Source organism: Ranitomeya imitator, chromosome 5 (assembly GCF_032444005.1).
Source record: "Ranitomeya imitator isolate aRanImi1 chromosome 5, aRanImi1.pri, whole genome shotgun sequence".
Classification (NCBI taxonomy): Eukaryota; Metazoa; Chordata; class Amphibia; order Anura; family Dendrobatidae; genus Ranitomeya; species Ranitomeya imitator.
The window spans coordinates 172,661,963-172,734,051 of record NC_091286.1 but is presented as its reverse complement, the minus strand read 5'-3'; positions in this window follow the sequence as shown (position 1 = coordinate 172,734,051).

Below are 72,089 nucleotides of genomic sequence, written 5' to 3'. Positions count from 1 at the left end.
CGGGGCAGAAATGCTGGACACACTTGGGGCAGAATGCTGGAGACACTAGGGCAGAATGCTGGAGACACTGGGGGCACAATGCTGGAGACACTGGGGCAGAATGCTGGAGACACTGGGGCAGAATGCTGGAGACACTGGGGCAGAATGCTGGACACACTGGGGGCAGAATGCTGGAGACAGTGGGGCAGAATGCTGGACACACGGACAGAATGCTGGACACAGTGGGGCAGAATGTTGGACACAGTGGGGCAGAATGCTGGACACAGTGGGGCAGAATGCTGGACACACAGGGGCAAAATGCTGGACACAGTGGGGCAGAATGCTGGACACAGTGACAGGGGCAGAATGCTGGACACAGTGACAGGGGCAGAATGCTGGACACAGTGACAGGGGCAGAATGCTGGACACAGTGACAGGGGTAGTATGCTGGACACAGTGACAGGGGCAGAATGCTGGACACAGTGACAGGGGCAGAATGCTGGACACAGTGACAGGGGCAGAATGCTGGACACAGTGACAGGGGCAGTATGCTGGACACAGTGACAGGGGCAGTATGCTGGACACAGGGGCAGACTGTGAGACCCGGGGGCAGAATGCTGGACATAGGTGGGCAGAATGCTGGACACAGTGGGGCAGAATGCTGGACACAGTGGGGCAGAATGCTGGACACAGTGGGGCAGAATGCTGGACACAGTGACAGGGGAAGAATGCTGGACACAGTGACAGGGGCAGTATGCTGGACACAGGGGCAGACTGTGAGACCAGGGGGAAGAATGCTGGACACAGTGGGGCAGAATGCTGGACACAGTGGGGCAGAATGCTGGACACAGTGGGGCAGAATGCTGGACACAGTGACAGGGGCAGAATGCTGGACACAGTAACAGGGACAGAATGCTGGACACAGGGGCAGACTGTGAGACCCGGGGCAGAATGCTGGACACAGTGGGGCAGAATGCTGGACACAGTGGGGCAGAATGCTGGACACAGTGACAGGGGCAGAATGCTGGACACAGGGGCAGACTGTGAGACCCGGGGGCAGAATGCTGGACACAGTGACATGGGCAGAATGCTGGACACAGTGACAGGGGCAGAATGCTGGACACAGTGACAGGGGCAGAATGCTGGACACGGGCAGAATGCTGGACACTGGGGCAGGATGCTAGACACGGGGCAGAATGGAGATACGGGGCATGATTGGAGACACGGGGCAGGATGAAAGATATGGGGGCATGACTGGAGACAGATGGGGGAGGATTGGAGACAGATGGGGCAGAATGGAGACACAGGGGGCATGATTGGAGACAAGTGGCAGGATTGCAGACATGGGGGCATGGTTGAAGACATAAGGGGCAGAATGGAGACATGGGGCATGATTGGAGACAAGTGGCAGGATTTCAGACATGGCATGGTTGGAGACATAGGGGGCAGAATGGAGACATGGGGCATGATTGGAGACACTGGGGGCAGAATTGGAGACAGATAGTGCAGGATCATGGGGCAGGATGGATATGATGGAGACAGATGGGGCAGGATGGAGAGATCACATGGAGGGATCATATGGGGCAGGATGGGGAGATCATATGGGGCAGAATGGATACTCATGAGGGCAGGATGGGAGAACATATGGCTGACACCAGGAATGAGACACACGGTGGCCAGGATGGGGAATATTATTACCATAGGGGCTAATTTAGGGATATTATTACTGCAGTGATGTATTTATTTTATTTTTTGAGGACAAGGTTTTAAATGGGGGGGCGGTCCTGTTACTGTGTAGAGTGACACTATGTCGCCTCTTTTTCTTCATGTGGTGTAATGTAGAAGTTGGGAAAAATTAAGTAATGTATTCTACAAGCTGAGCTCGAGATAACTGTGCTATTTCCTGCAGAGAGAAGTCCTGGCTGGATGAAATGATGGCGGTCTGTGCTGGATGAAAGATGAAGGACTTCACCTAGAGACGTCACTGGTGAGTCAGTGTGTTACCTATACACTTCCAGGAAAAAGATGTGCACACTGTCACTAGGTTGGTGCAGGCATGAACAAAATAGTGCAAGTATAAGAAAAATCAGCCGCACTCAAATGGTTGAAAGTTCAGCAAACTGTGTAGTTTCTTTATTAACACAAACAATAAACATCACCAAGTGCTTTTTTAGGAGGTAAATGGGTGGCGGACTATTCAATTCGGGTAACGTTTCGACCCCAGCGGGTCTTTATCAAAACCTCACTTATGCCAAAGAGGTAGAGGAGAGAAAGAGCCAAGTTCCCATAGGGCAGCTCTGGTGGAGTTGTGTGGAAGTGCGTCCGCCTGGTGGGTGATGTACATCACTGAACTTTCAACCATTTGAGTGCGGCTGATTTTTCTTATACTTACCTATACACTGACACTATACACTGTATACTGTATACAGAGCTCCTGTGTATAATTTCACTAGTGATCACTGTATTATCTGTACACAGGCACTGCATACTAAGTACAGATCTCCTGTGCATAATGGCACTTATGGTGATAGTATGGTGCTTTTTTTTAATTACTGATCAGAATTGTAGTATTCAGTCACTATGTGGTGGTAATATGTGGTCTGGACATGGTGTTGCGGTATTTGTTCCTTGTATGTGATATTATTCGATCACTGTGGTGGTAATATGCGGTCTGGTCATGGTGTAGCGGTATTTGTTCTTTGTATGTGATATTATTCGATCACTTTGGTGGTAATATGTCATCTGGTCATGGTGTAGCGGTATTTGTTCCTTGTATGTGATATTATTGGTCATTTTAAAAATTGAAAAATAAATAAAAATATACCTAAATTGTATTGCATATTTTAACAAATATTTAGTAGGTTACAGTAGAGTAGGGCCCGGCCAAAAGTGTCTACCGTGTTATGGTGGCGGCTTAAAAAATCTTTTGGCCAAAACAAAAGCTGCCAGCTATGTATGTGATCTGGTGATGGGAACTGTTAATGTGTGATAGGTGAGAAGTGGAGTTTTTCCAAGAGAGAGCGGTGGGACTGTGGACAGTCCGAGGGGTGGAGCGTGAAGGCGGGGCTGGGGTGGAGCCTGGGCGGAGTCTCAATGGGGCCCCGAAAATTTTGCCAGTATGGGGCCCCGAAATTTTTAGTGGCAGCCCTGGTCCCGGGTCCCCCTCTGTGGTATAAAGGGTCTGTATTGCGTCCCCGGGTCGGTCGGCTTGGGGGGCGTCTATGGGCTTACCCGCATCAGCGGCTGCAGCTGACTGTGACATGGTCATTAGAAGTCTAGGAGACCCACTAGGAGACCCACTCCTTTAAATTGGGCGTAGTTTTTAATGAGGCCTTCATCAACGTCTCATCATTCTCTGCCACTAGATCACCAGGGTTAACATGTTCCACGCTGCTACAGCCAGTCAATTTTTCTGGCAAGGGTGTCTATTATGCCCATAAAATATTTTTAAAAAATGTACCCCCCATGAGGAAATGTTTGTCAGCCCATGCACTTAGTCCGCTCCTTTACATTGGGCCTAATTTTTAATGAGGCCTTCCTCCACATTTCATCATTCTCCGCCACTAGATCACCAGGGTTAACGTATTCCGTTCTGCTACAGCCAGTCAATTTTTTGTCACGGGTGTCTATGATGCCCATAAAATATGTTTTAAAAATGTACCCCCCATGGGGAATTGTTTGTCAGCCCATACTCTTAGTGTATAGCATTACAAGTCTAGGAGACCTGCTCCTTTAAATTGGGCCTAGTTTTTAATGAGGCCTTCATCAACGTCTCATCATCCTCCTCCACTAGATCACCAGGATTAACGTGTTCCGTGCTGCTACAGCAAGTCAATTTTTTGGCAAGGTTGTCTATGATGCCCATAAAATATTTTTTTTAAATGTCCCCCCATGGGGAAATATTTGTAAGCCCATGGGCATTACAAGTCTAGGAGACTCGCTCCTTTGTAATGGGACAGTTTTTTTTATGATGCCCTCTTCCATGTTTTTTCCAAGGAGGGATTGTCGTGCGTGCAAATTTGGGTCAAGGCGGCCCTTGCATTCAATGCATAAGGAAACAGTATGGCAGGACCAACTGAAGAATGTGAAGTGGGTTTTTACGTGGCCATCCAGTATCTGGGTTCAATGCCTTATTGGGGTGCATATGACTTGGTAGCATGGCAGGCCTTGCAGTCAATACATAAGAAAACAGTAAGCGATTACAAAATGAATAATGTGAAGTGGATTTTCCTGTGCCCATCCAGTACCTGGGTTCAAAGCCTTATTGGGGTGCATATGACTTGGTAGCATGGCAGGCCTTGCAGTTAATACATAAGAAAATAATATGGCAGGACCAACTGAATAATGTAAAGTGGGTTTTCCTGTGGCCATCCAGTACCTGGGTTCAAAGGCTTATTGGGGTGCATATGACTTGATAGCAGGGCAGGCCTTGCTGTTAATACATAAGAAAGCAGTATGGCAGGACCAACTGAAGAATGTGAAGTGGGTTTTCCTGTGGCCATCCAGTACATGGGTTCAAAGACTTATAGGGGTGCATATGACTTGGAAGCAGGGCAGGCCTTGCATTCAATGCAACATTTTTTCAAGAAGCCCTCCTGTACCTCTTGTGAAAGGGGTATTGAAGTGCGTCGTAATTCTTTGCAGGCCAGCCACTCACTGCATAGTCAATAACAGCATAGGAGACCCACTGTTTAATAATGGCCCTTTAGGAATATTAATGCCACCTGATGCCCCATCCTTCATAAATGAAACAAGATGTGTCTCCTTATGTGTCTCACACTACATGGGTTGTTAAATTTTACAATGACGTTTCCCAGTGAATGCATTTGTATTGGTTGAAAACAATTTTAAAGTTTAAAAACGCATCAAAAATGCTGCGTGTGAACATAGCCCAAGTGGTGCAGGAACATTTTTGCCTGGGGTTAATTATTTTGCCTTATATACAAGTCATTACCCTGGAAAAGATGGACCTTAACATATTTCCCAGTAAAATCCATTTTGGTTTCTTTTTTGTATGTTTTTGGGTGCACCTGTAAAAAATGGCGTGAAACTCTGACAACATTGCTTACAGCTGTGACATAGGAGACAGAAATGCTTCCAGGGGTGATCCCCATGATGTTCCCGTGCCATTTGAGTATTGTTTCCATCATTTTCAGACGTTTTTAGACCTTAAAAGGGGGTGATCGCGGTAAAAATACTCGGGTTTCCCATAGACTTACATTGGGCTCGTTGCTCTAGTCGAGTACCCGAATATTCTAATTGCTCGACCCGAGCAACGAGCACCCGAGCATTTTAGTGCTCACCCATCAATATATATAACCTTTTCCACAAGGGGTAATACCTCCTATATATTTGATTCACCTATCTGTATTTAGTCTACTGTTCTACTTATCAACTTTGACTGATATTGCTCAGTTTTATTGATTGGCTCAGCGATCACTTTTTCCTATGCCCACAACCTGGACGTGGCACTTTGGTGTCGTTCTAATATTTTTTATTGCATTTGTCTTCATTATATTTATGTATTTTTGTTTTAAAAACAATAGATACCGCGCTGGAGGAAACTAAGAACCAATACCTATGCACTCTATTTGGTGAAAAAAGCGATCCACCAGAGTCCCAACCGCATAGCTAATAGTACAAAAACCCCAGGAACAGTACCCCACGAACTGGTGGGCGGACCCTCCGTCTCCCCACACCAATGGAAAACAACGTTCGGACACTGGTGTCCCTCCGCTTACCTAATCGTAGGTGAATGCCGTTATGTGTGGACCTGTGCTGCGGAAGTCTTCACCCGCCCGGTCAGTACCCCTGGGGCTATAGCACAGCGTGGATCGGGTGGCGGGCTGCGGTATAGGGAAGCCCCGGCCGGTAGCGTTCCCTAGTTACCGCGTGTAACAAAAAGATGGCCGATAGGCCCCTCCTACTAGTGACGTCGCCTGGAGTACGGAGCGCAAGATCGCTCAAAAAAGGGGAGGGGAAACAACCAACGCGTTTCGAAGAGTGGACCTCTTCTTCTTCTGAAGAGGTCCACTCTTCGAAACGCGTTGGTTGTTTCCCTTCCCCTTTTTTGAGCGATCTTGAGCTCCGTACTCCAGGCGACGTCACTAGTAGGAGGGGCCTATCGGCCATCTTTTTGTTACACGCGGTAACTAGGGAACGCTACCGGCCGGGGCTTCCCTATACCGCAGCCCGCCACCCGATCCACGCTGTGCTATAGCCCCAGGGGTACTGACCGGGCGGGTGAAGACTTCCGCAGCACAGGTCCACACATAACGGCATTCACCTACGATTAGGTAAGCGGAGGGACACCAGTGTCCGAACGTTGTTTTCCATTGGTGTGGGGAGACGGAGGGTCCGCCCACCAGTTCGTGGGGTACTGTTCCTGGGGTTTTTGTACTATTAGCTATGCGGTTGGGACTCTGGTGGATCGCTTTTTTCACCAAATAGAGTGCATAGGTATTGGTTCTTAGTTTCCTCCAGCGCGGTATCTATTGTTACTATAGTTATATTGTGTTACAGGGGGGCACCACCCTGATCGATTCCTGCGGCTGAGGAACTACGGCTTTGTGGGTGAGCGCCAGTGTTATTGTTTTGTATTTTTGTTTTAATTACTTACATTGCAATAAAATTAAGAGAATTTTTAATAAGCTCAGGAGTCCATTTTCCTTCGGCTATCTGTTATTTATATGGCAGAGCTCATGTATTTGAAGCCCCTCGTCTTGGTTTACATAGTATTCAGTAGGGTTGAGCGACTTTTACTTTTTTAGGGTCGAGTCGGGTTTTGCGAAACCCGACTATCTCAAAAGTTGAGTCGAGTGAAATCGGCCGATTATCGCGTAAAGTCGGGGTCGGGATCGACCGAAACACGAAAGCCAATGCAAGTCAATGGGGGAGCATAGTCGGCAGTGAGTGGAGGCCAGGAAAACACCTACAGTGCCCATTTTAATGGCAAAAACATCCATTCTTGGTACTGAAGCTTGTCAATCTTAATTTACCTTATAATAATAGTTAGGCATTGGAAATTGGGGGTCATTTGGCTAAAGTTGTGGGGGGTATGGTGGTTCAAGTATTTAGTGGGCCCAGGAAACGTGGACCACGTCACGGCAGTGGAGCAGGGAGAGGTAAGTATTTTAACTTTGCAAGGGCTGTGATCCTGAGCAAGCAGGGGGGCCCACTCGTTCGCATTGGCACTGGCACAGGGCCCCTCAAAGTACGGCGGTGTGTTTGTACGGTGGGGGCGCCTCCCACCGGCAGCGACACTTTTGCGTACTATGAGGGGCCCTGTGCCAGTGACGTCGCCAACGAGTATCCCCCCCACCTGATGAAGGAACCTGCACTTTCATCTGCACCTTCCTCTTTGTCCCCGTGTAAGGTGCTATAGTATGCGGGAAGGGGAACCTCACTTTCAGCAGGGTCAGAATCTGGCTGTGTAGCGTGCAAGGGGAATATAGCAGTCTGGGTCAATGTACCATCAGAGTCATCTAGCACTGGCTGGGCAATGGGCAGGATGAGGAGGAAACACAGATATAGTCCCAAATACAAAAGTAGGCTAAAAGCAGTTCAAAATTGGTAACAGGACTAAACAGGCGACATTGCTTTGTTCAGTGGAGGACAACTGTAATGAGAGGCTGACACAGTGAGTAGGCCCAAATCAGTAAGTAGTCTAAATGCAGTTCAAAATTGGTAACAGAAGTAAACAGGCAGTACTGCTTTGTTCAGTGGAGGAGAACAGCAAGGAGCGGCAGACACCGTTAGTAGGCCCCAACCCAACTAGTAGGCCAAATGCAGTGTAATATTAACAACTACTTAACGAGAGCCTGAAAATGAAAGTTCAGGGCAGGAAACCAGGAGAACAGCAAGGAGCAGTAGACACCGTTAATAGGCCCCAACCAAACTAGTAGCCCCACTGCAGTTGTTCCATTTAACAACTATTTAACAAGAGCCTGAAGATAGAAGCTCAGGAAAGGCAACCAGGAGAACACCTTGGAGCGGCAAACACTGTTAGTAGGCCCCAACCAAGCTAGTAGCCCCACTGCAGTTTTAAAATTCTGATAGGCTGAAAACCTGATAATTGCAGGTCCTTTTTTTTAATAGGACAGCTGTATCGAGTGGCGCAGCCAGACACTGCTAGTAGGCCTTACACCACAAAGTTGGCTCGATGCAGGTTTTAAATTGGTTACATGAGTACATGGTCAGCATTGGTGTGGTCAGTGGAGGACAATTGGAAGGAGGGACCGCAGACAGACTTAGTAGGCCTAAAATAACAAAAGGAGGCTCAATACAGTTTCAATTATCTTGCAGGGGTACACAGGCAGCATTGGTGTGGTTAGTGGCGGACTGTTATGATCTGGTGGCCTAGGAGCAGCATGAGACGTACTCTGGAGAAGGTGGTACCTGTACTGACCGCAAACCCTGAACTTAGCAGCGCAACTAGAAGTGGCCATGGGGGGTACCTAACACTCCCTAGACCCCTCAACACAGTCTAAGAACTATCTACCCCTAAAGACAGAAACGAAAAAATATCTTGCCTCAGAGAAAATCCCCAAAGGACAGACAGCCCCCCACAAATATTGACTGTGAGCGGAGAGGGAAATAACACACGCAGACATGAAATCAGGATTTAGCATAGGAGGCCATACTAGCTAAAAAGGAAGAATAGGACAGAGTACTATGCGGTCAGTATTAAAACACTAGAAAATATCCACCACAGAAAATACAAATCACCACATCTGACTAAAGACATGGAGGGTATATCTGCATCTCCAGAGACACAGCTTGGCTGCAAAAAATCCTTCACAGACAAAGCTGGACAAGACAAAACATGAAAATGCACAGAACTATAAGGTCCACAGCAGGTGGACAGCAAAAACAAAGCCAGAACTTATCTTTGATAAAATGAACAGCAGAACAGGAGAGACCAGGTTAGGATGTGAATCCTCCAAAAACAATGGACAACTGGCACTGACTAAAGGATAAAGCAGGACTTAAATAGCCCAGCCCAAATTGCAAAAAATGGATACACCTGATAAATGCTGCGATCCAACTACCACAGCACTACCAATCATAACCACCAGAAGGAGCCCAAGAGCAGAATTCACAACAGTACCCCCCCTTGAGGAGGGGTCACCGAACCCTCACCAGAGCCCCCAGGCCGATCAGGACGAGCCAAATGAAAGGCACGAACCAAATCGTCAGCATGAACATCGGAGGCAACAACCCAAGAATTATCCTCCTGGCCATAACCCCTCCATTTGACCAGATACTGAAGCTTCCGCCTCGAAAAACGAGAATCCAAAATCTTCTCAACCACATACTCCAACTCCCCATCAATCAACACCGGGGCCGGAGGATCAACAGAGGGAACAACGGGCACCACATACTTCCGCAACAAAGATCTATGGAACACATTATGGATGGAAAAAGAGGCTGGAAGGGCCAAACGAAAAGACACCAGGTTGATAATCTCTGAAATCCTATAAGGACCAATAAACCGAGGCTTGAACTTAGGGGAAGAAACCTTCATAGGAACATGACGGGAAGACAACCAGACCAAATCCCCAACCCGAAGCCGGGAACCAACACACCGATGACGGTTAGCAAAACGCTGAGCCTCCTCCTGAGACAACACCAAGTTGTCCACCACATGAGCCCAAATCCGCTGCAGCCTGTCAACCACAGAATCCACACCAGGACAATCAGAAGGCTCAACCTGCCCTGAAGAAAAACGAGGATGAAAACCAAAATTACAAAAAAAAAAGGCGAAACCAAGGTAGCAGAACTAGCCCGATTATTAAGGGCAAACTCGGCCAATGGCAAGAAAGCCACAGAATCATCCTGATCAGCAGACACAAAGCATCTCAAATAAGTCTCCAAAGTCTCATTAGTTCGCTCGGTCTGGCCATTTGTCTTAGGATGAAATGCGGAAGAAAAAGACAAATCAATGCCCAGCCTAGCACAAAAGGCCCGCCAAAACCTAGAAACAAACTGGGAACCTCTATCGGACACAATATTCTCTGGGATGCCATGCAAACAAACCACATGCTGAAAAAACAACGGAACCAAATCAGAAGAGGAAGGCAATTTAGGCAAAGTTACCTAATGAACCATCTTAGAAAACCGGTCACAAACCACCCAGATAACCGACATCCTCTGGGAAACCGGAAGATCTGAAATAAAATCCATAGAAATATGCGTCCAAGGTCTCTCAGGGACCGGCAAAGGCAGAAGCAACCCACTAGCGCGGGAACAGCAAGGCTTAGGCCGCGCACAAATCCCACAGGACTGCACAAAAGAACGCACATCCCGCGACAAAGAAGGCCACCAAAATGACCTACCAACCAAATCTCTGGTACCAAAAATCCCAGGATGGCCAGCCAACACAGAACAATGAACCTCAGAAATCACTTTACTAGTCCATCTATCAGGAACAAACAGTTTCCCCACTGGACAGCGGTCAGATTTATTAGCCTGAAATTCCTGAAGAACCCGTCGTAAATCAGGGGAGATGGCAGAAAGAATCACCCCTTCCTTCAGAATGCCGACCGGCTCAAGAACCCCAGGGGAATCAGGAAAAAAACTCCTAGAGAGGGCATCCGCCTTAACATTCTTAGTACCAGGAAGGTACGAGACCACAAAATCAAAACGGGAGAAAAACAGGGACCATCGAGCCTGTCTAGGATTCAGTCGTTTGGCAGACTCGAGGTAAATCAGATTCTTATGATCGGTCAAGACCACAATACGGTGCTTGGCCCCCTCAAGCCAATGACGCCACTCCTCAAATGCCCACTTCATAGCTAACAACTCCCGATTGCCGACATCATAATTGCGTTCCGCAGGCGAAAACTTCAGAGAAAAGAAGGCACACGGTTTCATCAAGGAACCATCAGAATTCCTCTGAGATAAAACGGCCCCTGCCCCAATCTCAGACGCGTCAACCTCAACCTGTAATGGAAGAGAAACATCCGGCTGACGCAACACAGGGGCAGAAGTAAATCGGCGTTTAAGCTCCTGAAAGGCAGAAACAGCCGCAGAGGACCAATTCGTCACATCAGCGCCTTTCTTCGTCAAATCGGTCAGAGGTTTAACCACACTGGAGAAGTTGGCAATGAAACGACGATAAAAATTAGCAAAGCCCAAGAATTTCTGAAGGCTCTTCACAGATGTGGGCTGAATCCAATCATGAATGGCCTGAACCTTAACCGGATCCATTTCTATAGATGAGGGAGAAAAAATGAAGCCCAAAAAAGAAGCCTTCTGCACTCCAAAGAGGCACTTCGACCCCTTCACAAATAAAGCATTATCACGGAGGATCTGAAATACCATCGTGACCTGTTTCACATGAGACTCCCAATCATCGGAAAAAATCAAAATATCATCCAAGTATACAACCATGAATTTATCAAGATAACTCCGAAAGATATCATGCATGAAGGATTGGAACACAGATGGGGCATTAGAGAGTCCGAATGGCATCATTAGGTATTCAAAATGGCCTTCGGGCGTATTAAATGCAGTTTTTCATTCGTCACCCTGTTTAATACGAATAAGATTATATGCCCCTCGAAGGTCAATCTTAGTAAACCAGCTAGCCCCCTTAATCCTAGCAAACAAATCAGTAAGCAAAGGCAAAGGGTATTGAAATTTGACCGTGATCTTATTCAAGAGGCGATAATCAATACACGGTCTCAAGGAGCCATCCTTCTTGGCAACAAAAAAAAAACCTGCTCCCAATGGTGAAGAAGATGGCCGAATATGCCCCTTCTCCAAAGACTCCTTAATATAGCTCCGCATGGCGGCATGTTCTGGCACAGACAGGTTGAAAAGTCGACCCTTAGGGAACTTACAACCTGGAATCAAGTAAATAGCACAATCATAGTCCCTATGTGGTGGAAGGGAACTGGATTTAGGTTCATCGAATACATCCTGGAAATCTGACAAAAACTCAGGAATTTCAGAAGAGGGGGAAGAGGAAATTGACATCAAAGGAACGTGAACATGAACCCCCTGACAACCCCAACTAGTCACAGACATGGATTTCCAATCTAACACCGGATTATGTAGCTGTAACCATGGAAAACCCAGCACAATATCATCATGCAAATTATGCAACACCAGAAAACGACAATCTTCCTGATGGGCTGGCGCCATGTGCATGGTCGGCTGTGTCCAAAACTGAGGTTTATTTTTAGCCAACGGTGTAGCATCAATCCCCCTTAAAGGAATAGGGTTCTGCAAAGGCTGCAAGGGGAAACCACAACGTCTGGCAAATTCTAAGTCCATTAAATTCAGAGCGGCGCCTGAATCCACAAATGCCATGACAGAAAATGACGATAATGAGCAGATCAAGGTCACAGATAACAGAAATTTTGGTTGTACAGTACTGATGGTAACAGAACTAGCGATTCTCTTTGTACGCTTAGGGCAATCAGAAATAACATGAACAGAATCGCCGCAGTAAAAACACACCCTATTCTGACGCCTAAATCCTTGTCGTTCAGCTCTAGACAAAATCCTATCACACTGCATAGGCTCAGGGCTCCTCTCGGAGGACAACGCCACAGTGTGCACAAGTCTGCGCTCGCGCAAGTGCCGATCAATCTGAATGGCCAGAGACATAGAATCACTCAGACCAGCAGGCGTGGGGAACCCCACCATAACATCTTTAACGGATTCAGAAAGACCCTTTCTGAAAATTACCGCCAAGGCATCCTCATTCCATTTAGTCAGTACAGACCATTTTCTAAATTTCTGGCAATACGATTCTGCCGCTTCTTGACCCTGACACAGGGCCAACAAGATCTTCTCAGCTTGATCCACAGAATTAGGCTCATCATACAATAACACCAATGCTTGAAAGAAAGAATCAACATTAAGCAAAGCAGGATTGTCAGATTCCAGGGAAAATGCCCAATCCTGTGGGTCACCACGCAGCAAGGATATGATTTTAACCTGCTGAATGGGATCACCAGAAGAACGGGGTCTCAATGCAAAAAACAGTTTACAATTATTTTTGAAACTCAAAAATTTGAATCTGTCACCAAAAAATAAATCAGGAGTGGGAATCTTAGGTTCTAAGGCAGGAGTCTGAATAATAAAATCTGAAATACCCTTTACCCTAGCAGCAAGCTGATCCACCCGAGAAACTAACTCTTGAACGTTCATGTTATTACTAGGTTCCGTAGCCACCCAGAGATTAAGAGGGAAGAGAACACAAAATAGACTGAAAAAAAAAAAATGGCTCAAGAGCTTCCTTCCCTTCTTCTGAGATGCATTTAACTCATTGTTGGCCAGTTGTACTGTTATGATCTGGTGGCCTAGGAGCAGCATGAGACGTACTCTGGAGAAGGTGGTACCTGTACTGACCGCAAACCCTGAACTTAGCAGCGCAACTAGAAGTAGCCGTGGGGGGAACCTAACACTCCCTAGACCCCTCGACACAGCCTAAGAACTAATTACCCCTAAAGACAGAAACGGAAAACTATCTTGCCTCAGAGAAAATCCCCAACGGACAGACAGCCCCATACAAATATTGACTGTGAGCGGAGAGGGAAATAACACACGCAGACATGAAATCAGGATTTAGCATAGGAAGCCATACTAGCTAAAAAGGAAGAATAGGACAGATTACTATGCGGTCAGTATTAAAACACTAGAAAATATCCACCACAGAAAATACAAATCACCACATCTGACTAAAGACATGGAGGGTATATCTGCATCTCCAGAGACACAGCTTGGCTGCAAAAAATCCTTCACAGACAAAGCTGGACAAGACAAAACATGAAAATGCACAGAACTATAAGGTCCACGGCAGGTGAACAGCAAAAACAAAGCCAGAACTTATCTTTGATGAAATGAACAGCAGAACAGGCGAGACCAGGTTAGGATGTGAATCCTCCAAAAACAATGGACAACTGGCACTGACTAAAGGATAAAGCAGGACTTAAATAGCCCGCCCAAATTGCAAAAAATGGATACACCTGATAAATGCTGTGATCCAACTACCGCAGCACTACCACTCAACCACCGGAGGGAGCCCAAGAGCAGAATTCACAACAGCGGACTATTGGACGGAGGGACCGCAGTCAGACTTAGTAGGCCTAAAATAAAAAAAAGGTGGCTCTATGCACTTTTAAATAGGATCCAGGGGTACACAGGCTGCATTGGTGTGGTCAGTGGAGGACAATTGGAAGGAGGGACCGCAGACAGACTTAGTAGGCCTAAAATAACAAAAGGAGGCTCAATGAACTTTTAAATAGGATCCAGGGGTACACAGGCAGCATTGGTGTGGTCAGTGGAGGACTATTGGAAGGAGGGACCGCAGACAGACTTAGTAGGCCTAACATAAAAAAGGAGGCTCAATGAACTTTTAAATAGGATCCAGGGGTACACAGGCAGCATTGGTGTGGTCAGTGGCGGACTATTGGAAGGAGGGACCGCAGACAGACTTAGTATGCCTAAAATAAAAAAGTTGGCTCAATGCAGTTTCAATTATCTTGCAGGTGTACACAGGCAGCATTGGTGTGGTCAGTGGCGGACTATTGGAAGGAGGGACCGCAGACAGACTTAGTAGGCCTAAAATAAAAAAAGTTGGCTCTGCATTTTTAAATAGGATCCAGGGGTACACAGGCAGCATTGGTGTGGTCAGTGGAGGACTATTGGAAGGAGGGACCACAGACAGACTTAGTAGGCCTAAAATAAAAAAGGAGGCTCAATGCAGTTTCAATTATCTTGCAGGTGTACACAGGCAGCATTGGTGTGGTCAGTGGCGGACTATTGGAAGGAGGGACCGCGGACAGACTTAGTAGGCCTAAAATAAAAAAAGGTGGCTCTATGCACTTTTAAATAGGATCCAGGGGTACACAGGCAGCATTGGTGTGGTCAGTGGAGGACTATTGGAAGGAGGGACCACAGACAGACTTAGTAGGCCTAAAATAAAAAAAGGTGTCTCTATGCACTTTTAAATAGGATCCAGGGGTACTCAGGCAGCATTGGTGTGGCCAGTGGAGGACTATTGGAATGAGGGACCGCAGACAGACTTAGTAGGCCTAACAAAAAAGGTGGCTCAATTATCAATTATCTTGCAGGGGTACACAGGCAGCATTGGTGTGGTCAGCGGAGGACTATTGGAAGGAGTGTCTGACACAGTTAGTACTCCAAAAGAATACATAGATGTTAATGTCTCGCAAAAAAACAAAACTACCCAAAAAAGGGTGGCATACGTAGGTACAGGGGTGGGCTCCTCTGCTGACTTTCAGACATTGTTATTTGGCGCAAAATATTTACTGGTGTAAATGTAGGACAGGGCCACTGAATATTTTAAGTAGCATCATACATGTCAACAAATTGTTATTGTCAGTGCCAGGCATTGAAGGATTTCACCGCATAGACTAAACAGCGGTGGAGCAGTGACAGATAATTTTGCAAGTGGTAGAGCACAGTTTGAGCTGGGGGGTGGGGGGCACTCTCTCATGCTCTCTCATGCCCGGTGGTACTGGCCAAAGGCCCCTCATGTTACAACAGTGTGTCTGACGTTGGGTGCGCGCCACCACCGCCAGAGACACTTCATTGTACTATGAGGAACCCGGTGCCAGTGCCGTAGACCAAAAGTGGGCACACCCACCTCTTCAGAAAAAAAGGCACTCTCACGGGTGCTTTCGCCAAGTGGTGAGACAACGGCCCCGTGGGGGGAGTCAGCCCATTTAGGGAGGTGTAAACATGTCGTATGCTGGACATACAGCAGCTGCAAATGGAGAAATTGGAACACTCAGTAAGACCAGTCCAAAAGCAAGACCTTTTTAAAGGAAAGCTAGGTGTAAGCCGGGAAAGGTGGGGCAAAATAATTAGAAACCCATGAGTGGTTCATTTTAATGAAGGTTAGATCATCAATATTTTGGGTGGCCATACGACTCCTTTTTTCGGTCAGTATTGACCTGCAATGCATATTCGGACAATTCAGGCCAGGTGTCTATTTTGGATGCCCAGTAATCAAATGGGAATGACGGGTGAGGGAGAACATCGATAGGGGAGGAAAAATAGTTAGTACCCATACTAGACAAATGTTGTCTCCTGTCACTTTGAATTGATGCTGCAGTACCTGTCCTGTCTGCGGTCATTGCGAAATCACTCCACAACCTGGTCAGAAAACCCCTCTGTCCAACGCCACTTCTGATTTGTGCACCTCTAACACCTCTGCCCTGTTGCCCCCTGCAGCTCGTGTGAGAACCATCAACGGCGCTGTGTGCTGGGAATGCCTGAATCAAACGGTCAACAAGAGTTGCTTGTTTGGTTGCCAATATTTGTTCAAGGTTCTCATGTGGCATAATGTTTTGCAGTTTCCCCTTATAGCGTGGATCTAGGAGGCAGGCCAACCAGTAATCGTCATCGGTCATCATTTTTATAATGCGGGGGTCCCTTTTTAGGATAGGCAAGGCATAATCCGCCATGTGGGCCAATGTTCCAGTTGTCAATTCACTGCTTGGGCTGGGTTGAGGAGCACTTTCGGGAAAATCAACTTCACTTGCCTCCCTCAAAAACCCTGATCCTGGCCTTGCAATGCCACCAGTTTCTGTTGCCCCCTGAGAAGCTTCCTCATCCAAAAAATACTCATCCCAAACTTCCTCCTCATTCTCCTCCTCTTCGCCCGCCACCTCGTCTAGTAGACTTCCCTGACCAGACAATGGCTGACTGTCATCATGGCTTCCCTCGTCCTCGGCTGCAGACGCCTGCTCCTTTATGTGCGTCAAACTTTGCATCAGCAGACGCATTAGGGGGGATGCTCATGCTTATTATGACGTTGTCTGCACTAACCAGCTGTGTGCATTCCTCAAAACACTGAAGGACTTGACAGAGGTCTTGTAGCTTCGACCACTGCACACCTGACAACTCCAAGTCTGCCATCCAACTGCCTGCTCGTGTATGTGTATCCTCCCACAAATACATAACAGCACGCCTCTGTTCGCACAGTCTCTGAAACATGTGCAGTGTGGAGTTCCACCTTGTTGCAACATCGATGATTAGGCAATGCTGGGGAAGGTTCAAAGATCGCTGATGGTTCTGCATACGGCTGGAGTGTATGGGCGAACAGCGGATGTGCGAGCAAAGTGGAGCAGGTCGGGTAACCCCGGATAACTTTTCAGGAAGCACTGCACCACCAGGTTTAAGATGTGAGCCAGGCAAGGAATGTGTTTCAGTTGTGAAAGGGCTACGGCAGCCGTAAAATTCCTTCCGTTATCACTCACTACCTTGCCTGTGGACGAGTGTCATGATCCCAATGGCAGGGGATCACCAAAGGACAAGTACAGATACAAACAAGCTCTAGGGCGATGGAACCTGAGCTGACCGCGACCCTGAACCTAACACACAAATAAAAGTAGCCGGGGAACGTGCCTACGATGATCCTAGACGTCTCGCTCCAGCCGAAGATCTAACTTCCCCTATTAGTAGAAACACAGACCTCTCTTGCCTCCAGAGAAATCCCCCACAGAAATAGCAGCCCCCCACATATAATGACGGTGAAATGAGAGGAAAGCACATACGCAGTATGAAAACAGTTTCAGCAAAATGAGGCCCGCTAAAGCTAGATAGCAGAGGATACAAAAGTGAACTGCGCGGTCAGCGAAAAACCCTTCAAAAAACCATCCTGAAATTACTTGAACTCATGTGCCAACTCATGGTACATGAGGAGCAATTTCAGCCCACTAGAGCAACCAGCAGCAAGAATCACATATCTGCAGGCTGGACTAAAAACCAAATAAAGCAAAACACCAAAACAGGAAAATCCAAACTTAGCTTGACCAGAAGGTTCTAGGAGCAGGGAGCAGAGGTAACAAGACAAACTGGATACATTGATAACCGGCGAGGAAATGCCAGCAAAGCCAGGTTAAATAGGAAACTCCCATATGCTGATGGATCAGGTGGAACCCAGAAACCCAGGAAAGACAAGTCACCCAGTACCATCAGTAACCACCAGAGGGAGCCCAAAAACAGAACTCACAACAGTACCCCCCCTTGAGGAGGGGTCACCGAACCCTCACGAGAACCACCAGGGCGACCAGGATGAGCCCTATGAAAAGCGCGAACCAAATCATCAGCATGAACATCCGAGGCAACCACCCAAGAATTATCCTCCTGACCATAACCCTTCCACTTGACCAAATACTGGAGTTTCCGTCTGGAAACACGAGAATCCAAGATCTTCTCCACAACATACTCCAATTCTCCCTCCACCAGCACTGGAGCAGGAGGCTCAAGCGAAGGAACAACAGGTACCTCATACTTCCGCAACAACGACCGATGGAACACATTATGAATAGCAAACGATGCCGGGAGATCCAAACGAAACGACACAGGGTTAAGAATTTCCAAGATCCTATAGGGACCGATGAACCGAGGCTTGAACTTAGGAGAAGAGACCTTCATAGGAACAAAACGAGAAGACAACCACACCAAGTCACCAACAAGAAGTCGAGGACCCACGCGGCGACGGCGATTAGCAAACTGCTGAGCCTTCTCCTGGGACAACTTCAAATTGTCCACCACATGACTCCAAATCCGGTGCAACCTATCCACCACCATGTCCACTCCAGGACAATCAGAAGGTTCCACCTGACCAGAGGAAAAACGAGGATGAAACCCCGAATTACAAAAGAAAGGAGAAACCAAGGTAGCAGAACTAGCCCGATTATTAAGGGCAAACTCGGCCAGCGGCAAAAAGGTAACCCAGTCATCCTGATCAGCAGAAACAAAACACCTTAAATAAGTTTCCAAGGTCTGATTAGTTCGTTCAGTCTGGCCATTCGTCTGAGGATGGAATGCAGACGAAAAGGACAAATCAATGCCCATCTTAGCACAGAACGTCCGCCAAAATCTAGACACAAACTGGGATCCCCTGTCAGAAACGATGTTCTCAGGAATCCCATGCAAACGAACCACATTCTGAAAAAACAGAGGGACCAACTCAGAGGAGGAAGGCAACTTAGACAAGGGTACCAGATGAACCATTTTAGAAAAGCGATCACACACAACCCAGATGACGGACATTTTTTGAGAGACAGGGAGATCCGAAATAAAGTCCATGGAAATGTGCGTCCAAGGCCTCTTCGGGATAGGCAAAGGTGACAACAATCCACTGGCCCGAGAACAGCAAGGCTTAGCCCGAGCACAAACCTCACAAGACTGCACAAAAGAACGCACATCCCTCGACAAGGAAGGCCACCAAAAAGACCTGGCCACCAAGTCTCTAGTACCAAATATTCCAGGATGACCTGCCAACGCAGAAGAATGGACCTCGGAGATGACTCTACTGGTCCAATTATCCAGAACAAACAGTCTCTCAGGCGGACAACGATCAGGTTTACCCGCCTGAAACTCCTGCAAAGCACGTCGCAAGTCTGGGGAGACAGCAGACAAAATCACCCCATCCCTAAGGATACCAGAGGGCTCAGAATTTCCAAGGGAGTCAGGCACAAAACTCCTAGAAAGAGCATCCGCCTTCACATTCTTTGAACCTGGCAGGTATGAAACCACAAAATTGAAACGAGAGAAAAACAGTGACCAACGAGCCTGTCTAGGATTCAGACGCCTGGCAGACTCAAGGTAAATCAAATTTTTGTGATCAGTCAAGACCACCACACGATGTCTAGCATCCTCTAGCCAATGACGCCACTCCTCAAATGCCCACTTCATGGCCAAAAGTTCCCGATTACCAACATCATAATTCCGCTCAGCCGGCGAAAACTTTCTAGAAAAAAACGCGCATGGCTTCATCACTGAGCCATCGGAGCTTCTCTGTGACAAAACCGCCCCCGCTCCAATCTCGGAAGCATCAACCTCAACCTGAAAAGGGAGCGAAACATCTGGCTGACGCAACACAGGAGCAGAAGAAAACCAGCGCTTAAGTTCCTGAAAGGCCTCCACAGCCGCAGGAGACCAATTAGCAAAATCAGCACCCTTCTTAGTCAAATCCGTCAAAGGCTTAACAACACTAGAAAAATTAGTTATAAAACGACGATAGAAATTAGCAAAGCCCAAGAACTTCTGTAGACTCTTAAGAGATGTAGGCTGCGTCCAGTCACAAATAGCCTGAACCTTGACGGGATCCATCTCAATAGTAGAAGGGGAAAAAATATACCCCAAGAAAGAAATCTTCTGGACTCCAAAGAGACACTTTGAGCCTTTTACAAACAAGGAATTGGCCCGCAGGACCTGAAACACCTTCCTGACCTGCTGAACATGAGACTCCCAGTCTTCAGAAAAAACCAAAATATCATCCAAATACACAATCATAAATTTATCCAGATATTCACGGAAAATATCGTGCATAAAGGACTGGAAGACTGAAGGAGCATTAGAAAGTCCAAAAGGCATTACCAAATACTCAAAATGGCCCTCAGGCGTATTAAATGCGGTTTTCCACTCATCACCTTGCTTTATTCGTATAAGATTATACGCACCCCGAAGATCAATCTTAGTGAACCATTTAGCCCCCTTAATGCGAGCAAACAAATCAGTCAACAATGGCAAAGGATACTGATATTTTACGGTAATCTTATTCAAAAGACGATAATCTATACAAGGCCTCAAGGAACCATCTTTTTTGGCCACGAAAAAAAAACCTGCTCCCAAAGGGGACAAAGATGGACGAATATGTCCCTTTTCCAAGGACTCCTTAACATAATCCCGCATAGCAGTATGCTCTGGCACTGACAGATTGAACAAACGACCTTTAGGAAATTTACTGCCTGGAATTAAATTTATAGCACAATCGCAATTCCTGTGAGGAGGAAGCGAACTGAGCTTAGGCTCCTCAAAAACATCCCGATAGTCAGACAAAAACACAGGAATCTCAGAAGGAGTAGATGAAGCGATAGAAATCGGAGGTGCATCATCATGAACCCCCTGACAACCCCAGCTTAACACAGACATTTTTTTTCCAGTCAAGGACTGGATTATGAGTTTGTAACCATGGCAGACCAAGTACTAGAACATCATGCAAATTATACAATACCAGGAAGCGAATCACCTCCTGATGAACGGGAGTCATACGCATGGTCACTTGTGTCCAGTACTGAGGTTTATTCATAGCCAAAGGTGTAGAGTCAATTCCCTTCAAAGGAATAGGGACTTCCAGAGGCTCCAGACTAAACCCACAGCGATTGGCAAATGACCAATCCATAAGACTCAGCGCAGCGCCTGAATCCACATAGGCATCGACGGAAATGGATGATAATGAACAAATCAGAGTCACAGACAGAATGAACTTAGACTGTAAAGTACTAATGGCAACAGACTTATCAACCTTTTTTGTGCGTTTAGAGCATGCTGATATAACATGAGCTGAATCACCACAATAAAAGCACAACCCTTTTTTCCGCCTATACTTTTGCCGTTCACTTCTGGACTGAATTCTATCACATTGCATTATCTCAGGTGACGGTTCAGACGACACCGCCAAATGATGCACAGGTTTGCGCTCCCGTAAACGCCGATCAATCTGAACAGCCATAGTCATAGACTCATTCAGACCAGCAGGCGCAGGGAACCCCACCATAACATCTTTAATGGCCTCAGAAAGGCCATCTCTGAACTTTGCAGCCAGAGCGCACTCATTCCACTGAGTAAGCACCGACCACTTCCGAAATTTTTGACAATAAATTTCTGCTTCATCTTGCCCCTGAGAGAGGGCCAACAAAGCTTTTTCAGCCTGAATCTCTTGGTTAGGTTCCTCATAGAGCAAACCCAATGCCAGAAAAAACGCATCCGCATTAAGCAACGCAGGGTCCCCTGGTGCCAATGCAAATGCCCAATCCTGAGGGTCACCCCGCAGGAAAGATATAATTATCTTGACTTGCTGAGCAGGGTCTCCAGAGGAGCGAGATTTCAGAGAAAGAAACAACTTGCAATTGTTCCTAAAATTCAGAAAACGAGATCTATCTCCAGAAAAAAACTCTGGGACAGGAATTCTAGGTTCAGACATAGGAGCATGTACAACAAAATCCTGTATATTTTGAACCTTAGTGGCAAGATTATTCAGGCTGGAAGCCAAACTCTGGACGTCCATGATAAACAGCTGGGATCAGAGCCATTCAAAGATTAAGAGGAGGAGGAAGTAGCCAGGCTGCAATAAGGCTAGGCAGCAAACTCTGAGGGAAAGAGAAGGAAAAAAAAAAAAAAAAAACTTCCTCAGACTACTTATCCTCCTACTTCAGCCAATACAATTAACACTTTGTGGGCCGGTTATACTGTCATGATCCCAATGGCAGGGGATCACCAAAGGACAAGCACAGATACAAACAAGCTCTAGGGCGATGGAACCTGAGCTGACCGCGACCCTGAACCTAACACACAAATAAAAGTAGCCGGGGAACGTGCCTACGATGATCCTAGACGTCTCGCTCCAGCCGAAGATCTAACTTCCCCTATTAGTAGAAACACAGACCTCTCTTGCCTCCAGAGAAATCCCCCACAGAAATAGCAGCCCCCCACATATAATGACGGTGAAATGAGAGGAAAGCACATACGCAGTATGAAAACAGTTTCAGCAAAATGAGGCCCGCTAAAGCTAGATAGCAGAGGATACAAAAGTGAACTGCGCGGTCAGCGAAAAACCCTTCAAAAAACCATCCTGAAATTACTTGAACTCATGTGCCAACTCATGGTACATGAGGAGCAATTTCAGCCCACTAGAGCAACCAGCAGCAAGAATCACATATCTGCAGGCTGGACTAAAAACCAAATAAAGCAAAACACCAAAACAGGAAAATCCAAACTTAGCTTGACCAGAAGGTTCTAGGAGCAGGGAGCAGAGGTAACAAGACACACTGGATACATTGATAACCGGCGAGGAAATGCCAGCAAAGCCAGGTTAAATAGGAAACTCCCATATGCTGATGGATCAGGTGGAACCCAGAAACCCAGGAAAGACAAGTCACCCAGTACCATCAGTAACCACCAGAGGGAGCCCAAAAACAGAACTCACAACAGACGAGCTGTCGCTTCTGCTGGAGGACGAGGAGGAGGGGGGCCAACGCCTACAGCCAACTGTTTCCGAGACCATGGGCAAGACAGAACTGTCCCAATATTGCTGTCCCCTGTGGGCCCGGCGTCCACCACATTAACCCAGTGTGCAGTTATGGACACGTAACGCCCCTGGCCATGCCTACTGGTCCATGCATCTGTTGTCAGGTGCACCTTTCTACTCACAGATTGCTTGAGTGCATGGACAATGCGGTCTTTTATGTGCTGGTGGAGGGCTGGGATGGCTTTTATCTAAAAGAAGTGTCGACTGGGTAGCTTGTAGCGTGGTACAGCGTAGTCCATCAGGGCTTTGAAAGCTTCGCTTTCAACTAACCGGTAGGGCATCATCTCTAATGAGATTAGTCTAGCAATGTGGGTGTTCAAACCCAGTGTACGCGGATGAGAGGATGAGTACTTCCTTTTCCTAACAAGAGTCTCTTGTAGGGTGAGCTGGACTGGAGAGCTGCATATGGTGGTACTAGCGGGGGTGCCGGTGGACATGGCAGACTTAGAGAGGGTTGGTGATGGTATTCTTGCTGTTGGCCTACATACAGTGTTTCCTACCAAGAACCTGGTGATTCCCTGACTGCTTTGGCCTTGCGACAAAACCTCCACATTTGCTGCAGGTGGTGTGGTAAACGTTGGGCTTACAGTGAGGGAAGGGATGTAGCGTTGCTGACTAGCATCATTGTGAGAGGGTGCAACAACGTTAAGGGATGTGTGGTAGTTAGTCCAGGCTTGCAAGTGCATGGTGTTTAAATGTCTACGCATGCAACTTGTATTTAGACCTTTAACATTCTGACCTCTGCTGAAGGTCCTTGAGCATTTCTTACAGATGACTTTGCACTGATCATTTGGATGTTGGTTAAAAAAATGCTAGACTGAACTCTTCCTACTATTGGATACCTTTTCAGGCATTGCACACTGAGCTACTTTAACCGGATGGCCATGCTGTCCTACAACTGGTTTTGGTTTAGCCACACGTTTTTGGCCAGATACGGGCCTGCCAGATGGAACCTGTTGCGATGTTGATGCCTGCTGCGGCTCCTCCTCCTCCACTTCAGAGCTACTGCCGGCTGCACCCTGTTCCCCCAATGGCTGCCAATCGGGATCAAGAACTGGGTCATCTATTACCTCCTCTTCTATGTCCTGTGCACCTTCCTCTGTGTCACCGTGTAAGCCGGTGCTATAGCGTTCGTGACGGGGCTCCATAGTCTCATCTGGGTCAGATTCTGGATCAGTACACTGCGAGGGCAATGTTGTGATCTCAGTCAAAGGAACAGCATAAGAATCTGGCTGTGGCTGTGCATCTGTGCACTCCATGTCCGATTCATCTTGTAATGGGCATGACCTGTTAACAATTTCCCTTTCTAACCCAGGAACGGTATGTGTAAAGAGCTCCATGGAGTAACCCGTTGTGTCACCTGTCGCATCCTTCTCTGTTGTTCTGGGTGAAGAATGCAAGGAAGCGACTTGTTCCTGACCGGGAACATCTAGTGACGACACGCTGCGTTTACATTTTGCAGTTTCCGAAGAGGAGGCAAAAGAGCTAGAGGCAGAGTCAGCAAGGAAAGCCAAAACTTGTTCCTGCTGCTCCGGCTTTAATAGCGGTTTTCCTACTCCCAGAAAAGGGAGCGTTTGAGGCCTTGTGTTGCCAGACGATGCCGGTGGCTGAACAACTCGAGACTTAGGTGCTACATTGTTTTTCCCAAGACCACCTGATGCTCCACCATCACTACCATCATTACCAGCTGGCAATGACCGCAAATGGCCACGACCTCTTCCACCAGACTTCCTCATTCTTGGAAATATGTAAACAAACTTACAAACGTTATTTGGTATTGTAAAACCTGTTACAACGTGGACGCAAAATTGTTGTGAATTTAAATCTCCCTTTATAGGTGTGTGAGAGTGCAGGGAAAATCAGGCCTACTGTATTACAATACACAGTTTCAGTGGCACACAGTGGCTGACAGATATGCCACTAACAGGACTGACGCAGATGCACAGATTTGCCAATATTAATCTCCCCTTCTTTTTTTGGGGGGATGGGAGACTAGTGAATCAATCTGGCCCACAGTTTTACAGTTGTGTTTCAGTGGCAGCCAGTGGCTGACAGATATGCCACTAACAGGACTGACGCAGATGCACAGATTTGCCAATATTAATCTCCCCTTCTATTTTTTTTTGGGGGGAGGGGGGAAGGTGGGAGACTAGTGAATCAATCTGGCCCACAGTTTTACAGTAGTGTTTCAGTGGCAAAAAATGACAGACCGATACCACAGACTGGACTGGCACAGATTTGCCAATATTAATCTCCCCTTTTTGTTTTTATATGGAAGACTAGCGAATAAATCTGGCCCACTGTTTTATAGTATTGTTTCTGTGGCACAAAATGACTGACAGATAAAACAGACTGGATTGGCACAGATGCACTGATTGGCAATATAAATCTCCCTTTTTAGGTGTGGGACAATGCAGAAAAATACAGGCCCACTGTTTCACACTACACAGTTTCAGGGGCAGAAAGTGGCTTGAAGAGATATATATATACAGTGGGGCAAAAAAGTATTTAGTCAGTCAGCAATAGTGCAAGTTACACAACTTAAAAAGATGAGAGGCGTCTGTAATTTACATCATAGGTAGACCTCAACTATGGGAGACAAACTGAGAAAAAAAAATCCAGAAAATCACATTGTCTGTTTTTTTAACATTTTATTTGCATATTATGGTGGAAAATAAGTATTTGGTCAGAAACAAAATTTAATCTCAATACTTTGTAATATATCCTTTGTTGGCAATGACAGAGGTCAAACATTTTCTGTAAGTCTTCACAAGGTTGCCACACACTGTTGTTGGTATGTTGGCCCATTCCTCCATGCAGATCTCCTCTAGAGCAGTGATGTTTTTGGCTTTTCGCTTGGCAACACGGACTTTCAACTCCCTCCAAAGGTTTTCTATAGGATTGAGATCTGGAGACTGGCTAGGCCAATCCAGGACCTTGAAATGCTTCTTACGAAGCCACTCCTTCGTTGCCCTGGCGGTGTGCTTTGGATCATTGTCATGTTGAAAGACCCAGCCACGTTTCATCTTCAATGCCCTTGCTGATGGAAGGAGGTTTGCACTCAAAATCTCACGATACATGGCCCCATTCATTCTTTCATGTACCCGGATCAGTCGTCCTGGCCCCTTTGCAGAGAAACAACCCCAAAGCATGATGTTTCCACCACCATGCTTTACAGTAGGTATGGTGTTTGATGGATGCAACTCAGTATTCTTTTCCTCCAAACACGACAAGTTGTGTTTCTACCAAACAGTTCCAGTTTGGTTTCATCAGACCATAGGACATTCTCCCAAAACTCCTCTGGATCATCCAAATGCTCTCTAGCAAACTTCAGACGGGCCCGGACATGTACTGGCTTAAACAGTGGGACACGTCTGGCACTGCAGGATCTGAGTCCATGGTGGTGTAGTGTGTTACTTATGGTAGGCCTTGTTACATTGGTCCCAGCTCTCTGCAGTTCATTCACTAGGTCCCCCCGCGTGGTTCTGGGATTTTTGCTCACCGTTCTTGTGATCATTCTGACCCCACGGGGTGGGATTTTGCGTGGAGCCCCAGATCGAGGGAGATTATCAGTGGTCTTGTATGTCTTCCATTTTCTAATTATTGCTCCCACTGTTGATTTCTTCACTCTAAGCTGGTTGGCTATTGCAGATTCAGTCTTCCCAGCCTGGTGCAGGGCTACAATTTTGTTTCTGGTGTCCATTGACAGCTCTTTGGTTTTCACCATAGTGGAGTTTGGAGTCAGACTGTTTGAGGGTGTGCACAGGTGTCTTTTTATACTGATAACAAGTTTAAACAGGTGCCATTACTACAGGTAATGAGTGGAGGAAAGAGAAGACTCTTAAAGAAGAAGTTACAGGTCTGTGAGAGCCAGAAATCTTGATTTTTTGTTTCTGACCAAATACTTATTTTCCACCATAATATGCAAAAAAAATGATAAAAAAATAGACAATGTGATTTTCTGGATTTTTTTTTCTCAGTTTGTCTCCCATAGTTGAGGTCTACCTATGATGTAAATTACAGACGCCTCTCATCTTTTTAAGTGGTGGAACTTGCACTATTGCTGACTGACTAAATACTTTTTTGCCCCACTGTATATATATATATATATATATATGTATATATATATATATATATATATACTAGATGGCAGCCCGATTCTAAAGAATCGGGAGTCTAGAATCCATATATACTTTATTTATTCAAATGTAAGAATAATACAATTAATAAATAATAGTAAGAAAGAACAAAAAATCGCTGCACTCACCAGCTCTTGACAATTCTTGTTATTTAAGGTACAGTTACACAGGATCCATGAACATGCTTATGAGGGGAGGGATGAAAGACATCAGACTTAGCACGCTGTTTGCGCTTACGTGCGGTATCGGCGGCTTTTCGCTCTGCATCATTACCATACTTTATATCAGACCTGATCTCACGTGCGCCATCATAAGCTTTGGACTCTGTGTCATTAGTATACTTAACAGTGTCCATGCGCTTGCATCTATCCTCTGTACTCTTGTTAGCACGCTGTTTGCGCTTACGTGCGGCATCGGCGTCTTTTTGCTCTGCATTATTAGTATACTTTCTATCAGACCTAATCTTACGTGCGCCATCAGCAGCTTTGGGCTCTGTGTCATTAGTATCCTTACTATTAGAGCTCATGTTGGCTAAGCTAAACAGCTTTAAGCGTGGTGGTGGCAAACAACAGGTTAATAAGAGGCAGTGTCAGGTAGTAGGAAAATAGCCAGTTAATAATAGGCAATAGTTCTTTGCAGGAATGCAGATATTAATAAATAGGCAGTTTATATTGCAGAGAAATTGCTGGGCAATAATGGACAATGTCCTTATGTGGCAAATAATAGAGCAATATACCCAATGTGGCAAAGAAGAGGTTAATAAACGGCAGTCTCTCAGTATAACAGTCAGTGAATAATAGGCAGTATATGGAGAAAACACCAAACAAAAGTTCAAAATTGGTGTGAAAATGTCACTGAACCACTTCACAACTAAATATATATAGTTTTGGTAAATGGTATTATCATTTTTTTGACGAAATTCGGCAGGAGCTTGAAGAGCAACGTCACTGGGCCCGCCTCCACGCAGTAGAAACTTGCTGTGAGGTAAAAATTCAAAAATCACACCAAAATGGCGGGCGGAGTGTGTCACAGTACGGCACGTTTCTGATTGGTCGCTCGCAGCAGGCGGCAACCAATCAGACACTGGACACTGTTGACGTCACTTATCTCCGGACATTAGCTCCGGACATTATCTCCGGACATTAGCTCCGGACAGGAAGTTGGCACAAATTGCAGGAAGTAGTATTCTAGGCAATTATATATTATATATATATATATATATATATATATATATATATATATATAAAAAAGGGACTGTACTGTACTACAATTACTATCTCCCTACAGTAATCTCAGAAAAGTATGGCAGGCAGCAATAAAAGGGATTGCTGCACACAAACGTGTGGACAAACAAACAAGATAACTGTGCAGAATGGAAGGAACAACAGGATTTGTGCTTTGAAAAATGCAGTTGGTTTGCACAGCGGCGTACAAACAGCAATGCAGCTATCAGGGATCCTTCTAGGGTAGCCCAATAAGCTACAGAGCTGATGCACAGAAATCTAGCCTCCACTGTCCCTGCAAGGAAAAGGTGGTGTTGGACAGTGGAAACCGCTGCAGCACAAGCGGTTTGGGGGTTTATATTCCCTGCCTAACCCTATCCCTGCTTCTGACGAAGCGGCAGCAACCTCTCCCTATGCTCAGATCAGCAGCAGTAAGATGGTGGTCGGTGTGCACGCCCCTTTATAGCCCCTGTGACGCCGCAGAAAGCAAGCCAATCACTGCCATGCCCTTCTCTAAGATGGTGGGGACTGAGAACCATGTCATCACGCTGCCCACACTCTGCGTCCTCCTACATTGGCTGAGAAATGGCGCTGAACATGTCATATGAAACGCGACTTTGGCGCGAAGGTCGCGTACCACATGGCCGACCCCACACAGGGATCGGGTCGGGTTTCATGAAACCCGACTTTGCCAAAAGTCGGCGACTTATGAAAATGACCAATCCGTTTCGCTCAACCCTAGCGATGAGAATTCATTCTTGTTCTAAGGTTTTGCCCTGTTTCCCCCATATACAGACCCCCCAGTTGGACATTTAGTACAAATAATTAAATACATCACATTAGATATGATGCAGCTGAAAGTACCTGCGATCTTGTAGTCCTGATGTGAGTTGGAGATCTTTATCTTGTCCGTGGTCATTATAAATGGACAAGTTTTACATTTATTCTGGTTGCAAGGAAGAGCTCCTTCAGCTGTTTGAGAGGATAGGGAGCTTCTGACCATGATGCTTCTTAAATTTGGGGGCTGCCTAAAACACAGCAGTGGGGAGTCTGGTAAAATGGATTGTAATCGGGCATCTTTTTGTAGTAAAGGTTGTAATTTCCATGCAGCTCCCCTTAGCACCTCCAATTTTGGATTGTAGGTGACTACTCGAGGCACCCGATTATTATCTTCTTTAGCTTTGTAATGTAGCAAGAAGACCCTTGATATTCTGGTGGCTCTTGTAATTTGGTGTTCAATCGTTCTTGGATGGTAGCCCTGATTCAAAAAAGTATTTTTGAGGCGACCAAGGTGTTTGTCTTTCTCCATGGGGTTGGAACATAAACGATTTTATCTGATGGCTTGGCTGTAGACAATAGAGTTTTTTATGTGTTTTGGATGGAAACTGTCCCATTTAAGGTAAGTTGGACAGTCGATTGGCTTCTGATACAGGGATGTCTATATTTCATTGTTCTTTAGCTTAATGATGGCGTCCAAAAAGTTAATTTCAGTGCAGGAGTAGTTGAGTGTTAAGTTGATGGTGGGATGAAATTGATTAAACTGTTCGTGGGTAGTGTTGAGCGATACCTTCCAATATCGGAAAGTATCGGTATCGGATAGGATCGGCCGATATTCAAAAAATATCGGATATCGCCGATACCGATACCCGATCCCAATGCAAGTCAATGGGACCAAAATATCGGAATTAAAATAAACCCTTTCTTTCCTTGTAGGTTCATTCTACATGAAGGAAAACAACTAAGAATAATGCAGGATGTATTTGGGGAGGTGGCGGAGACATTAAAGTCATAGAGGTTTAGCCCAATCAAATAGAATAGCATGTTTTTTTTTTTTTTTAAAGACGTTCGGAGTGACAAAGATATTGACTATGTAAATTTTTTTTTTATTTTGTCAGATATTGATGTTTCACTATTCCACGCCCTTCCCCTTCTTTTTTTTTTTACTTTTCCCACACTTTCATCTTCATCATCATCAGCATCTTTGACATCAACTTCTTCTTCACCTTATTCATCTTCTTCTTCATCCTTTACCTTTTTTTTTTTTTTTTTATTACATTCTTCATATTCATTTTATTCAACTATTATTATTCTTCCTATTCTACAAATTCATTTTATTCAACTGTTATTATTCTTCCTATTCTACTTCTTCATCATATTCTCATTTGTGACAGGCATTCCCGTAGTTGTTATCTATAAAAGTTGGAAGATTACACCTTCCGTTCTGCCAGTCACAAATGTTACATTTGTCCGTGTTCAGTTTGGCCTGCAGCATCAGGCTTTATCCAGGGGCACCACGAGGAGGAACGGACTCACCCCCATACACTGCTTAGTCTTCTTCTGCATATAATTTAGATAATATCTTTTGCTCTGATATTAAGTGTTATGCTTAATGTTCTTCTGCTCTTTGTTCTGCAGCCTCTTGTTCTTCTGCTTCTCGGTCTTCCATGTCGTCGTCTCCAGGGTCGTCGTCTCCAGTGTCGTCGTCTCCGCCGTCGTCGTCTCCGCCGTCGTCGTCTCCGCCGTTGTCGTCGTCGTCATCGGGGTGGTCTTCCGGGTCGTCGACGTTAGGGTCTTCAACTTGGAAATGTAGCAGAAGGTACAAGAAGGCTGAGAAAATGCCAAGAACCAGCTGATGGAACTGGAACTCGGATGGCTACCCGAAGGTTCAAGACAAGAGCCTATGGAACTACCGAGGACCAGCTGATGTTACTGGAACCCGGTTACTAAGCAGGAGGTACCCGTGCTAAAAAGCACTACCAAGGACCGCCTGACGTTGGCGGAACTCGGATACCCAGAAGGAGGCACCTAAGCCAAAGGCTCTGCCCGGAACCAGCTGACGGTACTGGAACCAGGATGGGGAGCAGAAGGTACAAGAGCAAAAGACACTGCCGAGAACCAGCTGACGGTACTGGAACCCGGATGGGTAGCCGAAGGTCCAAGAGCCAATGGAACTACCGAGGACCAGCTGACGTTACTGGAACCCGGTTACTAAGCAGGAGGTACCCGTGCCTGAAAGCACTACCAAGGACCACCTGACGTTGGTGGAACTTGGATACCCAGAAGGAGGCACCTAAGCCAAAGGCTCTGCCCGGAACCAGCTGACGGTACTGGAACCAGGATGGGGAGCAGAAGGTACAAGAACAAAAGACACTGCCGAGAACCAGCTGACGGTGCTGGAACCAGGTGGTGGACCCGAAGGCCCACAGGAGAGGAGAGAACAGCTAGGCCGCGAGGCAGCCGCAGTTACCGAACCCCAACAGTCCTACAGGGGGAGCTGGGCCTACTGGCACTACAGAACCAGCCTTGACTACCAATTCATGCAGCCCACATAGGAAGCTCCTAAACTGGAGGCACCCTGGAGTTGGCTAACTCGACCGCAACACGACGGGGCAACGCATAGGTGTCTCAGTGAGTTTGACAGTACCCGGAAACAGCTGACGGTGCTGGAACCAGGTTTGGCACGAGGGAGTACCTGTGACAAAAACACTGCCGAGAACCAGCTGGCGGTGCTGGAACCCAGATGCGTTGCCCCAGTGTGCTAGAGCCAATGGCACGACCGAGGACCAGCTGACGGTGCTGGAACCCGGTTACTAAGCTGTAGGTGCCTGCGCTTAAAAGCACTACCAAGGACCGCCTGGCGTTGGCGGAACTCGGATACCCAGGAGGAGGCACCTAAGCCAAAGGCTCGGCCCGGAACCAGCTGACTGTGCTGGAACCAGGTGGTGGACCCGAAGGCCCACAGGAGAGGAGAGAACAGCTAGGCCGCGAGGCAGCCGCAGTTACCGAACCCCAACAGTCCTACAGGGGGAGCTGGGCCTACTGGCACTACAGAACCAGACTTGACTACCAATTCAGGCAGCCCACATAGGAAGCTCCTAAACTGGAGGCACCCTGGAGTTGGCTAACTCGACCGCAACACGACGGGGCAACGCATAGGTGTCTCAGTGAGTTTGACAGTACCCGGAAACAGCTGACGTGCTGGAACCAGGCTGGGCACGAGGGAGTACCCGTGACAAAAACACTGCCGAGAACCAGCTGGCGGTGCTGGAACCCAGATGCGTTGCCCCAGTGTGCAAGAGCCAATGGCACGACCGAGGACCAGCTGACGGTGCTGGAACCCGGTTACTAAGCTGTAGGTGCCCGCACTTAAAAGCACTACCAAGGACCGCCTGACGTTGGCGGAACTCGGATACCCAGGAGGAGGCACCTAAGCCAGAGGCTCGGCCCGGAACCAGCTGACGGTGCTGGAACCAGGTGGTGGACCCGAAGACCCACAGGAGAGGAGAGAACAGCTAGGCCACGAGGCAGCCGCAGTTACCGAACCCCAACAGTCCTACAGGGGGAGCTGGGCCTACTGGCACTACAGAACCAGCCTTGACTACCAATTCATGCAGCCCACATAGGAAGCTCCTAAACTGGAGGCACTCTGGAGTTGGCTAACCCGACCGCAACACGACGGGGCAAGCATAGGCGTCTCAGCGAGCTTGACACAACCCGGAAACAGCTGACGGTGCTGAAACCAGGTTTGGCATGAGGGAGTACCTGTGACAAAAACACTGCCGAGAACCAGCTGGCGGTGCTGGAACCCAGATGCGTTGCCTATTAAAGATTGTCTTCCTAGAGCTCCAACTAGCGGTGTTGGAACAAAGGGTAAGCAGGGGGAGCAGAGTGTAGGCCGAAGCCTGCACTGGAGGCAGCTTTGTGTCTGCGTTGCATTTGCAGGACACTTTGCCGGCTACACAGTGGGGGAACAGCTGGCGTTGCTGAACCCCACTAACACAATGGCGGGTGTTTTTCTCTGTGCAGCTAGCACTTGCGGGCAAAAACTAGCGATGTTAGAGCCCGTGGTGAAGCAGGAGGAGGAGGAGAGGAGCAGAGTGTAGGCCGAAGCCTAGTTGAACCAATTTCAAAGGAAACCTTTAACCCCCCCTCAGGTGTTACAAAGTACAAGAGACACACCTTGTGCAGTATTAATGCTGCACAAGTGAAAGGTTGCTCTATTAATTTGTCTACTTGCACACGCTGAATGAAAGACGTACACAATTTAGCCCATTCTACAGTCAAACTGTAGTGGATGCGTGACTTGGCTTTTTAAGGAGACGCAGCACAGGTGTCCCAAATAACGCCTTGGTGCTTGGCGCAGCTTCCTGAGCGTTGTTATTTGCTGTACAGGAGTCTGCGCTCTTGTGTTATCCCTTGGCAATGCCCTGTTAGCGCTGCCCGTCTTATGACCTCATTTCATGTTGGCCGGTGCGGTTAACGATGGCCATAAATCCCAGACCCACAGTGCCTTTTCATAAAGTCACACTGCGGTGCTGGGATTCGTGGCCTTGAGCAGTAAATATTTTGGCCGCTCACACACGTCCTTACACCTGCTTCAGACTGGGCGGCCTCTGCTGATCCCTTCTCGCATGCCGCGGCCATGAGGCTGCACAGTCTGAAGAAGGCGGAAGGAGATGAGTGACGACAGGCGAACATATGCACTGCTCATGCCCATAAACCACACCCTCGCTGACAAAATAAATAAGAAACCGAGGGGTGTTGTTTGGAGCAGGGCGGACGCACAGGCGCAACAAGCCAACCAATGATGTCAGAAGACGGGAAGCGCTACCAAGGGGGGTGCTGCGTATCATTAGAAAGGAAAGTCACACCTCAGGGACAGTGGAATGGTCTCAATGAGACACATTTTGTACATGTTGAGTTCCACGTGGGCAAGTAGAAAAAGTCAGCCACCTTGTACAAATGCAGCATTACTGCTGTACAAGGTGGCTGTTATACATAGAAACACCTGGGGGTGGGGGGCAGGCTCCCTTCAATTTCAGTTCATGTGCCTGCGTGGCGTTTGCAGGTCACGTTGCCGGCTACACAGCAGGGGAACAGCTGGCGGTGCTGAACCCCACTAACACATTGGCTGGTGTTTTTCTCTGTGCAGCTAGCACTTCCGGGCAAAAACTAGCGGTGTTTGAGCCCAGGGGCAGCAGGAGGAGGAGAGGAGCAGAGTGTAGGCCGAAGCCTGCACTGGTGGCAGCTTTTGGTCAGTTGTGCCAGCGTGGCTTGTGCTGGACACGATGCCGGCTACACAGCAGGGGAACAGCTGGCGGTGCTGAACCCAACTAACACATTGGCGGGTGTTTCTCTCTGTGCAGCTAGCACTTCCAGGCTACAACTGGCGGTGTTATAGCCCAGGGTCAGCAGGAGGAGGAGAGGAGCAGAGTGTAGGCCGAAGCCTAGTTGAACCAATTTCAAAGGTAACCTTTAACCCCCCTCAGGTGTTGTAAGGTACAAGAGCCACACCTTGTGCAGCATTAATGCTGCACAAGTAAAAGGTTGCTCTATTACTTTTGCTCCTTGTACACGCTGAATAAAACACGTACACTATTTAGCCCATTATACTGTCAAACAGTAGTGGAGGCGTGACTTGTCTTTTTAAGGAGACGCAGCACAGGTGTCAAAATTTACACCTAGGTGCAGGGCGCAGATTCCTGAGCGTTGTTATTTGCTGTACAGAAGTCTGCGCTCTTGTTATCCCTTGGCCATGCGCTGTGAGCGCTTCCTGTCTTCTGACCTCATTTCATGTCGGCCGTTGCGGTTAGCGATGGACATGAATCCCAGACCCACAGTGTGTTTTCAAAAAATCACACTGCGTGGCTGGGATTCGTGGCCTTGTGCAGTAAATATGTTTGCCGCTCACACATGTCCTTACACCTGCTTCAGACTGGGCAGCCTCATCTGATCCCTTATCGCATGCCGCGGCCATGAGGCCACCCAGTCTGAAGAAGGCGGAAGGAGATGAGTGAACACAGGCAAACATATGCACTGCACATGCCCATCAATCACACCCTCGCTGTCCCAAAAATTAAGACACCGAGGGGCGTTGTTTCGAGCAGGGCAGACGCACAGGCGCAGCCAGCTAACCAATGATGTCAAAAGACGGGCAGCGCTACCAAGGGTGGTGCTGCGTATCATTAGAAAGGAAAGTCACACCTCATGGACAGTGGAATGGTCTCAATGAGACACATTTAGTACGTGTTTAATTAAACGTGGGCAAGGAGAAAAAGTCAGCCACCTTGTACAAATGCAGCAGTACTGCTGTACAAGGTGGCTGTTATACATACAAACACCTGGGGGGGTGGGGGCTGGTTCCCTTTAATTTCAGTTCAGGTGCCTGCATGGCGTTTGCAGGACACGTTGCCAGCTACACAGCAGGGGAACAGCTGGCGGTGCTGAACCCCACTGACACATTGACTGGTGTTTTTCTCTGTGCAGCTAGCATGTCCGGGCAAAAACTGGCGGTGTTAGAGCCCAGGGTCAGCAGGAGGAGGAGAGGAGCAAAGTGTAGGCCGAAGCCTGCACTAGTGGCAGCTTTTGGTCTGTTGTGCCAGCGTGGCTTGTGCTGGACACGATGCCGGCTACACAGCAGGGGAACAGCTGGCGGTGCTGAACCCCACTAACACATTGGCTGGTGTTTTTCTTTGTGCAGCTCGCATTTCCGGGCAAAAACTAGCGGTGTTAGAGCCCAGGGTCAGCAGGAGGAGGAGAGGAGCAGAGTGTAGGCCGAAGCCTAGTTGAACCAATTTCAAAGGTAACCTTTAACCCCCCCTCAGGTGTTGCAAGGTACAAGAGCCACACCTTGTGCAGCATTAATGCTGCACAAGTCAAAGGTTGCTCTCTTAATTTTGCTCATTGCACACGCTGAATAAAACACGTACACTATTTAGCCCATTATACTGTCAAACAGTAGTGGAGGCGTGACTTGTCTTTTTAAGGAGACGCAGCACAGGTGTCAACATTTACACCTAGGTGCTGGGCGCAGATTCCTGAGCGTTGTTATTTGCTGTACAGGAGTCTGCGCTATTGTGATCCCTTGGCCATGCGCTGTGAGCGCTGCCTGTCTTCTCACCTCATTTCATGTTGGCCGATGCGGTTAGCAATGGATATGAATCCCAGGCCCGCAGTGTGTTTTCAAAAAATCACACTGCGTGGCTGGGATTTGTGGCCTTGTGCAGTAAATATGTTTGCCGCTCACACATGTCCTTACACCTGCTTCAGACTGGGCGGCCTCAGCTGATCCCTTATCGCCTACCACGGCCATGAGGCCGCACAGTCTGAAGAAGGCGGAAGGAGATGAGTTAAGACAGGCGAACATATGCACTGCACATGCCCATCAATCACACCCTCGCAGCCAAAATATATGAGACTACGAGGGGGGTTGTGTCGGGCAGGGCGGACGCACAGGCACAGCCAGCCAACCAATGATGTCAGAAGACGGACAGCGCTACCAAGGGGGGTGGTGCGTGTCATTAAAAAGGAAAGTCACACCTCAGGGACATTGTAATGGTCTGTAATGAGACACATATTTTACGTGTTTAATTCAACGTGGGCAAGGAGAAAAAATCAGCCACCTTGTACAAATGCAGCAGTACTGCTGTACTAGGTGGCTGTTATACATAGAAACACCTGGGGGGGTGGGGCCAGGTTCCCCTTAATTTCAGTTCATGTGCCTGCGTGGCGTTTGCAGGTCACGTTGCCGGCTACACAGCAGGGGAACAGCTGGTGGTGCTGAACCCCACTAACACATTGGCTGGTGTTTTTCTCTGTGCAGCTAGCCCTTCCGGGCAAAAACTAGCGGTGTTTGAGCCCAGGGGCAGCAGGAGGAGGAGAGGAGCAGAGTGTAGGCCGAAGCCTGCACTGGTGGCAGCTTTTGGTCTGTTGTGCCAGCATGGCTTGTGCTGGACACGATGCCGGCTGCACAGCAGGGGAACAGCTGGCGGTGCTGAACCCCACTGACACAATGGTGGTTGTTTTTCTCTGTGCAGCCAGCACTTCCAGGCCCCAACTGGCGTAGTTAGAGCCCAGGGTCTGCAGGAGGAGCAGAGTGTAGGCCGAAGCCTAATTGAACCAATTTCAAAGGTAACCTTTAACCCACCCTCAGGTGTTACAATGTTGAAGAGCCACACCTTGTGCAGCAGTAAAACTCCACAAGTTAAAGGTTGCTCTTTAAGTTTTGCTCATTGCACACGCAGAATGAAAGACGTACACAATTTAGCCCATTGAACAGTAGAACTGTATTGGAGGCGTGGCTTGTCTTTTTAAGGAGACGCAGCACAGGTGCACATAAATAACGCCTTGGTGCTGGGCGCAGCCTCCTGAGCGTTGTTATTTGCTGTACAGGAGTCTGCGCTATTTGATCCCTTGGCCATGCGCTGTGAGCGCTGCCTGTCTTCTCACCTCATTTCATGTTGGCCGGTGCGGTTAGCAATGGCCATGAATCCCAGACCCGCAGTGTGTTTTCAATAAACCACACTGCGTGGCTGGGATTCGTGCCCTTGTGCAGTAAATATGTTTGCCGCTCACACATGTCCTTACACCTGCTTCAGACTGGGCGGACTCAGCTGATCCCTTATCGCCTACCACGGCCATGAGGCCGCACAGTCTGAAGAAGGCGGAAGGAGATGAGTTAAGACAGGCGAACATATGCACTGCACATGCCCATCAATCACACCCTCGCAGCCAAAATATATGAGACAACGAGGGGGGTTGTGTCGGGCAGGGCAGACGCACAGGCACAGCCAGCCAACCAATGATGTCAGAAGACGGGCAGCGCTACCAAGGGTGGTGCTGCGTACCATTAGAAAGGAAAGTCACACCTCAGGGACAGTGGAATGGTCTCAATGAGACACATTTTGTACGTGTTGAGTTCCACATTGGCAATGAGAAAAAGTCAGCCACCTTGTACAAATACAGCATTACTGCTGTACAAGGTAGCTGTTATACATAGAAACACCTTGGGGTGGGTGGCAGGGTCCCATTAATTTCAGTTCATGTGCCTGCGTGGCGTTTGCAGGTAACGTTGCCGGCTACACAGCAGGGGAACAGCTGGCGGTGCTGAACCCCACTAACACATTGGCTGGTGTTTTTCTCTGTGCAGCTAGCACTTCCGGGCAAAAACTAGCGGTGTTTGAGCCCAGGGGCAGCAGGAGGAGGAGAGGAGCAGAGTGTAGGCCGAAGCCTGCACTGGTGGCAGCTTTTGTTCTGTTGTGCCAGCGTGGCTTGTGCTGGACACGTTGCCGACTACACAGCAGGGGAACAGCTGGCGGTGCTGAACCCCACTGACACATCAGCTAGTGTTTTTTCTGTGTAGACAACACTTCCATGTGGCAACTGACAGTGTTGAAACCCAGGGAATCAAAGAGGAGCAGAGTGTAGGCCGAAGCCTGCAGTGGAGCAAGTTGAAAGGGAACCTTTAACCCCCCCCCCCCCAAGGCATTTGTTGCTGAAAGAGCCATCTTGTACAGCAGTAATACTGCACATGGAAAATGGTGGCTCCGAAAATTATGCTCCTTGCAAACGCTGAAGTACACACTCATATAATGTGTCCCCTCACACCGTCAAACCGTCCCGGAAGTGGGACTTTCCTTTGTAATGTGACACAGCACAGCCGTCATTCCAACCCCCTTGGTGCCGTGCGCCACCTCCTCAACGTTGTTTGGTTCTGTCACGGAGCCCGCGCTGTAATGTTATCCCTTGGCCATGCACAGTTAGCGGTGCCTGTCTTCTGACATCATTTAGGTGTCAGGCTGGCAGTGCCTGTGCGTCCAAGCTGCCCGAGATCCATCCTCGCAGTGTCATCTAATGTAATCCCACTGCGGGCCAGGGATCCATGGGCATGCGCAGTGCCTATCATCGCCTCTCACTCACCTCCTTCCTGCTTCTTCAGACTGTGCGGCGTCACGGCCGTGGCATGCTATTAGGGATCAGCTGACGCCGCCTAGTCTGAAGAAACGTGAAGAAGGGGAGTGAGAGGCTAGTATATGCACTGCTCATGGCCATGGATACCAGGCCCACTGTGGGACCACATTAGACGACACTGCGAGGTGGGATTTCGGGCAGCGTGGACGCACAGGCGCAGCCAGGATGACAACAAATGATGTCAGAGGACGGGCAGCGCAAACTGTGCATGGCCAAGGGATAACATAACAGCGCAGGGTCCATGACGGAATCAAACAACGCTAAGGAGGCAGCGCACGGTGCCAAGGGGGTAGCAATGACGGCTGTGCTGCGTCACATTACAAAGGAAAGTCCCACCTCCGGGACGGTTGGACGGTGTGGGGGGACACATTACATGAGTGTGCAGTTCAGCGTTTGCAAGGAGCATAATTTCAAGAGCGACCTTTTCCTTGTGCAGTATTAGTGCTGCACAAGGTGGCTCTTTCAGTAACAAACGCCTAGGGGGGGGGGGGGGAACAGGTCCCCTTACATTTTAGTTGTGCCAGCGTGGCGGTCGCATGATACGTTGCCGGATACACAGCTGGGGATCAGCTGACGTTACTGAACCCCAATAACAGAGGAGCGACTGTTGACTGTGCAGACAGCACTTCCAGGCACCAACTGGCGGTGTTAGAGCCCAGGGACAGCAGGAGGAGCAGATTGGAGGTATTGCCGCACACACAGCTGGGGATCAGCTGACGTTACTGAACCCCAATAACAGAGGAGCGACTGTTGACTGTGCAGACAGCACTTCCAGGCACCAACTGGCGGTGTTAGAGCCCAGGGACAGCATGAGGAGCAGATTGGAGGTATTGCCGCACACACAGCTGGGGATCAGCTGACGTTACTGAACCTCAATAACAGAGGAGCGACTGTTGACTGTGCAGACAGCACTTCCAGGCACCAACTGGCGGTGTTAGAGCCCAGGGACAGCAGGAGGAGCAGATTGGAGGTATTGCCGCACACACAGCTGGGGATCAGCTGACGTTACTGAACCCCAATAACAGAGGAGCGACTGTTGACTGTGCAGACAGCACTTCCAGGCACCAACTGGCGGTGTTAGAGCCCAGGGACAGCAGAAGGAGCAGATTGGAGGTATTGCCGCACACACAGCTGGGGATCAGCTGACGTTACTGAACCCCAATAACAGAGGAGCGACTGTTGACTGTGCAGACAGCACTTCCAGGCACCAACTGGCGGTGTTAGAGCCCAGGGACAGCAGGAGGAGCAGAGGAACAGAGTGTAGGCTGAAGCCTGATTGGAGCAAGTTGAAAGGGAACCTTTAACCCCCCCCCCCCAAAACGTTTGTAGCTGAAAGAGCCATCTTGTGCAGCACTAAGGATGCAAAAGGAAAAGGTTGCTCTTTTAATTATGCTCCTTGCAAACACAGAAGTAAACACTAAAAATGTGTCCCCTTATACCGTTAAACCGTCCCGGAGGTGCGAATTTCCTTCGTAATGGGACACAGCACAGCTGTCATTCCTATCCCCTTGGTGCCATGCGCTGCCTCCTCAGCATTGTTTTAAGCTGTCACAGAGCCTGCGCTGTTCTGTTATCCCTTGGCCATGCCCAATTAGCGCTGCCTGTCTTCTGACATAATTTGACACCAGCCTGAATGAGAGCATTTCCAGGGACAACAGTTTGGCAATGCCTGCATTCAGAGCCTGTGCTTGGGGGTGGTTGGCCGAGAATGCCCGCCTTTTCTCCCATGCCTGTACTACCGATGGCTGTAGAGTAGACTGGGAGTGTGAGGATGACTGGGAAGGAGGTGCTGTAGGTGGAATTACACAAGGTCTCTGGACAACAGTGCCAGAGGTTCTTCCATGGCGATCCTGGGAGGAAGCCAAACCAGTAGTGCGTGAGCTGGAGGAAGAGGCAACACGAGCTGAAGAGGTGGTAGCTGCCGCTGTTGGTTGGCCTACATCTTCAGTGTGTTTCTGTAACTCCACCGCGTGCCTGGTCCGCACATGTTTCCACATATTTGTGGTATTGAGGTTGCTGACATTTTTCCCTCTTTTTACTTTCTGATGACACAGCTTGCACAAATGTCATCTGCAACTGTGTCAAAAAAGGACCAGGCACTGCAAGTCTTGGGAGCGCCCTTTTTGGCTTTGGAAAGAGACAGGCTCCTAACGGGTGCCAAAGTGGAGGCTACAGGCTCCGCAGTCTTCCCCCTCCCTCTCCCTCTTTGGCCCGTAAGGGGAATCTCTTCCTCAGAGCTGCTCCCACCACCTTCCTGTTCCTCACGCCACGATGGGTCAACGACCTCATCATCTCCACTACCCTCTGCCACCAACTGCTCCTCCTGGGTAGTCTCGGCAGCACAGTACGCACCAGAAAGCGGCACCTGAGTTTCATCATCAGATACGTACTGCGCTGTGGTCACCGGAGGCACTGGCCCACCTGCCTCTTCAGAGTCAGAGAGACAAAGCTGTTGGGCATCACTGCACACTGCCTCTTCTTCCATTTCTCCAATGCTGCTTGGCTGGCCCCCTGTTTCCAAGCCAAGAGATTCAGAGAACAGAAGTAGAGACGGCTCCTGTCCTGGGCTCTCTGACTGCCTGGCCAATTTGGCAGGTGGTGAAGAGACAGATGGCTGCTCTCCAGTGCTCTGTGCCTGAGAGGATGTGGCACTAACTGAAGTCGATGCCGAGGCGTTAGCTGCCATCCACCTGACAACGGCTTCAATTTGGTCTTCACGCAGCAGCGGTGCACGGCGCTCTCCGACAAAGCTGCGCATGAAGGACTGTTCCCTGCTGAAACTGAGTGACGACGAGTCACCGGTGACCGCAGCAGGCACAGAATCACCACGTCCTCTCCCTGCTCCTCTCCCTGCTCCACGCCCACGCCCACGTGCCTTACTCCCTGCCCTCTTCATCTTGGTTGACAGATAAAGATAAGCAGAAAAGTACTAAGGCCTTAGTGTGCTTACTCCTGAAATGCTCCTCTTAACAGGTGTAAGAAACACTAATGTTGTAAAGTGTGGACTAAACTTTATTATTTTTCAAATGTGGCCTACACAAGTGTTAAGTTGTGTTTGGTGAACTTTCCTTTTTTTTTTTCTGCAGATCGGACTACAGAGCAAGTTTAACTCACACGGGGACCGTGCAGACAGCCGTAAACCCTCCTCTAGGTTATCCTATGTAGTGTTTTTCCACTATTTAGCTGGAGACGGGTGGAAAGACACTAATAGGAAAATTTTTTTTAAAATTTTAAACAGGCTGCACTATTTGAAAAAAAGGAATTTTTTTTTCAAGATATGAGGCAGTAACGCACCCTGAGCTGAATCCAACCGGCTATGGCTGCACACAGACTACAGGGCGAGCTGCGCTCACACAGAGACCGTGCAGACAGCCGTAAACGGCGCTGCAAGGCCAAAAAAAACCCCTCTAGGTTATCCTATGTAGTGTTTTTCCACAATTTAGCTGGAGATGGGTGGAAAAACACTAATAGGAAATTTTTTTAAAAATTTTTAAACAGGCTGCACTATTTGAAAAAAAGGAAAATTTTTTTCAAGGTATGAGGCAGTAACGAACCCTGAGCTGAATCCAACCGGCTATGGCTGCACACAGACTACAGGGCGAGCTGGGCTCACACGGAGACCGTGCAGACAGCCGTAAACGGCGCTGCAAGGCCCAAAAACCCCCCTCTACGTTATCCTATGTAGTGTTTTTCCACAATTTAGCTGGAGACGGGTGGAAAAACACTAATAGGAAATTTGAGAAAAAATGTGCAGCAGGCTGCACTATGAGCAAAAAAGGACAACTGTGTGAGGCAGTGTGAACCCCCCCCTGAGCTGAATACAACCGGGTACATGGCTGCACACAGACTACAGAGTGAGCTGCACACACACACACAGAGACCTTGCAGAACGCTGTTAAAACAGCGCTGCAAGGCAAGAGCAAGGTGAACAGTGAAGAACACACAGCGTTTTGCTAAATTAGCCTTGGGAAAGGAAAATAAAGCAATTAGCTATCTCAACTGGCCCTCAGTTAGAACACAGCGTCCTGTCCCTAACTGAAATCACAGCAGAGTGAGCGCAAAATGGCGGCAGCGTTTTTTATAGTGCAGAGTGACATCATTTCAGCAGCCAATCACAGCCTTACCAGTACTTACATGCCCACCATGCTAAACAGGATGTGCCCACACTTCCAATCATTCCTCATTGGCTGCTGCGTTCAGTTTGAATTCTGGGAACTTCCGATTCCGGTATCCGATACGCGGGAAGTATCGGAATTCGGTATCAGAATTCCGATACCGCAAATATCGGCCGATACCCGATACTTACGGTATCGGAATGCTCAACACTATTCGTGGGACGTCTTTAGCTGTTGCTCAGACTTCGTCCAAATGATTAAAATATCATCAATGTAGCAGTAGTAGGCCAGAGGCATGATGGGACATGAGGACAAAAATTCACTTTCAAGCTTGGCCATGAAAAGATTTGCATACTGTGGAGCCATTTTACATCCCATAGCTGTACCAATCTCCTGTAGATAAATCTTGTTGTCAAATTCAAACTTATTGTGGGTGAGGATGAATTTTGTGAGTTTCACCACAGAGTCAGCATCATTCCCTGTGTTTTCCATGAAGAATTTGCAGGCATTTAATCCATCCTGATGTGGGATATTGGAGTACAAAGATTCCACATCCATTGTGGCCAGGATGGTTCCTTCTGGTAGAGGACCTATTGCTGCTAGTTTATTCAATAGGTCAGTTGTGTCCTGAATGTAGCTGGGTGTATCCTTTACCAGGGGTTTAACCCTCTACCCATCCAGATACCTGCTCAGTAAGGGTGCCCACACATGAGATAATTGGCCTTAAGGTGCTTTGTGGTGGCTTGGCAGGAGGACTGGTCTTCATTTTTACCTTTTGTTGAGTTTACCTTTAACAGTCGAGTAAATCAGTCTTCTGGGACCTCACAGTTTTTCTGCACTTACAGTTTTTATCCCATTTTGGCGAATATTCAAAGATTACTTTTGAATGACCTGGGGTGTAGGTCGTCGTGTACAGGCTTGGGGATATCTGGAGGGAGGTTCAAAACTATATTAAGATTTCCCCCAAAAAAGGCCGATAAAAGAAGTTCTGTGGGTCCTGTTTTTAAGATCAGGGATAAGGTTTGGTTGTCATCTAGGAAGATTAAAAGTAAAGTGCCATCGGCAAAGTTGAGTGCAAAGTTTGTAGGTCCATATGAGATCCTTGAGTTGGTCAGCATCCTGTGGCATTTAGATTAATGCTTCCTCCATCTCTTTGTATCCCTAACATGTTCCATAACTCCCTATTAAAAGAGTTTGTCCCTTTTGGCAGTTTCTCCCTCATCCCAACCTCCTCAGGTTTCTCTCAATGATGGCTTGGATTATGAGGTTTAGAGGGTTGCGGATTCTCATAGGGTCCAAAATTCCCTCCAATACCTCATCTACTGGGATATGGACTAGAGGAGAGATCCTGGGTGCCAGCTCGAGATGGAAAGACCCGGTGGTTAGTCAGGGCATTCCATCTAAAATTTCCTGGGAAACCTGGGGGTCCAGTGGTCCTCCCATACTGAGGGTGTACTGCTATGATTCCCTCAGTGTGCCTGGGATGGTTACTGATGGCTCAACTGTCCAATCTGGTACAGAGATGTGCTGAAGCTGTCAGTATTTTGATTAGTGTCCAGTCTTATGTAGGGGCGTGTTGAGCTGTCGGTGTTTCAATTGACAGCTTGGCTGTCCAATCTGAGACTGGGAGGTGCTGGCTGTTTTCAGGTGTTCATTGTCCCAGGTGATTGCCAAACTATGCAACTAAGCTGTTAGTCCCGGACGTATGCCAGATGTACATTAAGCTTCTGTGTTGTTTGTCTCTCTGTGCATTGTGTTCTGCTTGTGGATATTTTGCTGCCTGGCTTTGGACCTCATTCTGACCAACCATCTGTTTAACCCCTTTGTTCTAATCTGCTATCTTCCCGGTGTTTTGACTCTGGACCATTACCTGATAACGCCTTTGCCCCTCCTGGCTTTTGACCTCGGACTCCTTGACTGTCCTAACTCACGGCTTGTCTGTGTACTGTAGCTTATCGTCACATGGATGCATCCATATGTGATATCTATTTGATAGTCACTTTAAGTAGTCACAACCCCTATGGATCAGCCAGACTATGGGTGTGTGCACACGTTTTTTTTTTTCAGTCAGATCCAATCTGTAACCTGCCTAAAAAGCACTATATATATGTTGGATAGAATGAACACTGCAATGTAAAGTGACTTGTGTTGTGCTACTATATCAACTCACTCGGAATAATAGGAAAAGCTAAAAAGGCAACTGACCATGTTGATTCCTGTACAGACTAGAGATTCTGACCCCGCAGTCCCTAGTTATGCCTGTGTAAGCTGAAATAGCCCTTACCACAGTCTAGACGATGGCACCTCGGATCTATGCTGCCTTTTATGCTGCCTGAAGAACATGAGGGTAGAGCAGAGTGTAAATTTCCTACAAAAGCGAAAGTATGCTAAAAAAAGTAAAAATCCCAGAGTAAGTAAAAGAAAGCAATAAATACAAAATAAAGTACTGTATAATGTACATACATACCAAGTTCCCATTTCCACTTTTCCATACCGAGCCCCTCATGCTACTCCTTTTTCTATATTAAGCCCCTCCTGCTAACCTATTCTCCATAACAAGCCACCTCCTGCTACCTCTTCTCATGCCAAGCCCCCACACCACTCTTTCTCCATACCCAGCCCCCATTCTCCATACAGAGCCGCTTCATGCTACTTTTTCTCCATACCAAGCCTCCTCATGCTACACCATTCTTCATACTGAGCCCCTATGCCGCTCCTACCAAGCTCCCTCATGCTACTGCATTCTCCATACTGAATACTGAACAACCAATGCTACCCCATTCTCCACACTGAGGCCTCCCATGCTACCCCTTTCTCCATACCGAGCCCCCCCATGCTAGCCTATTGTCAATACTGAGCCCCCTCATGCTGCCTCATTCTCTATTCTGAGCCCACATTCTCCATACCTAGCTCACATGCCACCTCTTCTCCATATAGAGGCCCTTCATGCCATCCCTTCTACATACCGAGTCCCTCCTCCATTCTCCACAGCTAGCCCTATCTATTCTTCATACCAAGCCCCCTTTATTTTGCATAATGAAACCCACCTCCATTCTCCATATCGAGGCCCCCACCCACCATTCTCCATATCGATTTTCCCATTCTCCATACTGAGCCCCCTCATGCTACCCCTTGTTCATACGTGTCCCCCACACCACTCTTTCTCCATACCCAGCCCCCATTCTCCATACAGAACCGCTTCATGCTAACTTTTCTCCATACCAAGCCTCCTCATGCTACACCATTCTTCATACTGAGCCCCTATGCCGCTCCTACCAAGCTCCCTCATCAAGAAACACTTTGTTGAGCGGGCACCATCAAAATATTGGTGTACAAAAGGGGATCACCATATGCATACCAAACAACAATAGCAGCAAACAGAAACAAGCGTATGCATGAAGATAGGGATCACCACAATATTGTTAAGAGTAGCAGAAATCTTTATTAATGGAACAACATGCACAAAAACATTTAAAAACATCTAAAAACATACAAGAAAATAATGGGTCCACCATAATATCAGATAAATGCTGACAGACATATGCACTTCACACAGCTATTTTCAATACTCCATCACCTATTAAACATATACAAAATCCAATTCTGATAGCCTACATAATATGCATGTGCGCACTGTATGAATCTCTGCTCAAAACCACCGGGCAGTCGGGTTGGTGCACCTGGGCCACTGAATATCATGGTCCCACATACAATGGTCTCGAGGTGGAAGTGTGGAAAAAAAACAGCCTATTGTCAATACTGAGCCCCCTCATGCTACCTCATTCTCTATTCTGAGCCCACATTCTCCATACCTAGCTCTCATGCCACCTCTTCTCCATATAGAGCCCCTTCATGCCATCCCTTCTACATACCGAGTCCCTCCTCCATTCTCCACAGCTAGCCCTATCTATTCTTCATACCAAGCCCCCTCTATTTTGCATACTGAAACCCCCCTCCATTCTCCATATCGAGGCCCCCACCCACCATTCTCCATATCGATTTTCCCATTCTCCATACTGAGCCCCCTCATGCTACCCCTTGTCCATACGTGTCCCCCATGTCACTCTTTCTTCATACCAAACCTCCCTTTCCTCCATTCTGAGCCCCCTCATGCTACCCCATTATCAATACTGAGTCTTCCATGGCACTCTTTCACCATGCCGAGTCTCCCTAATCTCCATACGCAGCCTCTCATGCTTCCCCATTCTCCATACCAAGCCCCATCCATTCTTCATACCAAGCCCCTCTCATGCTACCCCATTCTCCATACACAGCCCCCTCATGCTACCCCATTCTCCATACCAAGCCTCCCATGCTAGCCCATTGTCCATATTAAGCCACCTCATGCTGTCTCATTCTCCATACTGAGCCGCACATTCTCCATGAGTTCCCACATTCTGCATATTGAGCCCCAATGCTACTCTTCTATACTGAGCCCCTTCTTCATACCGAGCCCCTCCTCCATTCTCCATACTGACCCCATTTCAATTCTCCATACAGATCCCCTCTCCAATCTCCATATCGAGGTCCTCACCCACCATTCTCAGAAACAAGAACCTCAACTCTCATTCTTCATATCAAGGCCCCAACCCCATTCTCCATACTAAGGCCCTCACCCCATTCTGCATTCCAAGGCCCCCACCCCTCCATTCTCCATACCAAGCTCACTCATGCCACCCCTTGTCCATATTGAGCCCACTCATGCCACCACTTCTTCATATCAACATACCGAACCACCCTCCATTCTCCATTTCAAGGCCCCCACCCATCCTCCGTTTCAAAGCCCCAACCCACAATGCATCATTCATAGAATCTTATTACAACATATATCTGAACAAATTTTTAGCTGTAAAAATTATATTTTCATTCACCTTCAGGAAGCAGACATCTTGGTAATACTTGTAAGGAGAGGGTATTAATAATTCCTTGCCTGCTTTCATTTTACAGAAAAGTTTTCTACTGAAAACTATTATTTTGAAGGATTTATTGTTGCCACTGCATAAAATTGCTGAACAATGACTTGAAAGTACAATTTATTGCTCCTTGGTATATATTGTATATATTGTTTATTGTTACCACACCCTAAACTAAATACAATAAAGAACCCTTTTCAGGGTATGTGCACACGTCAGGATTTTTTCCTGGCAAAATCCTGAGAATTCTGCCAGAAATCCGCGTGCTTTTTTAGCGCGGATTTCTCGCGGAATTTGCGCGTTTTTTCCGTGGATTTTTTGCGTTTTTTTTTTTCCAGGAATGTCCTTTTTCATAGGAAATCCGCAGAAAATCCAGAAAGAGATAGAGCATGTCCGGATTTTTTGCAGGATGCGTTTTTTTTTGCGGAAAAAAACGCTAACATCTGCACAAAAAATGCGGAATGCATTCTAAATGATAGGATGCATAATGTTAGCGTTTTTTTACAGGATTTATAGCTTTTTTATGGCGAAATTCCGCAAAAAAAACTCTAAAAATCCTGACGTGTGCACATACCCTCAAGGTAAAGAATTTGTAAACATATATTCATTTCATTTATGAGTTACATTCAGCTGTGGTTTTTCAAAAGCATGTGTAGAAAGCAAAGTCTGGAATTCATTAATGTGTGAGTATGGCTATGAACGGAAGTCAGCAGTAACCTCTACTTCTCGTGTCAGTCAAGAAGTTTTGCAGTTCTGAGGGTTCAAAAAAAAAAAATCACACATTCCTTAGAGATTTAGCAGAATGAGGGGATGATGAATTCCCTTATGTTCAAGTCCTCCTGCTGGTTTATGCTGTCTTCCTCTCTGCTCAGAATTACTTTAGTAAATAGGAGATCACTGCGAAACACTGTCATGATTCAGTAAAAACTGAATTTATATGCAAGTCTTTTCACATTGATCTTTTCCTTATCTTTACATTTGCCATAACACCAGAATTTTATATTTTTTTTTGCTGTCTGTAAATTTGTACATTTATATTTTGAGAGAGACACATTTAAATCTATGTGAAGATATTCTAATCACGTCATCACAGTTATATAAAGTCATAAAGTCTAATTAAATGCAACTTCATTTATGCTGAAAATCATAAAGACTAGCGATGAGTAAGCACTAAAATGCTCAGATGCTCGAGTCGTTACTCGTTACTGTTCAAATGGTAATGAAATGGTACTTGTAGACTCAAAGGCTGGATGGATCATGCTTACACCCTTGAAGGCACCAACTGTAGTGCCTCATTAAAATAGTGTGAACAAAGTGTAGTTTTGTTACTCTTAGGGCTCATACCCATTTGCAAGAAAAACGAACGAGTGCAATCCGATAAAAAATCGGATTGCACACAGACCAATGTTATTCAATGGGTGACATCTCATCTGCGATTTTTTTTCTCAGCTGAAATCAGACTGAGAAAAAAATCGCAGCATTCTGCAATTTGCTGCATATCTCAGACGACACTCACCAATGCAAGTTAATGGATGTGAGAAAAAAATGGGCAACACTCGCACAATGCGAGTGCTGTCCGTTTTTTCGCATCAGTGTCCCTCGAAAAGCCAGTAATTCATATGTGGCTACTGTAAAAATCACACTGACATGTTAGAATAGTATTGATAGAATAGAAATATACACATAGAATACATATATATACATGTCAGTAACACATACATATTTATATATGTTCCGTATATACTCGAGTATAAGCCGACCCGAGTATAAGCCGACCCCTAATTTTGGCACAAAAAACTGGGAAAACTTAATGACTCGAGTATAAGCCTAGGGAGGGAAATGCAGCAGCTACCGATAATTGTCAAAAGTAAAAATAGATACCAATAAAAGTAAAATTAATTTAGACATCAGTAGGTTAAGTGTTTTTGAATATCCATATTGAATCAGGAGCCCCAGTTCATGATGGGCCCCATAAGATGCTCTATATTAAAATATGCCCTATATAATCCTGCATAAAGGTTAATAATGGCCCCATAAGATGCTCCATAAAGATATTTGCCCCATATAGTGCTGCACAAACCTTGATTATGGCCCCATAAGATGCTCCATACAGACACTTGCCCCATATAATGCTCCACAAACGTTGATTATGGCCCCATAAGATGCTCCATAAAGATATTTGCCCCATATAGTGCAGCACAAACGTTATGGCCCCATAAGATGCTCCATATAGACACTTGCCCCATACAATGCTGCACAAACGTTGATTATGGCCCCATAAGATACTCCATACAGACATTTGGCCCATACAATGCTGCACAATCGTTGATTATGGCCTGAGACAGACACTTGCCCCATATAGTGCTGCATCAGACACTTGCCCCATATAGTGCTGCTCAAACGTTGATTATGGCCCCATACAGACACTTGCCCCATATAGTGCTGTCATATCAAACGTTAGGGTCCCATAGATGCTCCATACAGACACTTGCCCCATTTGCTGTTGCTGCGATAAAAAAACAATCACATACTCACCTCTCCGTCGCTCAGGCCCCTGTTGTGAATTCCACTCTTGGGCTCCCTCCGGTGGTTGTAAGTGGCACTTTTGTGAGTTCTGCTCTTGGGCTCCCTCTTGTGGTTTCAAGTGGTATGGCTGCTCCTTGGATTTAGCTGTCAGCAGCTGCTTCTACTGATTGTCTTTTCTGCTCGGCTTTAAGGAAGGGGTGATTCTTTCTGCCATCTCCCCTGATTTGCGGCGGGTGCTTCAGGAATTTCAGGCTGATAGGCCTGACCGCTGTCCTGTGGGGAAGCTGTTTGTTCCTGATGGATGGACAAGTAAGGTGATTTCTGAGGTTCATTGTTCAGTATTGGCTGGTCATCCTGGGATTTTTGGTACCAGAGATTTGGTTGCTAGGTCCTTTTGGTGGCTTTCCTTGTCTCGCGATGTCCGTTCTTTTGTGCAGTCCTGTGGGACTTGCGCCCGAGCCAAGCCTTGCTGTTCCCGGGCTAGTGGGTTGCTTTTGCTTTTGCCGGTCCCTGAGAGGCCCTGGACGCATATTTCCATGGATTTTATTTAGGATCTTCCTGTTTCCCAGAAGATGTCTGTTATCTGGGTTGTTTGTGATCGGTTCTCTAAAATGATCCATCTGGTACCTTTGCCTAAGTTGCCTTCCTCCTCAGATCTGGTTCCATTGTTTTTTCAGCATGTGGTTCGTTTGCATGGCATTCTGGAGAATATTGTGTCTGACAGAGGTTCTCAGTTTGTCTCTAGGTTTTGGCAGGCCTTTTGTGCTAGGATGGGCATTGATTTGTCTTTTTCTTCGGCGTTTCATCCTCAGACTAATGGCCAAACTGAGCGAACTAATCAGACCTTGGAGACCTATTTGAGATGCTTTGTGTCTGCTGATCAGGATGATTGGGTGTCTTTCTTGCCGTTGGCCGAGTTTGCCCTTAATAATCAGGCTAGTTCAGCTACTTTGGTTTCACCTTTTTTTTGTAATTTTGGTTTTCTTCTGGGCAGGTTGAGCCTTCTGATTGTCCTGGTGGTGATTCTGTGGTGGACAGGCTGCAGCAGATTTGGACTCATATGGTGGACAATTTGATGTTGTCTCAGGAAAGGGCTCAACGTTTTGCTAACCACCGTCGGTGTGCTGGCCCCCGGCTTCGTGTGGGGGATTTGGTTTGGTTGTCCTCTCGTCATGTTCCTATGAAGGTTTCTTCCCCTAAGTTTAAGCCTCGGTTTATTGGTCCTTATAAAATTTCTGAAATTATTAATCCGGTGTCTTTTCATTTGGCTCTTCCAGCCTCTTTTGCCATTCATAATGTTTTCCATAGATCTTTGTTGCGGAGATATGTGGTGCCCGTTGTTCCCTCGGTTGACCCTCCTGCCCCGGTGTTGGTTGAGGGAGAGTTGGAATATGAGGTTGAGAAGATTTTGGATTCTCGTTTTTCGAGGTGGAGGCTTCAGTATCTTGTCAAGTGGAAGGGTTATGGCCAGGAGGATAATTCTTGGGTTGTTGCCTCCGATGTCCATGCCACCGATTTGGTTCGTGCTTTTCACTTGGCTCGTCCTGATCGGCCTGGGGGCTCTGGTGGGGGTTCAGTGACCCCTCCTCAAGGGGGGGTACTGTTGTGAATTCCGCTCTTGGGCTCCCTCTGGTGGTTGTAAGTGGCACTTTTGTGAGTTCTGCTCTTGGGCTCCCTCTTGTGGTTTCAAGTGGTATGGCTGCTCCTTGTATTTAGCTGTCAGCAGCTGCTTCTACTGATTGTCTTTTCTGCTCGGCTATTTATGCCTGGCTCTTTCCTTCAGCCAGTGCCACTTGTAAATGGTTCCTGGTTGGATTCACATCTCTTTGAATTTCCCTGTTATCCTGACCAGTTCAGCAAAGCTAAGTTCTTGTTTGCTCTTTTCTGTCCACAGATTGTGGACCCGTTCTGTGCTTTCTATGTTTGTCCAGCTTATCAGTATGAATTATCTCTGTGTTGCTGGAAGCTCTGGGAAGCAGATTTACCCTCCACACCTTTAGTCAGGTGTGGAGATTTTTGTAATCTCTGCGTGGATTTTTGTAGTGTTTTATACTGACCGCACAGTATTCCATCCTGTCCTATCTATCTAGCTAGACTGGCCTCCTGTGCTCATCCTGGTTTCATTCTGTGTATGTCTTTTCCCTCTCCACTCACAGTCATTATTTGTGGGGGGCTAATCTATCCTTTGGGGATTTTCTCTGAGGCAAGATAGTTTTCCTGCTTCTATCTTTAGGGGTAGTTAGCTCTTAGGCTGTGACGAGATGCCTAGGGAGAGTTAGGAGCATTCCACGGCTACTTCTAGTGTTGTGTTGAGCTTAGGGACTGCGGTCAGTACAGATACCACTTCCTTCAGAGCTCGTTCCATGTTGCTCCTAAACCACCAGATCATAACAGGCCCCTGGCACATTCAATATTCACCTGACTTAGTTCCAGGGCCGCTCCATCTTCAGCGTCTTCTACACTGATGTTCAGGCAGAGGGCGCACACTAACCACGTCATCGTGCCCTCTGACCTGAGCGTCACTGCAGAAGACACTGAAGACGGAGCGGCACCCAGAACGGGGAGCAGGTGAATATCGCGCAGCGCTCCCCTCCCCATTATACTCACCTTCTCCTGGCGCGGTGCAGTCCCTGCTTCCCCGGCGCTGGCAGCTTCTTCCTGTACTGAGCTGTCACCGTTACCGCTCATTACAGTGATGAATATGCAGCTCTTCCCCTATGGGAGATGGAGCAGCATATTCATTACTGTAATGAGCGGTACCATGCAACCGCTCAGTACAGTAAGAAGCTGGGGCATCGGGACCGCGCCAGGAGCAGGTGAGTATAATTAGACAGCCCCCGCTCCCCCTCCCCTACCGACCCCTGGGTAGGACTAGAGTATAAGCCGAGAGGGGGACTTTCAGCCCAAAAAAATGGGCTGAAAATCTCGGCTTATACTCGAGAATATACGGTATTTACGGTATATTGAACTGAAAGATAGATAGAATAAAAGCCGGTAATTTATCTGCCGACTTCTGTAAAATCATTGCAGGAGCCGACAGGATAGACGAGGTGGATTACACACAGTAAATACATATAGAATCAATAGATAGATAGATATATAGATGTCAGTGACAAATACAGATAGTACAGTGTGGAGGCAAATTACTGGACATGTATTTAATTGATAAACAATTCTTTATTGGAAAAAAATGGCATGGTCTCCCGTACAATTTTCAAAACCAGCAGAGGGAAAGCCAGTGGCTGGGGGCAGATGTTTATAGCCTGGGATGGGGGTAATACCCATGGAGCTTCCCATAGAGAGATAGCTCATGCCAGATATTCAGCTTTGAGACCCAATATCTGAAGGTCGCATAGGAATTAGGGAGTATGCTTGTTTTATTGGCCAGTTATTGATTGTCCATCTTTAAAAACTTTCCTCTCTTTTTCAAAGAAAACCATTCATCAGGCCATGGATGCTGGGAGGGTGTCATGAAATTGGCCCAGGTGTCACGCTGGGGGAGCAGCAGAGGGAAAGCCAGTGACTGGGGGCAGATGCTTATAGCCTGGGAAGGGGGTAATAACCATGGAGATTCCCATAGAGAGATAACTCATGCCAGGTTTCCAGCTTTGAGACCCAATATCTGAAGGTTGCATAGGAATAGGGAGTATGCTAGTTTTATCGGCCAGGTATTGATTGACCATCTTTAAAAACTTTCCTCTCTTTTTCAAAGAAAACCAGTTATCAGGTCATGGATGCTGGGAGGGTGTCATGAAATTGGCCCAGGTGTCACGCTGGGTGAGGAAAAAGCTAGGTGCGCAACAATGGGAAGAGGGTGGGGGAGCCAAAACACTAAGAAAGGGATGGGGTGGAAATGGAACGCCCGCCAGGGCTGTGGGGTACTCGGTACTGAGTCCGGTACTTAAAGAGGATGTCACTGTGGCAACGACCCGGTCCATGGCCCTGGGTGCCCAAGTAAAAAGGAATGTCCTTAATGGAGTTTTGAATCAAGTTTGTGTTTGTGACGCCGCATGTGGTTCTCGGTCAGGGATGACTGACGCTGCTTAAAGGAGTCCACTTGGATGATGTAATGGCAGCTAAGATGGTATAGCTTCCCACAGATGAAGCTGAGTCCCCAGGGCTCCCGGTGTGTTTATGGAGATGGTGGGTAGTGTAGAAAGAAACGAAGGGCACAGGTTTGCAGTCTCTTTACATTTTTACTGAAGGTTCAGGCAGTCACAGTCCAGAGAACCGAATCACAGGTGTTGATGGTCCAGCCAGCTTGGAAGCGAATCCGGAATCCCCCTTACCAGGTGGAGTCATAAGCCTTCCCTCTAGCGCTGTGGTGTAGTCCCTTACTGCCTCACACAAAGTCCTCACATTATATCTCTGTCCCCCTTTAGGGTAGGACAATACCTGTATGACAGGTAACTCGAGCCTTTTTACAGGATCTCTATCATGACCCGGGCTCTATGTGTTACTGTGTCTTCAGGTGTGTGGTGGACAGGTAACTTGCAATCAGCTGTCCCTCTGGTTTCTGCTGTGAGATGTAGAATACTGCACAACCTCGGTCTTCCAGCTACCGGTTTCATGCGATCAGTAGGGCGGAAGCTCAGTCGCAGATAACCCCCCTAGTTCTTGACTTCACTTGTGCTTCGTTTCTTCTTCATGCTCTCTACAATCTGTTCTGCTTTCCTTTCTCTCCCTCTCTCTCTCTAGGTGCTGCAGCACTTCTTGTGGCTGCATGGCCCCTCTGCTTCCTTCTCCTCTGTCTCTCTGACAGGAACTGACTGACCTACCCTCCAGACCAGAATATATATATAGGGGAGCCACCCACAAGCTGGATCAGAGCTCCCCCTTCTGGCCTGGAATGTGAACATGTTGCATGCTTGTGAATACCTGATAAAAGGAATCCTTCATCGCTTCCAAGCGTTACATCACTCTCCCCGTGAGGAAAGCAATGCCACTGTAACAACTGGTTACCTGAGGTGTTACACTCCCCCCCCCATTAAATCCAGTACTCCCAGACTGGGAAAGCAAAAGACAATAAATTGGTTAAAGACTTGCAAAACATTTTTTGATATGCGTATTAACTGGTAAAACTTTTTTCCCTTTATGGGAGGCTGTTTCCTTGAACATTGCAAAATTTTAATACAGGGTAGAAAATAACTTTTTCAAAAATAGAACTTTCTATTACACTAAATATGAAATATTAAATATGAAATATGAAACGACAATCTCCCTTTATGGGTATACTATCTTTAGCAACATCAATACTAACACTTCTTCTGGTGAAGTGCAACAAAATCAAGACATTTTCAGGAGTGCAACATTTAAAAGTGCAAACAGTTTTCAAGTCTTTCAATCACATTAATAACATTCTCATTTAATAAATTGTGAGATCTCTCTCACCAACAATCAGCAGTGATGCGGGGCACCCGTTCGTAAACCCCCAACGTAGGTCTTGGGTGTGCTGCAACACATAATTGGCCTCCTTTTTGGACCGTTTCTTCGGCTACACCAATCGGGTTTTTCTTCAGGTCCTTGAACAAATAGACATTTTAGTGCAATCAACAATAAACAGTTTCTTTAATGGTTCTAGGTAAAACCAGTAGAAAGCACTTTAAACTGAAACAGCAATAACACAACCCACCCGGTTAATTCTGTAACTATTCACAGTCATATTACTTTTCTTATTTAATTTTGCTGCTTTGGTAGCACCTGGACGCTATGGTCACTCATATTGGGTTCCAACTTGATTCCTGGAATAATGAAAATTTGGTCTGTTCCCACTAGGGAAGGCTTTGATTGCTCCTGCACTGTGTCTCCACATCAGTTTGGGTAGCCCGTGAACTAACTGTATTCTGCATTTTTGCCGGTCGAGGCACTGGCTTGACCTCTGCAGATTTTGGGGCTGCACTACTTGCAGGTGCCTGGCTAACTTATTAGAACTGGCAGCTGTCGGTTTGTTCTTTCTTACATTTAGGGCGTACCAGCTTTTTTACCCCAGTGACAGGTGTAAGTCACACGATCCCCTGGGTACAGATCCCTGTCCGCGTGCCCCTCCAGGAGGTGAGATTCGATGTCATGTCGGGTGACTAAAACTTCTGCTAATAGTCCAGGCTCCCTAAGGAAACACGAACCTTTTTGAAAGTGGAAGGCCACTATAATGCCCTGTCTCCATTGGCCCTTGTCTGATCGTTTAGGTTACGGGCCTGTGCTTTGGCCCACAGATTGTGCTCTTCACTGGCTCCATGCCGGACATCATGCTCCTCATCTTTCTTTTTTCACTATAATTTTAAGCGATGTCTGTACTCCCCCCAGCTGAGGACTTCTATATGGGATCCCTCCGGTTGAGCCTCCCAGGGAAACCCATCAGTTCTGCTCCCGGATTATCCCATTAGAATACTATCCCCTCTGCGCTCACCTCCAGTGGTGTGCCTATGGTTTTCAGTGGTGCTCTCATATGTCCCTCCATACCGGATACCTGTTTCCAAGAAACAATGTAATGGCCCCAACTAGGTCGGGGGGCTGATGGTGCTGGGAGCGGGCCCACCAATGTACAGCCGTGGCGGTGGTAAGGTCAGTCACTGGAGCGGGGTCAGTAGCTGGGGCAGGAGAAATCGCTGGAGCGGGGTCGGTCACCAGGGCAGGGTCGTTCTCCATACCTGCTTCAGATGTGATCCCTCTAGTGCCGGGCCGCTCCACTGCTGAGGCTGCAGACGCTGGTCGCAGGACAGGCCGCGGCTCCTCAAATGCGGTCTTTCTGCGCAGAGCCACCTTCCATCTCTTTACCGCGGTCAGCCCTGTGCTCAGGTGCTGGCGGCTCAGCTCCTCCACTTGTGCTACCAGGAATTCCGGATCCTCAAGCGACCATAGGTCCAGGTCCTCCTCCCATCATCCGGGACAGTCCTTGGCTGCTTTTTCACCGTCCAGGTGGCCACCGGTCACTATCATTTCCTCTGGGTCCGCAGCTGCACATATGCGCTGCACCTGCTCTGTTCTCCGGGGGGCGGGATTTCTTCTTCTTCTGGTTCCCGCCATAACAGATCATAAGGTGGACCTCCCTTGCCGATGGACATGTCCTCATTGTATAATAGCACTTGAAGGGGGCGTTCATGGTTTTCTTGCCGCACAGCTAGTCTCCATCCACAATGGTGCACTTTTCTTCTCCTGTGCTCCTCGTGGTGCTGTAATGGCAACAGTTTTGGCGGCAATTAACAATTCAACAGCTTCTTAGGTGCACAAGACCCAGTTTGCTGGGTTGGTCCATCCTGCTGGTGGTGGGTAGTGTAGAAAGAAATGGAGGACACAGGTTTGCAGTCTCTTTTTCCTTTTACTGAAGGTTCAGGCAGTCACAGTCCAGGGAACTGAATCACAGGTGTTGATGGTCAGGCTGGCTTGGAAGCGAATCCGGAATCCCCCTTACCAGGTGGAGTCGTAAGTCTTCCTTCTAACGCTGTAGTGTAGTCCCTTGCTGCCTTAGGCCTCACACAAAGTCCTCACGTTATTTCTCTGTCCCCCTTTAGGGTAGGACAATACCTGTATGACAGGTAACTCGATCCTTTTTACAGGATCTCTATTACGACCTGAGCTCTATGTGTTACTGTGTCTTCAAGTGTGTGGTGGACAGGTAACTTGCAATCAGCTGTCCTGCTGGTTTCTGCTGTGAGATGTTGAATACTGCACAACCTCGGTCTTCCAGCTACCGGTTTCATGCGCTTAGTAGGGCGGTAGCTCAGTCACAAATAACCCCCAGGTCTTCACTTCGCCTGTGCTAATTTCTCCATCACACTCTCTACAATCTTTTCTGCTTTCGTTTCTTGCTCTCTCTCTAGGAGCTGCAGCACTTCTCATGGCTGCACAGACCCTCTGCTTCCTTCTCCTCTGTCTCTCTGACAGGAACTGACTGACCTTCCCTCTAGACCAGAATATATACAGGTCCTTCTCAAAAAATTAGCATATAGTGTTAAATTTCATTATTTACCATAATGTAATGATTACAATTAAACTTTCATATATTATAGATTCATTATCCACCAACTGAAATTTGTCAGGTCTTTTATTGTTTTAATACTGATGATTTTGGCATACAACTCCTGATAACCCAAAAAACCTGTCTCAATAAATTAGCATATCAAGAAAAGGTTCTCTAAACGACCTATTACCCTAATCTTCTGAATCAACTAATTAACTCTAAACACATGCAAAAGATACCTGAGGCTTTTATAAACTCCCTGCCTGGTTCATTACTCAAAACCCCCATCATGGGTAAGACTAGCGACCTGACAACCTGACAGATGTCAAGAAGGCCATCATTGACACCCTCAAGCAAGAGGGTAAGACCCAGAAAGAAATTTCTCAACAAATAGGCTGTTCCCAGAGTGCTGTATCAAGGCACCTCAATGGTAAGTCTGTTGGAAGGAAACAATGTGGCAGAAAACGCTGTACAACGAAAAGAGGAGACCGGACCCTGAGGAAGATTGTGGAGAAGGACCGATTCCAGACCTTGGGGAACCTGAGGAAGCAGTGGACTGAGTCTGGTGTGGAAACATCCAGAGCCACCGTGCACAGGCGTGTGCAGGAAATGGGCTACAGGTGCCGCATTCCCCAGGTAAAGCCACTTTTGAACCATAAACAGCGGCAGAGGCGCCTGACCTGGGCTACAGAGAAGCAGCACTGGACTGTTGCTAAGTGGTCCCAAGTACTTTTTTCTGATGAAAGCAAATTTTGCATGTCATTCGGAAATCAAGGTGCCAGAGTCTGGAGGAAGACTGGGGAGAAGGAAATGCCAAAATGCCTGAAGTCCAGTGTCAAGTACCCACAGTCAGTGATGGTGTGGGGTGCCATGTCAGCTGCTGGTGTTGGTCCACTGTGTTTCATCAAGGGCAGGGTCAATGCAGCTAGCTATCAGGAGATTTTGGAGCACTTCATGCTTCCATCGGCTGAAATGCTTTATGGAGATGAAGATTTCATTTTTCAGCACGACCTGGCACCTGCTCACAGTGCCAAAACCACTGGTAAATGGTTTACTGACCATGGTATTACGGTGCTCAATTGGCCTGCCAACTCTCCTGACCTGAACCCCATAGAGAATCTGTGGGATATTGTGAAGAGAAAGTTGAGAGACGCAAGACCCAACACTCTGGATGAGCTTAAGGCCGCTATTGAAGCATCCTGGGCCTCCATAACATCTCAGCAGTGTCACAGGCTGATTGCCTCCATGCCACGCCGCATTGAAGCAGTCATTTCTGCCAAATGATTCCCGACCAAGTATTGAGTGCATAACTGAACATTATTATTTGTTGGTTTTTTTGTTTGTTATTAAAAAACACTTTTATTTGATTGGATGGGTGAAATATGCTAATTTATTGAGACAGGTTTTTTGGGTTATCAGGAGTTGTATGCCAAAATCATCAGTATTAAAACAATAAAAGACCTGACAAATTTCAGTTGGTGGATAATGAATCTATAATATATGAAAGTTTAATTGTAATCATTACATTATGGTAAATAATGAAATTTAACACTATATGCTAATTTTTTGAGAAGGACCTGTATATAAGGGAGCCACCCACAAGATGGATCAGAGCTCCCCCTTCTGGCATGGAGTGTGAACATGCTGCATGCTTGTGAATACCTGATAAAAGGAATCCTTCATCGCTTCCAAGTGTGACATAGCTCTTCCCATGAGGAAAGCAATAGCACTGTATCAACCGGTTACCTGGGGTGTTACAGAAACCCCTAGGCAGATCTGACAACATCCTGTCTGCCCTTATGTCCCTAAATAGGTTCTGAACCTATCGCCAAGCCTAATCCCTGACAGGCCCTGGCGATAGGCCCTGGAAAGGGATGGAAAGGGATAGCACTAGTCAGCCCCCACAACCATTAAAGACAAAGCAGGAAGACAAATGAGGGAACACACTGTTAGGGGTCGAGTTCCCACCTCTGCACAGGGGGAATCTCGGGCCATCTCCGCTGCGGTCTCCCATTCTTCTCCTGCCGCAGTGGAACCTGCTCAGCGGAGAAGTCAGTCCCAGCGTCTTGCTCAGTCCCACTCTTTACAAAGAGTTACTGCTGCTTTTCCTGCTTCTGCCATTGAAGTCAGTGCTGGGCAGCGGTGAGCAGACGCTTCTGGGACTAAGTCCTGCTTTTCTCATTCTGAGCATGCCCTGAGTAAGATCTCTCAGTGGAGATCGAGGGTCACATGGTCAGATACTGCACCTAAGTCCATTGGTCCTTTCAGGAAGGTCCTGTAGGTGCCAGGACTAAGTCCTGCTTTGCACACACTGAGCATGCCCAGGGCAAGATCTCTCAGTGGAGAATTAGGGTCACATGCTCAGGTATGGCAGTCTCTCATTGGTCCTTCTAGGAAGGTCTTTTACTTGTTGCAGCTATATAAGGCTCGCATTGCCGCACGGCCATGCGCTAGTATCAAATGTGTTTTGGCTTATGCCAGTGGATACGATACCACTCTGTTCTTATGTGGTGTGAAGCTGTTAGCATTGGGACTGTACACTCAGGCAGGCAGCTAGCGTCAGTGGGGGCAATTAGCCTTGGCTTAGCATCTGGTTCCTTCATGTGTGCGGTTAGCACAGAAGAGTTCCAGAGCAAGCACAACCCTAGTTAGGGTATTAGTTTTGTATACAACGCAACTCTGTGAGGCAACAGAGTTCACTATCAGTTCACACGGGGTGAAGCTTAACCTACTGTGAGCTCTGAGTCCATCTGCCTTTACTTTGCAGCAGATATCTCTGCACGGTGAACCCCGGGCTGCGAACGCACCTTGTATTACTCGGTGCATTCCGCTAGCCCTAACACACACTTTGTTTGAGATGACACAAGAGAGCTAGCAATCCTCCAAGAGGCTCCAAGAAGAAACTAGTCGACTTCTAGCACTTCCAACCAACAGAGGTAAATAGAGCTATCACCGGTGTCTTGCTGAAGCAACTAAAGTTATTTAAACATCCAGCAAGGGTGTGTTAATCAGCAGCAGACAACGGAGATCACTACTGGCTCCTAGAGGGAGAAAGATATCACTCCTGTCACGTATCACGGATGGGAGACTATGGGAAGGAAGTTCCAAAAGTGGACCCTCTGGGTCACGTCCCCCGAGCCCCCAAGGACGAGCAAACCTGATGGATGCGCCCCCTATACAGGGAGTGTTAGGGACAGGCCCAAGGAGGATGGAACCGCAACTGCAGGAGACAAAGGGATGACTGGGTCAAGTCAAGGATAAGCGAAAATGCTGGAAAACTAGGAAGACTGGCACTGAGGATGGCTGACGGCAGAGAGCTGAAAAAAGAAACAAAACAGTAAATAGAGGTAATACTAAAGACAACGGGGACACTGGTGGACAATTGAACAGGGTATGGATGAGGCAAAGGAAAGACGGACAGCAGACAAATTAAATAGAATTGGTAACAGGCTAGCAGAAAAGAGGCAAGACTCAGTAATAGTGAGAGGGCAAGCAGAAACGGGACCTGGGATGACGAGGGACACCTAAAGCAAAGCTAGCGTCACTACGATGACGATAGGCAGGCTTCTTACCTGAGTAAGCACGAACAGAAATACCCGGTGGGCACCGCCATATTGGGGAGGAGCCACCGTGTCACAACCTCCCAGAATCCCTGGTGGTGGTAGAAGCACTACGGCGCATGCTCGAACCGCCAAAGCGCCATGAGAAGAAGAAGCCTGGAAGAACGCAGCGAGGAGGGACGTCAGAATTGCGCCGGCCAGACAGGTAAGTATCTGCGGACGTGACAACTCCACAGCAGAGATGAAAGATCAGAATGTGCCTGCAGAGCCAAGCACAATGACCTTCTACAGCCAGATTCAGAATTACTGTCTGTCACACCTCATGTACCCGTGACACCAGGTCTTTGACAGTGTACCCCTGCCTCAGCTGTACCTGGTGTGTCTCACACACCTCTCCTCCTTGATTTGGCAAGGAAGTTTGCACCCTGCTGCTGGCATTGTCTGATGAGAATTTTTTAACATATTTTCTACAGTGGCCTTCTGGTATAGCACCATTTATCTCCGTCTCTAGAAGAAGAGATGCAAACTTCTCTTTGAAGTGTGAGCCTAACAGGGTGAACAACTAGTACTCTTTTTGACCAAGATGAATGTAATGCAACGATCACGGGAAAGGCTGCGGTACATAAAGTCTGACATATGTGCCAATCTCCCAACAGACAAAACTCCTCTGTCTCCACAATGATGACGACTCAACATCTCCTCCTCCTCTTCTTCCTTATTCCCCTCCTCAGCCCATCCACATTGGAGAGATGGGATGAAGGCTGTGTGGGTACTAACGTCTGTTGTTCTAGCCCAGTGTTCCCCAACTCCAGTCCACAAGAGCCACCAACAGGTCATGTTTTCAGGATTTCCTTAGTATTGCACAGGTGATTGAATGCTTGCCTGTCCAGGTGATGCAATTATCGCCCGGTGCAATACTAAGGAAATCCTGAAAACATGACCTGTTGGTGGCTCTTGAGGACTGGAGTTGGGGAACACTGTTCTAGCCAATAGTTCGTGCTCCTCCTCCTCCTCAACCTCCTCATTGTTACCAATTTTGGCTAAGCAGATGAGATGAGGCTTGGCTGAAGAGTATCTCACTGTCTCATGTCTTCCTCCATCTCCAACTGGTCCGCATGCATAGCTCCATGTAACGACTATTTAAGTACGCACAGAAGCGGGATAGTTGCATTGACTATTGTGTCATCGCCATTCATCATCTTTGTGGAGTCCTCAAAGTCTTGGAACACTACTCAAATGTCAGACATCCATACCCACTGTTCAAATGTTATGTGCGGAGGCAGACCAGAATACTGAGGGGCGTGTTGAAGCTGATACTCGACAACTGACCCCTTCTACTCACAATGTTTTCCCAGCATGTGCAGTGTATAGTTCTTGCATGTGGGCATGTCACATACCATTTGGTGAGCTGGGATTTGCATGTGCTGCTGCTGTATTGAAAGAGTGAAGGCAGCTGCATCTGACTTGCAGGAATGGGTGCTAACGCAGAGTACTTTCACCAGAATCTCAAGCAAATCTGTGTATGTTTTCAGAAACCACTGAACTACCAAGCAAAGCACATTTGCCAAGCATGGTTCATCTGTGAGCTTACCAAGCTTCTCAGCCACGACCAAGTTACACCCATTATCACATGACCATGCCTGGTTAGAGGTTCAGCAGCAAAAGCTACAGATTTCTCGGGTCTGTTATTCCTTTAATTCTCCCGCAGTGTACGGTTTGGACAATCCCAGTAACTGTGTTGGTAAGGGCATGGGTGATGTTCATGGACACGTGCTGGTACAAGGCGGGGACTCTAGACCAGGAGACAGACTTCTGAGGACGGCATGAGTCGGCTGGAATCCTCAGTGTCAGCAAGCCTAAAAGGCAGAATTTTCATGGCAAGCAGCCTGGAAATGTGCCGTTTAGCTTTTGAACCTTTCTCTTTCATTCCAAGCCCGGGGGAGAGACAGCTAAATGCTGTGCTGGGACAAGGATTTGGAGGTGCCTAATGATGGTGCCATGGACAGGGGATTGAGAAGCACCTACTACAGGGGTAGAGGGAGTGGTGTCATCCACTTGCACCAATCATGGACCCATGTGTTCAGCCCACCGAATCGAGTGCTTAGATGACATGTAATAATAATATTCTTTATTTTTATATCACGCTAACATATTCCGCAGCGCTTTACAGTTTGCACACATTATCATCACTATCCCCGATGGGTTCACAATCTAAATTCCCTATCAGTATGTCTTTGGAATGTGGGAGGAAACTGGAGTACCCAGAGAAACCCACGCAAACACATGCAAACCCATACAAACTTCTTTGAGATGTTGTCCTTGGTGGGATTTGAACCCAGGACTCCAGCACTGCAAGGCTGCAGAGCTAACCACTGAGCCACCGTGCTGCCTATGTGCCTGATCATGCTGATGATAGTTAGATTCTTAGTGGTCAGGCCCATGCTGATCTTGGCATAGCACAGGTTGCAAATAACCATTTTCTTTTTGTCTCAAAATACTCTTTAACCCCTCTGTGACCTTGGACGTACTATCCCGTCGAGGTGCCCTGGGCCTATCTGACCCTTGACGGGATAGTACGTCATGCCCTTTAATGCGATACCGCGACTTAAGTCGCGGTGATCGCATTAAAATTCCGACGCCATCTTACCTGGGGGGAGATGGCCTCGGCATCCAGGGCATTGTCGCCGCCCACCCGCCCTCTCGATAGCTGTGATTGGCTGTTCAATTCAAAACAGCCAATCACAGCCATTCTCATTGTTTCAGCCAATCGGAGCGGCTGAAACAATGAGGTCACAGGCTAGGATCGAGTACCGATGTACTCGATCCTAGGTCCGGTGCCTGGCAACGCCCCGGATTGGCGTGATCGCCGATCGCATCGATCGCGCCAATCGCAGGGCACCGCGCGGTATTATCGCGCTGTGCCCTGCCGGAACCTGCGTGGATCGGTGCTCTAATAGCACCGATCCTAGGATAGGATAGGATAGGACACAGTGCAGGCCCAGCAGGGCCTGCAGGAGCCGATTGGCGCGATCGATGTCATCGTCGATCGCGCCAATCACAGGGCGCAGCGGCGATCACGCTGTGACCGCTCTGTGCCCTGCAGGTGACCTGGCTGTGACCTGCCTAGGATGGCGCGAACAGATCCGATCCTAGGCAGGTCACAGCCAGGTCACCAGGAAAGCTCTGATTGGTGGGATCGATGTTACGGTCGATCCCACCAATGACAGGTCAGAGCAGCAGCATGACCGCTCTGTGACCTGTCTGTGTCACCTGCCTGACCTGTGTATGACTCTGCAGGGTCCTCATTCTAGCTGAGGATTCCTACAGAGCGGTCATACTGCTGGATCTCCTGGCTTGATCTCTCTGCTGGATCTACCTTCTGTGCTGGGTATTGTGGTGCCACAGCAGCCTGTAGCACCACAATCCCTGCTAAAGAAAGAAGACAACTAAACGTAAGTTTTATCCCTGATCCCTGCCCAATCCCCGTTCATCCGTGCCCAATCCCCGTTCATCCACCCCAATCCCCCCTTCCCCCTCTTTTTACCCCCTCCACCCCCATTTGTGCCGCCTCCGTGCGCACATTTAGTAGCCGCCGAGCGTTGATTGGTGACGCAGTTCACCGATCAACGCTCGCGCTCGCTTTTTTTCCCTCGCCCCCGTTGCGCCAACTCCGTACACACATTCCGCAGCTGCCAAAGTTTGATAAGTGACGCAGTTCACTTATCAGAGTTTGTGCCTGCCGTTTTCCTTTTTTTTTTTTCACCCCCCTTTTGTGCCACCTGACTACAACCGTACGTTTTGATCACTGATCCCTGCCCAATCCCCACTTCCACGCCCATCTCCCTTCCCCCTCTTTTTACCCCCCTTTGCACCTCCTTCCGTGCGCCCATTTAACAGCCGCCGAACGTTGATTTGTGACGCAGTTCACCGATCAACGCTCGCGCTCTCTTTTTTTCCCTCACCCCGTTGCGCCAACTCCGTACACACATCCCGCAGCCGCCAAAGTTTGATAAGTGACGCAGTTCACTTATCAGAGTTTGTGCCTGCCGTTTTCCTTTTTTTTTTTTCACCTCCCTTTTGCGCCACCTGACTACAACCGTACGTTTTGATCACTGATCCCTGCCCAATCCCCACTTCCACCCCATCTCCCTTCCCCCTCTTTTTACCCCCCTTTGCACCTCCTTCCGTGCGCCCATTTAACAGCCGCCGAACGTTGATTGGTGAAGCAGTTCACCGATCAACGCTCGCGCTCGCTTTTTTTCCCTCACCCCCGTTGCGCCAACTCCGTACACACATCCCGCAGCCGCCAAAGTTTGATAAGTGACGCAGTTCACTTATCAGAGTTTGTGCCTGCCGTTTTCCTTTTTTTTTTTTCACCCCCCTTTTGCGCCACCTGACTACAACCGTACGTTTTGATCACTGATCCCTGCCCAATCCCCACTTCCACCCCCATCTCCCTTCCCCCCCCTTTGCACCTCCTTCCGTGCGCCCATTTAACAGCCGCCGAGCGTTGATTGGTGACGCAGTTCACCGATCAACTCTCGCGCTCGCTTTTTTCCCCTCAGCCTTTTTGTGCAACCTCCGTACACACATCCCGTAGCCGCCAAACTTTGATAAGTGACGCAGTTCTCTTATCAGAATTTGTGCCTGCCTTTTTTTTTTTTTTTTTTTTTACAGGTTTTTCTTCTCCTTTTAGCATTTTCTTTTCAGATAAGTTTGCACAAATCACTATCCCCCCACACATACACATACAGTTATCAATAAAGTGCACCCAATCACCATATTCACACAAAAATGTCCCGCTCGTACCGTTCGTCCCAACAGCGCTATTCATTGGAGGAGGCATATGCTTTCCTTGCCTCCGACACTGATAGCGAGGGAGAGGATCCCACTTTTCTTTACTTTTCTGATTCTTCATCCTCTTCCTCCTCCTCCTCCTCCTCTTCCTCCTCATCATCCTCCTCGGGTCCTGCGGAACCACCACGCAGACGCCCCAGGACAGAAGATGAGGCAGCCCCCACCACTCCTGAACCAGCGCTCCCCACTGCGGAACCCACATGGACCTCGTCCCCCGAAAATTATGAGCCACTGATTCCTGATTTTGTGGCAGAATCAGGAATCAAGTTTGACACCACGGGCCTCACAGAAACAGACTTTTTCAAAGTCTTTTTCTCTGAGGATTTTATTAACCTCATGGTGGAGCAAACTAATTTGTATGCTCGTCAATTTTTGGAGCAAAACCCCGGTACATCATTTTCCAACTGGTCTCCTGTAGACGCAGTTGAAATGATGCAGTTTTGGGGCCTGGTCCTCCACATGGGGATCGTGAAGAAGCCAGAAATGCGGCAATATTGGAGTGTAGATGTTTTATATAACACTCCAGTATTCCGAATGGCCATGGTTCGGAGACGTTTTGAGGCCATCCATAAATTCCTGCATTATTCCGATAATGCACAGTGTCCCGCACGAGATGACCCCAACTTTGACCGTCTGTTCAAAGTTCGGCCGGTCATCGAACACTTCAACAAAAAGTTTTCTGAAGTGTACGTGCCCAAAAGGAACATCTGCGTGGATGAGTCCTTGGTCCATTTTAAGGGGCGGCTCGGATTCCGTCAATACCTGCCCAACAAAAGGGCCAGGTACGGAATCAAACTCTACAAGCTGTGTGAGAGTGCCTCAGGGTACATCCACAGGTTTAGAGTGTATGAAGGGAAGGACAGCAGGATTGAACCCCCTGAGTGTCCTCCTGTCCTGGGAGTGAGTGGGAAGATCGTGTGGGATTTGGTGCACCCACTGCTGGATAAAGGTTATCACCTCTATACTGATAACTTTTATACCAGCATCCCACTCTACAAATCCCTCTCTGGGCGAGGTACCGCAGCCTGCGGTACTGTGCGCAAAAATCAGAGAGGCCTCCCAAAGACGCTACTTCGGCAGATGCTCAGAAAAGGTGAGAGCAAGGCCCAATGTAGCGACCACCTACTGGTGGTCAAGTACAAGGACAAGAGGGATGTCCTTCTCTTGACCACCATACATGGTGATGGCAGAGCCCTGAGCACTGGACGGGGTACCTCTACACAGGTCTGCACACCGGACTGTGTACTGGGCTACAACAAAAGCATGGGGGGGGGGGGGGTTGATCTCTCTGATCAACTCCTCCAACCATACAGTGCTTTGAGAAAGGCCAAGGTGTGGTACAAAAAGTTGGCCGTCCACATCATACAAATGGCAATGCTCAACGCTTTCCTGCTGTTACGATGTGCACGCCACACCGATACGTCGTACCTTCAGTTCCAGGAGGTAGTGGTTAAGGCCCTGATATTTGGTACTCCGGAAGGAGAGGGCCCCAGTACTTCCGGAACTGAAGGTGCTCGTATCGTACCAGGCCAGCATTTTCCGGGGGTGGTCCCGCCAACCGGCAGAAAAGGTAAGCCGCAAAAAAGGTGCCGAGTGTGTTACAAAAGGGGAATACGCAAGGACACCATTTATCAATGCGACACCTGCCCCGAAAAACCTGGCCTGTGTATGAAGGATTGCTTCAGATTGTACCACACCTCCATGCACTACTAATTTACTTTACAAGAAAGCGTACATTAGTTCCAAAAAGGGGGCACATCTAGATAAGTTCCTTGGGGGGGGGGGGGTCTAGGTTCAAAAATGATGTCACTTGTGGTTTTTTTTTACTGTTTAGGCACATCAGGGGCTCTGCAAACGGAACATGACGACCGCAGACCATTTCATCAAAGTCTGCATTCCAAAACGTCACAACTTCCCTTTCGAGCCCCAACGTGTGCCTAAACAGTTTTTTCCCACATATGGCATACCAGCGTAATCAGGACAATTTGGACAACAACTTTTGATGTCCAATTTCTCCTTTTACCTTTGGGAAAATTAAAAATTGGGGACTAAAATATCATTTTTGTGGGAAAAAATAGGATTTTTTATTTTCACGCCTGGGCATTATAAACTTTAGTGAAGCACGTGGGGGTTCAAAATTCTCACCAAACACCTAGATAACTTCCTTAGGGGGTACAGTTTCCAAAATGGGGTCACTTGTGGGGGGTTTCTACTGTTTAGTCACATCAGGGGCTCTGCAAATGGAACATGATGCCAGCAGAACATTCCATCAAAGTCTGCATTCCAAAACGTCACTACTTCCCTTTCGAGCCCGAACGTGTGCCCAAACAGTAGTTCCTCCCCACATATGGGGTATCAGCGTACTCAGGGCAAATTGGACAACAACTTTTGGGGTCCAATTTCTATTGGTACCCTTGGGAAAATTAAAAATTGGGGACTAAAATATCATTTTTGTAGGAAAAAATAGGATTTTTTATTTTCACGCCTGGGCATTATAAACTTTAGTGAAGCACGTGGGGGTTCAAAATTCTCACCACACAACTAGATAAGTTCCTTAGAGGGTCTAGTTTCCAAAATAGGGTCACTTGTGGGGGGTTTCCACTGTTTAGGCACATCATGGGCTCTCCAAACGCGACATGGCGTCTGATCTCAATTCCAGCCAAATTTAGCTTGAAAAAGTCAAACGGCGCTCCTTTCCTTCTGAGCCCTGCCATGCGCCCAAACAGTGGTTCTCCCCACATATGGGGTATCAGCGTACTCAGGACAAATTGGACAACAACTTTTGGGGTCCAATTTCTCCTTTTACCCTTGAGAAAATAAAAAATTGGGGACTAAACGATCATGTTTGTGGAAAAAAATAGGAATTTTTTTTTTCACGCCCGGGCGTTATAAACTTTCGTGAAGCACTTGGGGGATAAAAGTGCTCATGACACATCTAGATAAGTTCCTTAGGGGGTCTAGTTTCCAAAATGGGGTCACTTGTGGGGGGTTTCCACTGTTTAGGCACATCAGGGGGTCGCCAAACGCTACATGGCGTCCGATCTCAATTCCAGCCAAATTTAGCTTGAAAAAGTCAAACGGCGCTCCTTTCCTTCTGAGCCCTGCCATGCGCCCAAACAGTGGTCCCCCCCACATATGGGGTATCAGCGTACTCAGGACAAATTGGACAACAACTTTTGGGGTCCAATTTCTCCTTTTACCCTTGAGAAAATAAAAAATTGGGGACTAAACGATCATGTTTGTGGAAAAAAAAAGGAATTTTTTTTTTCACGCCCGGGCGTTATAAACTTTCGTGAAGCACTTGGGGGATAAAAGTGCTCATGACACATCTAGATAAGTTCCTTAAGGGGTCTAGTTTCCAAAATGGGGTCACTTGTGGGGGGTTTCCACTGTTTAGGCACATCAGGGGGTCGCCAAACGAGACATGGCGTCCGATCTCAATTCCAGCCAAATTTAGCTTGAAAAAGTCAAACGGCGCTCCTTTCCTTCTGAGCCCTGCCATGCACCCAAACAGTGGTCCCCCCACATATGGGGTATCAGCATACTCAGGACAAATTGGACAACAACTTTTGGGGTCCAATTTCTCCTTTTACCCTTGATAAAATAAAAAATTGGGGACTAAACGATCATGTTTGTGGAAAAAATAGTTTGTTTTTTTTTCACGCCCGGGCGTTATAAACTTTCGTGAAGCACTTGGGGGATAAAAGTGCTCATGACACATCTAGATAAGTTCCTTAGGGGGTCTAGTTTCCAAAATGGGGTCACTTGTGGGGGGTTTCCACTGTTTAGGCACATCAGGGGGTCGCCAAACGCGACATGGCGTCCAATCTCAATTCCAGCCAAATTTAGCTTGAAAAAGTCAAACGGCGCTCCTTTCCTTCTGAGCCCTGCCATGCGCCCAAACAGTGGTCCCGCCCACATATGGGATATCAGCGTACTCAGGACAAATTGGACAACAACTTTTGGGGTCCAATTTCTCCTTTTACCCTTGAGAAAATAAAAAATTGGGGACTAAACGATCATGTTTGTGGAAAAAATAGTATTTGTTTTTTTCACGCCCGGGCGTTATCAACTTTCGTGAAGCACTTGGGGGATAAAAGTGCTCATGACACATCTAGATAAGTTCCTTAGGGGGTCTAGTTTCCAAAATGGGGTCACTTGTAGGGGGTTTCCACTGTTTAGGCACATCAGGGGGTCGCCAAACGCGACATGGCGTCCGATCTCAATTCCAGCCAAATTTAGCTTGAAAAAGTCAAACGGCGCTCCTTTCCTTCTGAGCCCTGCCATGCGCCCAAAAAGTGGTTCCCCCTCACATGTGGGGTATCAGCGTACTCAGGATAAATTGGACAACAACTTTTGAGGTCCATTTTCTCTTTTTACCCTTGGGAAATTAAAAAGATTATTGCTGAAAGATCATTTTTGTGACTAAAAAGTAAAATGTTAATTTTTTCCTTCCATGTTGCTTCTGCCGCTGTGAATCACCTGAAGGGTTAATAAACTTCTTGAATGTGGTTTTGAGCACCTTGAGGGGTGCAGTTTTTAGAATGGTGTCGCTTTTGGGTATTTTCTGCCATATAGACCTCTCAAAATGACTTCAAATGTGAGGTGGTCCCTAAAAAAATGGTTTTGTAAATTTGGTTGTAAAAATGAGAAATTGCTGGTCAAATTTTAACCCTTATAACTTCCTTGAAAAAAAAAAGTTTGTTTCAAAATTTGTGCTGATGTAAAGTAGACATGTGGGAAATGTTATTTATTAACTATATTGTGTCACATAACTCTCTGGTTTAACAGAATAAAAATTCAAAGTTGAAAAATTGTGAAATTTTCAAAATTTTCGCCAAATTTCCGTTTTTTTCACAAATAAACGCAAGTTATATCGAAGAAATTTTAGCACTATCATGAAGTACAATATGTTACAAGAAAACAATCTCAGAATCGCTAAGATCCGTTGAAGCGTTTCGGAGTTATAACCTCATAAAGGGACAGTG